This window comes from Tetrao urogallus (assembly GCF_951394365.1).
Source record: "Tetrao urogallus genome assembly, chromosome: 2".
In the NCBI taxonomy this organism is placed as follows: Eukaryota; Metazoa; Chordata; class Aves; order Galliformes; family Phasianidae; genus Tetrao; species Tetrao urogallus.
The window spans coordinates 20,641,147-20,713,235 of NC_136814.1; the positions used below are offsets into that span (position 1 = coordinate 20,641,147).

Sequence of the window (72,089 nt, forward strand, 5' to 3'; positions counted from 1 at the left end):
CATTGCTCTGTAGGTGTTTTATTTTCAGAGGAACACTTACAAGTAAGAAAATAAGATACTTTTAAACAGGAGTGATGTGCTAGCTCTCACTGTACTTTCTAAGCCGTGAAAGCAGTAAAGAACAGTCATCTAGTTTTACTGTGCAATATACATAACTCTGAATGGTACTGGAAGTACCGAGCCACTCTCTCTTCCTCCTCTTCCTCCCTTCCTCCTTTAAAAAAAAATATCTCCTGCCATCAATCTAAAGAGAGGGGAAAAAAACTCCAGAGCCTTACAGATGTGTAAGGAAAGCAGATGTCCTCTGGATTATTTCCTCAGAAAAGGGTCTTGTCCCTCCACTAAGAGTAACAGCTAGTAGAATAGCTTTAACCCACTGTAATAAGTTTAACTTCACTTATAAGGGGGATTGAAATACCAGAAGTTGCACAATTCATATCTTGTGCAACGCTTCTGAGCTCTGAGACAGGTGCCACCAGGCTCTGTGCATCGCATGCTGAGCTCCAGGTACTTACAGTGACAAATTCCTACCTGCTAGGAGCAGTGATGAACCTGCAGCTGAACTGCGGAGGGAAAGGTGGTGGCTTTCCTATACGATGCACAGAATTCATCGGCCCTTTTTCTCCTTTCTCTCAGCTAAGTCACTGCAAGCAAAAATGATTTGTGAAAAGAGAAACTGGATACTAAACCACAATAACAATAAAAACCATATGAGTTTTGCTCATAATTGGACAGATTAAAGGAGACCACTTAGGAGAAAGCGTCAAACTATTTGCAGTCGTGGAAGTGTACAAATGGAATCAAGAGAGGTGAAGACCACTTTATTTTACACTAATAAGATGCACATTAAAATCCTTAAAGAAAAATTGGCCATTTTTGCACGAGCAGTCAAGAGGCATATCCTCTAAGTAATCATGGCTGTTTCCTTCAAAAACAAACAACAAAAAAGGCAACTGTAGATTTGTAGAGGCTAGAAACATTTTGCAAACCCTACGTGTGTTTGTCATTCCAATTATAGGACAGAACTGTGTTCATACTCTACCGCTTTTCAAAGCGCTCCTGAAGGTTTCCATAACAAGGCTTTTTAAATAAAGGTTTGAAGGATTGCATAGATTCAAAGGCTCAGTGGTCCTCTAATTCCTTTTTGATCTCTGAAATGTATGGATGATCTTTCCCGTGTGCTACTTCCATGATGGCAATTGCCTATGAAGAGAGGAAAAAAAAAGTATTCACACAATTGATTCATATATAACACTAGGCTATAAATACTCTCTTTAGAGGTTTGAAGCAGTCTGACACCTCTAGCTACATTTTGTCCCCTTGTAGTCACAAACCCAGTAGGAAATGAAATGAAATTCAAAACTAAGTAATAAAGGTTTTTACATTCATATAATACTTCTTTCATCCTACAGGATCCCAAAGCACCTTTCAAAATTATATTCCTGACAAAATTACTTTGAATGCAACCAGCTCCAGGACAGAGAACTGCGTGTGGGGTGGGTAATATTCTGGCAGTATACTTAACCAGTATCAGATGGAAGCTCTATTCCTACCAATTCATCCTTCAGCTGCCAGAGCCACAAGTTAGTGGCTAGGCTAGTGCAGAAGTTGATAAAAGGTATATCAGACCTGATTCTGTAAACCCTTCCCTGGTTCCAGGGCCACCAATGCTTTAGGAAGGAAGCAGCTTTTGAAGTGAAAACCAGATCTCTTCAGCTTGAGGCTCTGCTGTGCCAGACTCCCTGCCACTTCACCTACAGATGGCTCTGTTCCTACCATTGAACATTCTGGACAGCCAAACCCAATGCCCTGCAACCTCCTGCCAATATCCACATTGCAGTACAGAGTGGCTTACAGGAGGAAGATTTCCACTTGAGAAAAGGATAGCAGTGCCCCAGGCATGTGTAAGATGACACAACAGCAGACAGGACTGAAAAGAGTAAATTTGGAGCATCTGAGAATATTTAAAGACCACAGTGGTAAGATGAAGCAAAGAACTGCAGCACCCTGACAGTAACAACATTTAGTCACCTTCCCCTCAGGGAATTCTATGGAATTATCCTCTTCTATTAGTTAAGTTGATACAACGGGAGCCTTAGGCTCTATCTCAGCAGCAGTGAGAAATGACTCCATCCCCCTCCTGCCCCTAAAGAAGTGACAGCCTTCTGGATGAGCTTCTGGAAAGTGACAGAGAACAATGGTTTTGTTTTTCCACTGAATTCTAAACCTCAGGGGCTGGAATAACTTTGGGCAGTCCCTGCAGGCAGCTTTTGGAAATGAGTCATAAGAAAATGTTTGTGTTAGGAAGCTAACTATGCCAACCACCCTACCTACAGCTCCCTCACTCCCCAGCCCGTGTTCACAGTGGCACCAACCCCAGTTTTAGTCAGAGCGGAAGCACCGCAGTGAAGACCCTGCACATAGCAGGGGGGTTGAAAGTAGATGATCATTGTGGTCCTTTTCAACCCAGGCCATTCTATGAAGAAAAACCTATGCTAATTTTGAATCAGCTGATGGATACATTTGAGAGTATTATATATACATTCCTGCACCATCCTTCACCATGGCTGTACAGATTCGCTGTTGCTGGCTAAAAAATTGCCAGCATCCAAAAATGTAAAAGAACCAAAAAAAATCCGTGACATTCCACACCGAGCTGTTATATACTGCAGTAATCACTGATACTTAGGAAACAAAAATAAACACTTGTCCAACGACAGTAGGGGAAGAAAGTCAAGAAGCATGAAACAGAATAGTAAAAAAGATAAAGGAATAAAAACTTAAAGAACAAGGAACAGACTTATAAAAAAGGGCAAAGAAAAATGTAAAATCTAATGCTGTATTTGCCAATTTGAGCATTACCATATGCATTGAATTCCCTTCAGCTATTTAAAAATCAATTGGTTCCAGAACAAATAACCACCAAAAGCATACCTAGTTTAACTTGGATACAGAAATAACAGGCATCAGTGAAGCACTGTGTGCCTTTCATAAGAACCAAGTGTTTTTTCCTGTCCTTACCCTGCAAGTAAGGAGAAGCTGAAGTTCTGCTCCAATTGCACTAGCACAGCTCCAGCTCAGTGAAGATGTGTAACAGTGGAAGTCCACTGTGAAAAAATAAGGCTCCTTTTAATACAGAACAGACCCAGAGTGCAACTAAGCCAAAATTCCTGTAACCAAACATCTTAACAAATGCTGCCTTTTCCACCAAGCCAGGCTTACCAACAGTAGCATGTCACGTTCCAATGACTCTATGCCTGAATTGTTATTATTAATGAAGAAATCAGGAAATACCTTCTTCAGGGCTTTCTCTCCAGCTGGTCTGTTCTCCAGTGCCACGTACAGTCTCCCTAATTTCAGCCACATTGAGGCAACGTTCAGTGAGTAGGAGGGATAATGCTTACTGCAAAGGAGAAAGAAAATAGACTTTATCAATCATAGCAGACCCAGAGCTCCCCCCTGCCCCCTGCTCTGCCTCTCCTGCCCCTGCCCATTTACTGCTCAGCCCCTCTGCTGTACTGCCAAGAGCCAGTGCCAGTTTTTTTCTAGGATGGCGCTGCCTGGCATTGGGAACTGAACTGAAGCTACCGTATGCCTCTGAACAGCTGTCAGATGGCAGTGACTTTCTGTCACTGGTTTTCATCTCTCCAGCTACAGAAAATGACTGCATTGTTACCATTTTTCACCCTCTGCAGAAATAACTCTGCTTATCCCATAACGGTCAGTCTTTAATGGAAAGCTGGGGTCCCTCAACAAGGTATGCAGCACTTATCAGCCCCGCACTTGCTTCTCACTGAGCTGACAGAGCTCAGTTCAGCAGAGCTGACCTGGAATGCCAGGCTTGGAGCCAGAAGAGCCGGGCAAGTCCCAGGGAAGATAAATAGTACAGAGTCCCCAGGGAGAAAGCACTGGCTCGTTCTCTGTATCACTGCTCTCTGCCAAGCGATCTGTGACTTGACGTTGGCATCTGCTCCAAAGGGAGAGCTCCACTCATGCTCCTCCCAGCTGGCAGGAGAGTCAAGGCTCAAAGATGAGAATCTGCTTGGGAGACCCACTGGCAGGATCACATGCAGTGTGTAACTGGCTGGCTCTAGAGAATAAGACCACTGCTGTAAAAATACAAAAAAAGTATTGGGGAAAATACTAATTGTTTCCTACAGAGGTTATGTGCTGACTTGCTCCACACAGGGCTGCAGTCTGCACGCTCTCCCCTGCCTGCAGTTCTAGGGCGGTGTGGAGAGCAGGATCGTGGGGCACCTTTAAGCTCAGCTCCAGCTCCCTCTGCTGCTCAGCGCCAGCCCTGGGCCCTGCCCTGCTCCTGCAGTTGCTGCTGAGAGAAGGAGCTAGGAGGGGTGGGAAGCTGGCAGTAATACTCGGCTTTGCCTCCATGACCTTACACAAAAATGGACTGCAGGCACACTTTAAAGCTCTGTTTTAGTGAAGTCTTCTTAGCAGGAGAATATTAAAAACAAAAACAACCAGAATTAGCACAGTACCCGTGGTGGGATAAACATATTCTAAAACTCAAAGCATGAACTTCAGACTGAAGCTGTGTACTGTATGTCACACTCTGATAGTAACAAACTGCTGAATGCAAGCACTCCATTTCAAGCAGTGATGTCACAGGTAGTGCGTTTGTATATTGAGTACTCAGAGAAGCAATCTCTGCTCAGACTTATTTTAGTTATTCAGATTACTGAATTGGAGCATTAAGGGAAAAAAAAAAAAAAAAGGTCTCATATTTACCTGTATGGTCTGATAATTTTTTGCCCATAACGCAGTGCACCTTCCCAATCCTGCACGTACAGACAGACACCCATGGCCTGGTACATCATATGTAACATGTAGACATTGCTGTCTTCAAACACTGCACCCATCTTATCCAGGCTGAGCTCACAGATCTCCAGTAATTCACTGGGAGGTATGCAGAAGTCAAGGAACCCAATGCACAGTTTCTGATCAGACAGCTACCAGATAATGCCAGGAAAAAAAAATGCCCCAACCTTATTCAGAATGGCTCTGAAAAGTGTTTTTTCTCCCGAAGGGCATCAATGCTTCTGTGCTACTTTGTGAGGTATTCCATGCTCAGAGGCACTGCTCATGAGATTATTCCCCCTCCTACCCAGATTTTCTACAAATGTAACCTTTGTATTTAAAAAAGCAACAAAGAAATCTGCTTTCCTGAACCACTGCTGCTCCAGTGATCTGTCAGATGAAGGAGCAGTGAGATTCCCTGTGCGGTGGTTACTCAATCAGGTCTGCTTCTGGCCCAGTGCATCTTTCATTTTTGTCCCATCCCACCAGTCAGGACAGGTAGGCTAGTGACCACAAACAATAGCTGCAGCCTCACATGCAGTCCCTCAAAACCAGGGAACATTACTGCACACTAAAAAACACAACGTCGTGCTCATTCCAGGCTCTGGCTTGTTCTGCAGAGAACGTATGGCGTGCTATTAGAAACTGACAACTGCAAGGAACCAACAAACACAGGGTCCCACAGCCCCACACTTGCAATGCCAAACTGCCTCTTGTCTCCAGAAGAGACAAGAGAACTCTCCAGGCATGACAAGAACAGAGGTATGTTTAACTTCTAGGTCATAGTACTTCTCCTCCAGGTACTTCTGAAGCAAGTCAGCACGTAAGCTTTAGGCTGCGGACCAAGCCAGTGGAGACAAGGTGAGACAAAGGATATATTTGTAGTGTTTGGCTCGTCTGAATTCCTCTATCACGTTCCTGGCATATTTGATCATGTCTCGTACCGCCTCTGCTGATGGAGGATCATTCAGCTTGCGGATTTTCAGTTTCTCTTTATCCTGAAGGAAACACAATGGATATCATGAACGCGGGTTCCAAGCCCTACAAAAAAAGGTGCATCTGCTGCACAAAATTAATAAAAAGACACAGATGGAGACTTAAGCTTGTTGAAGAATGTAGAAACAAGGGTAGAATGTGCACCTGCAATTTTCTCTAAAACCGTGGCTGGGAATCCTAGAATCCTCTGCCTCCCAATTCATCTGCCACCCTCTACTTACACGAGGTCCCTTCTTCTGAAAGATCCAAGAGCTTTTCGATTTTGTGATGAAAGCAGCTTTACATAGAAAATTTTACTGCTTTTGAGAGATTAGGGATTAAAATATATTTAGCTTTAAGGCTAGAAAAGCCCAAATACCTTAGGCCTTCCTCCATGTGATAGCTCAGTGGAAAACGGAATGATATTAAATGAGAAAAGTAGCCTTCATAATTACAAACAAAAATGTATTTCCACATGTTTTGTTATATACAACAAAATGGCTTTCTGCTGGACAGCTCCCTTTATTCTTATCTTTTTATCTAACTTATTACTTCATGAAGAGTCAACTGCAATCTGGAGATAATCTTTTACTGTTTAAACCTCACACTGTTGCTAGATTTCTTTTAACCCTCGTGATTTCAACTGTCAGCTAAATACAGAGAAGTCTTCCCAGCAGTGAAGGAGGCTGAGTGACAGGTGATTCCATGAGCAGCAAGTTACTAGAAATCACAGTGAAATCCTCGCTACTATTAATTCAGTGGCAAAATGATTGAGGTAACTGTGGGAGAAAACACAACTTCAGTGTCAACAAATTGGCCTCAAATGAGAGTATTGAGTAGGACTTCGAAAAAAATTACAAAACACACTATGTAGAGGAAAGGAGATGGCTGGTCACTTTGGATAGCAGCTCCTAAATGGGCACTTCTGTGAAAATGCAGAGAGGAAATGATCTAGAACTTGAGGATCATGAATTATGCCAGTCAGATCTATCTTGACTAGAATGACAGAATTGCTGCAAGAAGCTTAGCTCTCCTAGGACCTACACTGAAGGACAATCAACCAACTGGCAGAACAGGAACAGCTGTTGTTGACATCTGCTGAGTTCAGCTGCCTTTCCCTCCCATGACAAATGCTTTTGTTCAAAGTAACTAACACCCTGTTTTAAGGAACACTGTCTGCACATTTGCCTTTGTCCTTTGAAAGGCACCAAGTGATGTCCAATGAAAGTAAATCTGGCCTGTGACCCAACACTGTCCTGTCAGTGACAAGAATGATATGATGCTGTTTGCAGGAAATCCCATTTCACAAATTCTGCTGGGTCTCCAGATAATCCAGCAAAATCATACATGTAGAATTGACAGAAATGTCCTGACCAGGGACTACGGCAGAACTCTATGCCAGAACAGGACCCCCAAAAATGCCCCAACCAAGGCTCACTGAGTCAGAAAACACACAGTTACAAAACTCAGTTCTGATCTAAATTCTTTTGGCCAGGTAGCGTAGACACAGCATAATTACCTACTTCTAACAGAGTTTTTGTCTTCACTTTGTAGATCAACTTTAAATGAGCATCCACCTGGAAATTTTGTGATGCGTCATAATTGAAACGCCAGGAAAGAATGAGTATAAGAAAGTCTCACAGGCAGAAAAACAAAAAACAAGCCCTCTCTCTATTACCCTACTTTCCAACATTTAATTAAATCAGATAGAATATCACATCTAGGGAGATGGGTAAGTGCCCTGACAGTCAGAATCATTTCATGCCAATTTAATCCCGTTATTACCTTTTCCTTCATAGTGCACTCCCTGCAATCACAAGTGAAAAAATAGGAGTCTCTTAACCTGTCATTCCTGTCTTCTGTGGGATACAACAGGTCAATATAGCTGGTAAAAACCTAGGCAGCAAAAACAGAATAGTCAATGAAAAGCAGTACAAATACACGTATTTATTGCTACCAGTTCTGGAAATCATATTTAGTATGACTGACCCAATTCGTGAATCCCTGCAGCCATATCAACTGCCTCTCCCCTCACATTCCAAACCTCTCAGAAGCACTGGGAGTTGTCTTTTGTGAACACAACCTGACAAAGAAGTGTTTCCTTTCCTATTCAGTATGGAATTTCCCTCACACATTACACTGGCTTAGATCCAGGAGAGGAAGATTCAGGTGTGGATAAGGAAACTACAACACCATAAATATCAGACTCCTGTCAAGACTACAAAGAGATGCCGACTTTTCAAAAGTAAAATAATGACTTCAGGTATCCAGCCTGGTATAAATCACAGTGGCCTGGCTTTTTGGAGGCTGGAGTCTCAAATTTTTCCTTCTGAAAACTGAGTAAAACTGGGGCAACAACAGCCACTTTAGAAACTTAGGAGAAGACCTTTAGATCTCTGAAAAGAAGGCCCAGTGCTCCAGTTCTAGGAAGATGAACATCAAATTTACTTCAGTGGCAACACTTAAAGAAAACCTACTTTTGATCACTTTAAAAGCCTTTCACATGCACTGTTCTAGAGTTTTCCTTTATTTCAATGATCACCAGAAAAGAAACCCTTCAACTGGCTGTAGTGTTGTTTTTTAAATGACATCTCCCTCAAGAAATACGCCATAGGGGATGCAGTTGATAACTTTGCAGACCAAGAAAGACTTTTAGTTTCATTTCCTCATCTTCAGTTATTTCAAAGTAAAATGCACGTGTAATTTGATGTTACATACACTCCCAATCTTTCTGTGTTATCTCACAGCTTCTCCCACACTCCCCTCCTCCCTTCCAAGCATGTAAAACGCAGGAACAGCATTTACAGCAACCACTTAGATTTCTGATGCAATGCCTATATTGAATCTGAAGGTGGAGACATAGGCCATAAGACTGTGCTGGGCCCAAATAAAATCACTGGTCCACTTCTGTAAAATTCTTAAACGTCAGAAGAGAGACTGACTGCACAAAAGCAGTGAGGTCCTATAGAAGCGATGCAGCTTCGAAAACACTGTTTAACCAAAAGAAGATGTCAGCAAGGTAGTAGAATGCTCCTCACTTCCACCTCTTATTGCTCTCCAAAATGCCTGAGACTCCATGGGAAAATTCCAAAACTGATTATTCTGTCCGTTACCACAGGGCATCTGTAGTGACTGCCAACACCACCACAGTGAGATCATAATAAACAGCACACTGAGAAGTTGCTCACCTGCATTACCTCTGTCCCAGCAACTGAAGTCACTCAGTTCACAATGGTGAACAGCTGCAATCCAGGAAAACCACCCCTATCACCTTCTCCAAAATTACTATTACACACTTCAGAAATCAGCTGGAGTTGTCAAAGTCAAATCTGAATTTGTTTTGATCAGCATTAACCTTGAAGGCTAAATTAACCTTGTGGGCAAATGACCCACAATGAACCTCCACACGAACTCCATCCCCGGAGTATTCTCATCCCCTGTACATACAGGAACAATTTCCCCAAGTCTGCCTAACTTACATATCCTTAATTTGAAAAAAAAAAAAAAAAAAAATTAATTTTATTAAAGTAAAAATAAGCTCTGCAGCTGAAGATTTGCTGCCAAGTTCATTACTTGACTGAGAAAGTTTACCAGGGCCTTAGTTTATCCATCACTGTTCAGCTTTGCTCCAACTAAAAACATATTCCTAGCTCTTTTGTGATTACACAGCTAAACTCTGCTGAGTGATATGACTGGACAGAGCATCCACAACACATGGGACCGAAACAGATGTAAGAGAACTTATCTGTTCCCATTTACCTTGTTTATTCTGGCTTCACTTCCATTACTATTATACTGGGAGCTATTACAGCACTAATAATTTTCTTTGATCTTGGAATTTCAAAGCACCAGCCAAACATCAGCAAATTAAGCCTCCTTTTACAGATGGATAAATTGAGACGGAGGCCAGCAGACATGCAGTGACTGATGCAGGTGCCCATCCCTTGTTTTAACACAAAATAGGATACCGCCTCCTAGAATCACTTCAGCCTTCCTGCACCACCATAAAACCACACCTCAGGCTTCTCTGAGAAACAAGAGATCCTTCCCCCCTTATTATTAAACTGTCATCTAATTGGAACAAAGTCTGAAAGCGGGATACATTCAAGCAGTATACCTACCTCTTCTCCAGGCTCAATCTCTTTCACAGCTCTTACTTCAGCCACTGTCCCTTTGTAAGTTACGATCACATTTGGGCAACAGCTATGGTTCATCAGTGCAACACTGTAAAAGCACAAAAGTGAACATTTTTCCCTCTCCACCAAAAGCAACAGGCAGAAAGTTAAGCAAAACTTCACAAAACAAACAAGCCTGAAAAGACCAAGTCAGTCTTCCTCTACAAGCTGCTCTTAGTGAGGCTTAATATGAAGGTAACCTGGGGAAAATCTGCTGTGTTTTAATTTATCCTATCAATATGGAAAATGGCCATTTTAATGAATCACTGTAGTATCTTATTATAGCCAGACTAGGCAAGTTATTATTTTCCCATTCTTAGAGTGCAACAGTACAGCTGACAGGGTATTTGCACACCTTAACTTCCAACAACCTATTTAGCTATTTGTAAGAAACAGACCATTTTCCTCTGAGAAGAAAGAAACAGAAACCCACTTAGCTACAAGGAAACAAACAAATGCAGTTGCTAGACACATTTAAGATCAGTGTTAAAATTTTATCTCACTCCTTGCAAAGATAAACAGCTTCCATGCTTAAAGTGGGAAGAAGGAGATCTCTGTTTGATATACCAGCACACAAGTTACACAAAAAAGCTCAAGACTGCTATTGAAAAATACTTTCCTCTCATACTAAGCCAGGAAGTGCAATTTGCTGCTTATTTAAGATAAAATGTTGAATTTTAATTCTTTCTCTTCAGAGCTATTGAAATAATAATCATTGACGAACAAAGAATGGTGTTGCACTTGATTCCAAGTGATCCTGGTTTCATATTATTCTCTTCCCACCATGACCCTGTTCCTGGCCAAGATTTCATGGCCTCCAGGGATAAGAAATAAACACTCCAGCCCTCCTGAAGCATGGATCTGTATACAGCAATCAAACCCTTCTCTAACAGGGCACCAGGACACTTGAAATTGCTTTGACATAATTACTACTAATCCACACCTCACAGGGAAGCCGATATAAGTAGAGCTGATAGCACTTGCAGTGTGGAGTTTGCAAAGAACAGAGACAGAATGGGAAGTACAGACTTAAAGGGAAAAAAGTTACACAGCCTCACAGAGAGCTGTACCTCCCAATCCACAAACTGCAGTTAATGACTAACATCTGCAGTTTGTTTGTAAAGCTGAGGAGGTTGCACATATTTTTTCCCACTGTTGAAGCAACAAAAAGCATGGCAGTTTATAAAACATCTGAGGAGGCTGAAAGAAGTTATGAAAAAGATTTATGCTTTGCAAAGGAACAAAGGTAGAAGGGATGGTTTTTTGCTAGCATCAGGTGAAGCATTATACCCAAGCAATGCAGAAACCTGTGGATAAAGCAAGTCACTTACAATCCTTTTCATTTAGCTTTGATCATTACTCGATGTCCCCGTCCAGAACCTGCTAGCCAAGTAAGTCTGTCTCCTACCAACCTGTGTATAGTTCACAGCCAGAACTACGGGACTTCAAAACAGATTCCAAGTACAATTTTACCAAGTTTACTAGATTTACAAGCAGAACTGCTGCAAACCACTGGCAGATTGAATTAGTTAACATATTTTAAACATGACAAATTAATACTAACTCTTTGATTTAATTTCTTTCAATACAGGCCTACTTCTAAACATGCGAAAGAGCCTTTGTTTTTAAATAAGTTGTTCTTATTTTTTTTTTAAATATTAAACTTAACCTACTCAGGAAATATGGCTGATCCCAAATGAGACAGTTCTTCATCTTCAATCGTGAAACCATTGCAGTTAACCTAAGAAAAAAGAGAAAGAAATTAACTCACGTTCTGGTCAACTTACATCACATTCTCATACTTAAAAGTTAACAGCCACCATTTGCTTACAGTTTTCTTTACATGTCAGCTGTATTCATGGAGAAATTACATGACATCTCAAACAGTGAAGTGAGGACAAAATCCATCTCCAAAGGAACGTGCAGGACTACAAAGAACTGTCATTCCAATACTTGCTTCTGCTCAGGACACAGCACCAAAGGGATTACACCTCAAAATGCCAATCAAGGGAAACGAGGCTTGAACAAAGCACCACAAAGAGTGTCCAACAAAGCAGACCACTGCAAACATCACGTGTAACAACAACAGGGCAAGGAGATCTCAATTGGTCATTGCCAACAACGGGCTGAAACAGAACTTGCATGCAAGGAACAACACAGGGATGAGTAGCAGCAAACTCAGCCAGGCTGGGGCACTGCAGAGCTTTGAAGGAGCATGTGTTACTGAAATGTGGCACACTGAGGATGTCACCTGGTCAAAGGCTGCAAGTATGAGCTACAGCTGAAGCAGACATGAAGAACATAGGAATAGACTAGAACCTCATATAGGCATAGAAGAGGACAGAAAAAGAACAGAATGCTTGAGGAAGCATAATAGTGATTTAATCAGAGACTAAAAAGCTTATTCAGATATATTTCTTATAGGTTCAAACAGGTTTTAAAACCTTCTCCTGTTTTATTCTCACTAAGCTCAAAGGAATGTTTCCAGACTTTCAACTCTGTCTGACTTAAGTGACCTAGCTGTACCTCAAACGAATATTTTATTCCATTTTTACTGCAAGTCACATACATGCCAGCCCAGAGAATCCTAGCCTCACTCACCAGCCTCTCCCCTAAAATCCTTAAAATCCTCACAGAAGTGCCAGAAAAACACTGAAAGAACTACAGTCACATAACGAAGTCCAGCTGAAGCTATAATGGGCACAAGAGCATTCAATCAAGCACAGTGTAAGTGCGTGCTCTGGAAGGGCAGGAGGCAACAACAAACACTACTGATGCCCCACAGGCTGGAATGCAGCTTGGACTAGATTTCAGAAATGCACAAATGGTTTCCAAAGCCACCCCTCAGTTATGAATTGTTCAGGATGAGTTCACAGCTAAGTGTCTTGCATCTCTGATTCACTTTCCAGTATTTTTGGTGAATTTATTTGTTCTTTATTTCTCTGTTTTAGCAAGTTAGCATCCAAAGGCTCTCTGATGAGCAATAGCCAACATATGAGCATACCTGAACCAAAACCAAAATGTAATTGCTAAATACAAAAGCAATAGAAGAGAAAGATTATATCAACAGCAAGTAAGAACATAAGGCTACAAAGGCTGACATAGAGAACAGCTTGATGGATCTGAATCACAGGAAAATATTTAAAAATATGTAGTGAGTTATCATCAATTCCCCTGCACTAAGCCAGAGACAACCCACTTCTTGAATGCATCATACCACAAATGACACATGAGGAGCAAATAGAAGGGATGAGATAGCACTGTTTTCCCAGAGGAGTGCATGACTAAAAAAGGAAACAAGGAGAGAGTAAAGAGACTTGAGCAAGAAAAGGAGACACCAAAGTTGTTCCCAATGGTGGAACAGAGAAGGTGCAAAGTAAGACACAGGAAAGGATGGGACACCAGAACTTGAAAGAAGAGAGAAACTGAGAAGTACAATGAGATGAGACTGAGGAGGTAGAGTGATAGTCTCAACAGTTATGCTCCAGAGAGACAGAAGAGAGTAGAATGATACCTACAGCCGGGGAAGAAAGCGTTGAAGGACTAGGATGCTTTGAACAAAAATCTTTGCTCCACTCTTAAACATAATTGTGCCTTATCTGAGGTGGAAAGGAGCTACACCAGGCCAAACCCCAAAAAGCACTGAGCAAGGAGTCTGAGGTATTCTATTGCCAAACAGCTGCCCTCAGCTACAGGGAGAAAGAACAAATGGAGAAGCAAAGTAAAAACGCAAAACCAGAGAAACTATTGAAGCAAAACAAAGGCACAGCACCATATCTTTTAGCTTTTAGCTCAGGTTAACTAATCATTAGAAAATGTGTTTGTATGCATCAAGTACAGACCGACCTCTGCTTTTTCCAGAATGATGCATAATGGAGCCAAAACCTCAAAAAGTTGTATCCTGTAAAATACCCTTCTGGAACTTCCAGATGATCTCTGGAGTTTTCAATTACAAAAATACCAATGTTTACAGTTGAAGATAACTGTCTCACAATTAAGATGAATTCATTTGACACCTACAGGTGACATTAGGCATCCAGAGGGAAGACTGGATAGAATAGCAATTCATGGAGTCAACTGCTCACAGTAGTCATCGGAAGCATTCAGGAAAGGGCATGAAAAAGAAAATTATTATACAAAATAACTTTCTTTGGGGGATTCTAGCTACACTCCAGTAAAACTATACAGAAACAATGCAAGAAACTGGATGTACAGATTTCTTTAAAATATCCCTCCAACAAGTCATATTGTCAAGTCTTTAAAATAGAAAAACTTTTTACTGAAGGGAAATGTACAGTTAGGAACAACTGAATGAAGAACAGATGACACATACGCTGAAGAATCATTCCTCTACAATGTAACAGTGCCTGTATTAAGGCAATAGTAACAGTGTCTCCTTACTGATACACTACTGGCTACATGAAGAGGGAGGTGCCATTTCAGCTTTCACTGCATCACACATCTATTCATAGCTCAAAATCAAACTTTTTACTCAGAAGTTTAAAACTAGCTTGTTTTGAAGTACAGGAGAAAAAGAAGAAAAAAAAAACATAAGGGTCCTTTCAGCATTCCATTTCTGCATTATTTCACCCATGACAACACATTTGATGTGTATGAAAATCAGGTGAGAGAAGAGAGGTGACATATTCTAGAAATGATCTAACAAGAGATCCTGCCTTGCCTTCATCTCTCCAGACGACAAAACTAATTGATTGCATTTAAAAGCCATAGGTCAGATAAAAAAATCAGGCTGCTCTTTCCTATTCTCTGCTGTTGAGATCCTTTGAAGGCAAGTAGCTCTCTTTGTATGTCCACCAACAGCTGCACTAATGCTTGGCCCAAGGCCTAACTTGGACAGAGTCTATTATAGGCTGTTTCCCATTTTCTTCAGTGTTTGAGAAGCACTTTGCAAAAAATCTGAAGATAAGAATCTCTCCCTCACTACTGAAATGGAGAGCGTCCAGCCACTTCTGGCCAAGGAAGTGCACCTTTGCCATCAAGCACACTCAGCTCTCCTCAAGATAAGCAAAGAGCTATCACTTCCATCACCAGTAAGATTTTGCCCCTTTCACAAAGGCTGAACTCCTCCTACAGTACCATCCACCTAAGCAGACTACATTCTAGCCAACTTACTTGTGCAAAGAGAACTACAAGAGCAGCATTGTCAGGGTACTCCATGTGCTTTGAATAAAAGTGATGAAGAGCAGCAATGTCGTTCTGAATCAGCTCTCTCTTTTCATTGTCTAGTTTGTCAAGGTCTGTGGACAAAGAATACATTCCATTTCAGTAAGAGGAACACTCCTCAGTGAACTTCAGTTAGGCTTAAGTTAAACAAGCCTGGACTTAAACAGAAACCCCTCATGGAACAGCTACTCGGAAGTAGCACAAAAGTGTCTGTTCTTCCATAAAGATAATGCTTCTTCTGCCAAGGGCACGCTTATACTACAAGAACATGCAGGATTAAAAATCACTTTCTAAACATCTTTACGTCAAGCGGTAAACGGACAAAAAATTATCTTTGCTGGGAGAAAGGTTACACTGTTTAATAGGCATTTGTTAGCCCTAGCAAGCAGACAAGCCATCTCTCTAGAAGCGTATCTACTGCAGCTAACTGTCCTCAGCTGTTTAAGATGACTTTATGAGCTATCTGGTTCTGTCTGCTGTAGTACAAAATGCTTTTAGATAAAACATTTCTTCAAATATGCTTTACAGAGTGTAAGTCCCTCATACAGACCTAATCTTCATCAGTATCAACCAGTCAGATAAGGAATACTACTTATTTTTGCTCTCAAAATTATTGCTCTCAAAATACATGGTCTTTCCCAGCAGACGCCCTGACTACTTGCAGCCATGTGTGACAGTGACTTCACAAAGTCTGATGTTAACACTGGGGCTAGTCACCACGGCTCCCTTTGCAGTTAGAGGAGCATAATATAAGGTTGCCTGGGAAGCAACACACTTTGACCTACTGCAGGGACCTCCTTTGGCATGCAGCAGCGCCTGGAAACACCCACATCTCTGGGAGCTACAGAGCAATTCACAGAGGTGCGTTTCACCTGCTGGTACATGAGGATAACAAGAGATGGCAAGAACATCAGGTGAAGTGTCATGGCCTCACCTGCCAACTGTACTCCCCTCAGGGTTTGCTCAGAGATGTACCCTCAGGGCCTTGACAAGTAGTAGGAGAAGCTGTGGCCCACAGGACCTTCAGGTGCTTGATCCATGCAAACTGAGCTGGATCACTGACACTATACTCTTGATTCTTTCCCTCCCTCAAGCCCTTTCAGTCTTCAGGAGCAGAATTCTGCAAAGTTTTTCCTAATCCTCTTTCTCACTATAGCAATGCCATCTGCTCTTTCCTGTTCTAAGAGAGTGACAGCAACTAATCAGTTTCCCCTCTACAAAATCACAGTAGAGAAAAACATTCTGAAAAAGAATGCACAACAATGGAATAAGCATTTGTCAGAGCAGATGTGAGTGACAGGAGACTCACAAAAACATTGGGAGAAATGAGATGCAATAATTTGATGATAATTAGGACAAGCCAGAAATAGATTTTCAACTTTGAGCTAGAATTCAGGTGCCTTTTCCTCTCCTGTGTAAGTTGTTACAAAGAGCAAGGCTACAGGTGAGCACGATGAAGGTGTGGTAAGAGGAGAATCAACAAGGCAGAAATAGTAGGAGAGAATCTTATTACCAAAGAAGAAACAAAATAAGGGCTCCTAGAGGATCAGGGAGACATTGCAACTGGAAAAAAAACCCAAAACACATCTGCCTTTCAGCTCCCAAAGTAATACATTATTGAAAACACATTGCAAATAGAAGAATATACAGAAATTATTTCAGCACTTATCTGTCTTCCCTGACCTCAAACTTATAACCTATCTTCAAAAATTAGCCTTGCCTTACAAAAGGTCAAATGTTGGCATTTTTCCCCTTTACTTCCCCAGTTGTCCAAAGACCTGTGATAGCTTTCATCCAGGAAGTAAATTAAATCCTAATTCTGATGGTTTTGGTTACCTTGCTACCTCAACTTCTAGCACTGGCTGCATTTATTCAGCATTTCATAAAGGGTTTTGGAAACGTCAGTTTCCAATCAGTGAGAAATGTGAATATATAAACCTATTGTCTCCTTGTATATTGCCTCCAGCACCAAGAAAGAGAAATGACAGACCAGTGGAAATGCCAGGACAGATATTAGCCCCCTAGTTGCTCAATTTCTAACTCTGCCTCACAGGATGTAAAGAGTAGCCTTGCAGTTAAACGCAAGCCATTGCCTCATATCCTTCCTCGGATTATTTTGGAGCATTTAGGACATGGAATTTCAACACAATCACATATAACATGTCAGATTTGACTGGCAGTGACAGATAGTGAAGCACAGTCCAGAGGGTTCTGCAATTAGCCCCTTAGTCACTGTCACCATCAAGCAACTATGCTGTCTCTGATTTTATGCCTTCTGGTAACAAATACCAGCTATTTTAATTTTACAACATTACAATTCTCAAAAGACAGCAGAGTACCAGAAAAGCCATGAGATGGATGTATGCTACATCATTAATTCTGTCTAGGTTTTCACCCTTATTTCACAACCCTACAAGCAACCAGGAAAAAAAAAAAAAAGAAGAAATAATAGCACTACACTTTCAAAATGCTAGGTACCACAGTTTTCTCTCTTTATTCCTTATTCAAAAAGAAAAAAACAAAAAGTCAGATGCTCCAAAAAGTGTTGATGGAGGGGAGCAAGGTGTAAAGCAAACACAAACAACTCCCCTGTTTTTACTTACGTGATTCAAATTCTTTCACAGCAAGCAGCTTCTCTGACTGTGTTCTCTCAGGGTGAATTTTCTAGCAATAAGGGGGGAAAAGAGAAACAAGAAGACAATATTTTAGTGTTTCTAAGTAGGCTGTTTTGTTTATGCTGTTATAAGCTGGGGACTCTCACCTGTAAATCAAATAAAAGCATGCATATGAAATTTATAAAAGTCAAACAGCAATGAGTTTAATTGACTGCGCTTAGTTAAACCATAGAAATATTTTCTCTGCATCAAATTAGGCAACCAAACATTAACTTTTATCAAATTTATAAACATAAACTGAACGGTATTTTAAATATGTCATTTGCTTTGTTCTAGACACCCAGAAAGCTGCTAACAATAGCAAGCAGGCAGGAGCCGGGCTTCGCTTTGAGGAAAGTGAATAAACTGACTGTTGACAGAGTTCAAAAGCAATGCTCCATTGTTGGCCTAAGGCCACTTCTTTGTAATCTTGGCCATTAAATATGGCTTTGCAGGTGGCCCAGCAGCTGAGGTTCAGGGACCATGGTTTGCATATTTAGCTTTTATATGACATGGAGGGTTCTCCCCCCTCCTCGTAAGCAATAAAAGCACAAATTTATTCCAATGACTTTTTGTCATTAAACATCCGAATTTGTTTGTGGATCAGCACCAAGCCGTACTTTAATTAAGTCACACACATACATTCACACACACAGCAACTATAGCAGCTACCTTCCCAGCGGGCCACCAAAATCCTCACTCCATACGGTATCCAGGTTGCCCTTGCCACATAAGCAGACCTCAATCACACAAATATGCTTAAAAGAGGATTTGTTTTTGCAGAGAGTTTAGAGCCCTGCAAAGAGACACAGCGTAATAACCTTTCCTGTCTCTGTTAGCACGTGTGTTGCCCTCAGTTTCCATATGGTAAGGAACACTGAAACGTGGTTGACATTGCAATCTTACGTCCTCACTACTGACATTCCTTCTCACCAAAGATCAAGGTTCTTTCAATCTGTTTTTCACCAGCTAACTCCAGTAATCGTAAACACCAATATGTGAGTACCCCAGAGGTGTTCTTGACTCTGGGCAGTGCTACACAGTTATAAGCTGAAAAAAAACAGTACAGCAGGCAACTAGAAGCATCCCTCAGAATTTAACCGTACATATCAGGTCTCATTCTCTTTTCTCTAACAATAGCATAGGCATGGTGCTAGCCCACAAGTGTAACGAGTTCAAATCTACCAGAACAGACTCTGAAACACTGCATACATTGTCAGTCTTATTGGTAAACTTCTACAGACTCCATTCAACACTACCTGGGCCACAAGATACAGCTAGACAGCTTAAAGACTCACTATAATTTTACTGTCTTCCCCTAAGTCTTCAGCTAGACTACCACGATGCTGCTGACACTACTACAGAGGTTTGATGATCCATTCGTTCAGCTGCTCACACACTGCATTACACCCATCTGTTCACAGGAAGCCAGAATGCCTGTGCTTTGCTGGGACAGTTACTGCAGGTCAATTTTTGCTTTCCTGTCCTCCCTGGCACACAGCATAGGAACATACCTCCCAAGTTCAGTTTTCTGCTCACCTGTTTGGCAAGGATCCTCGCCGTTAGCCTCACTGTCTCCGAGGGATTCCAGCTCTGCCCAAAAGCACACATGGCGGAACATTCTAGCTTATGCATTGGCCAGTCTTCCTTCTGCAAATGTAGAAAAATATTTTTAAAAATTAGCCGTGAAGATAAACTGATGAAAATGAGGATACAACAAGTCCAGGCAGACCCTAGAGGTCAAGTGAAATGTGTTTCCTTTAAAAAAATAAGATGACGCTCACTAATTCTGAACAAAAGCTTGAGTCACATTGGAGGGCTGCAGCTATCCTGCTTTTTTAAAACAAATTCACAAGGGATAAGTTAAGGTCAGAACATCTTCATTTATTCAATGGAAAAAAAAAAAGAACTAAATGGTGAAGAAGCAAACAGACAACATGATTTATAAACCACCAGTTCTTATTGTTCAGATGAAGCACGTGAGGACAGAGTAGGTCTAAGCTTGATGGCTTTATTGGGTTCATTTCCATTTAATACCTTGGCCCCTCATTATGACATGACCCTGGTGTAATCAGGAGTAATGTCTGAAGTCAATGGATTCACAATCACCAAGAATGACTATATGTAAGGTCAGAACCAGGCTTGCTGAAGAGAGTCATCAGATTTTTTCCTTATTTGTTGTGGGATAAGACTACAACTAGGCAACAAAAACACACTAATAAAGACAAATACATCTCACTGTAGAACATACAGCATACTCCTAGTTCAGCATACAATGAAACCAGGGAGGGATGGCACAAGCTACTGGCTTTTTGCAGTCTACAGGCTCCTCCAAACCAACAGAAACTTTCAAAGATTAGCACAGAATCAAATTAACGCTGTGCAATGGCATACAGAGCCTGGCACGGGCTGTTCCCAAACTACATCACACTTTATTTCTTTCATCAGGTATGGAAATATTCTTCTATATTCATGCAGTGCACAATTATTTATTTACGTATCTCCCCCCCAGACACATGTATAGTGCGTTAGAACAGCCTGTAGTCCTCTGCTTGCATAGGGAGCACCCATTTTTGGTTTCAGACCAGATTTAGACTAGTGGAAAACTGAAGAAAGCTGAAGAAAGAAACCACAACAAACATATAAATGACTGAAAATGAAAACTTTAAAAGCTTCTTGCAGCCTCCAGTAAACTTGTAATGTCCCTTCACTGTGACTTGCACAGTGACAGAGACCTCGTGTTAGCTCACTTAGTCATTCAGAAAAAATAAAAAATATAAACAAACAATAACCTATCAGAGAAGCTGAACAGCAGAAGCAGAAGAAAGACTGGATTTCACTCAGCTGCCTAAACACAGATATTAAGAGCTGTTTGAGGCATCCTAGGTTATCTAAAACACTCACGTGCAAGCAGCAGAACTACAGGAAGATTAATTTATTAGGGGAAGTAATAGCCAGAAGCCACTTACGATAACCTAAAAAGTGCAGAGCAGTGCATCCTGCCTTGGCTGTCCCACTTACATCAAGTTTATGCAGATCAAAACAAAAGCTGATACCTCTAATTCCAGAGTTGGTCCACCAAAACATTCTTCTACTGAAATGTGTAATTTAATTGCCCTGAATGTGTGGAGCTTTCGGAATTCATTGTATTAGGACAAGAAAGTGAATGCCTGCCCTAGCCTCATGTAGGACTTCAAGCCATACGACACTGCAAGATGATTCAACCCCTCACAAGGTCAGCTTCAACGTCCTTCATATCTCAATATATTCCCCACCTCAAAAAAAGAAACAAACCAATAACAGCATGCAGGCTCCCTGAAATGAGCTCAAGTGTGGCTGTTCTAAGAGGACATGGCCATACAGACCAGGCAAACTAAAATAGGATATTACACTGTAATCATGTCATGTGAAATTATGCTCTCAACTGTCCTACAGCTGTCACGCTATGAAGTGCATCCCCCATAGAGGCTTATTTCCTATGTGTGCCCCAAGACCTCTCTCTGGAAAATTCCTGATACCCAGTGGATTCCTAAACAAAGGCCAATACCATAAAGATGTACAAAGTTGGGACCTCATTTCACACCCCTTCTTTTCTTGCATACTCATGCTTCAGACTTGCTTCTGGGATGCAAGAAGCAAAGAAAACAGAGCCTAGAGTTTTGTATGGCAGCTTTCATACACCGGGGTAAATAAACAAGAGATTACCTGAAAAAACAAAAATCAAATGCAAAATCACATGCATGTCTCAAAGCAGTGTATTTTTAAAAGTCCGTTTGCTCTCTTTATTCTTTACACACTGCTAATTAAAATCTTTCCCCAGGCAGAATCACACTGGGTTATATGAACTAGTAAGGAGGTTAAAGGGACAAGATATGGCTGAATAGTGTGAAATGAGATAAAAGCCTGAAATGCTACAAGGAGAGAGAGCACTGATGACTGAGTAATATCTGGGATGGAAACACTGGGACAGCAGTTTCCCCTGCGATCTCAGCAGGACTGTGTTTTGCATTCTTCTCCATGCTTTTTTTCTAAGCAGTTTGAATTATAACAGGTAGCATTGTTCTAGCTGAATCCCTGATGTTACATTAATAATATTTTCTTCCTATTTTCCATACATTCACAGTACTTTTCCCTTCATTTAGGAGTGTGTGACAACATTTTTGGAACGGAAGTCCTTTAAAGCTCGTGCTTTTCACATCAAAGAATGGAAATGGTCTTCTCCATCAAGTCCTTCAAAGCAGTTTCACTGTCCAGGACACTGACATATAGCTCAGCATTAAAAATAAATAAATACACCTCATACCCAGAATAAGACTCAAACCCAGAAAAGCATCCTGGCACTTGGAATCATAGAATCATTAATGCTGGAAAAGACCACTAAGATCAACTCCAACCACAACTCCACCACCACCATGCCCACTAACCATGTCCAAACTTCCTTTCTTCCAAACACAGGATTTCTCTGCAGGATGTAAACTTTGTTATATTTCACTTGGTCAAAACAAAACACAAACAGTAGACAGAAATGTTTGACAAACCATCAGAAGAGAAAAGCCCACTTCTTCGGACCCAGTTATGCTCAAATATTATTCAAGTCCCTAACTGAACTTCAGTGAAGCATCTTCTGATGCCTGCATTATCCAGTGAAGTTCTCAGACACAGCCCTTCATCAAGCAGCAAAAGCAGGAACTTCACACATCCTTCACTACTATAGCTTACTGAATGCTGAGCCAGAGAGGGTATTGGACTTCCATGGGATAATGTTCAAATGTTGACAAGAGACATTTATCAAAGAGATAACACAGAAAGTTCTTCAGTAGGGAAACAGACTCTTTCCAAAGGCTTTAACAGGGTCTTCTAGCATCAGATTCTTCTTGCACAGAACTGTTACAGCAAGAATTTCCTATTTCTTCTACAGTTTAGAAGCAAAGCAGATTGGAAAATTTCTGCAAGGTCCCATTTAAAACACATCTGCTTGATGCTAACTCCAGATCTACAACTAAAAATATGTTTCCCTTATTCTAGAAATACCAACTACAACACTTTTTAGCATGACATGTCAAGAATAACCCCTAAATATTTTGCATAAAGTATATTTCAAATATGGAAAGTCCTGATAAAAACATCTCTTTCTGCACTTTGGCTAGCTGATCTCCACTCTGTCTGGGATAAATAATAGCTCTGTGTAGCAACAGAGAGCGGAGCTCTAGTAGCTGGTTCAAGTTCACTGGTTCTACAGTTGCACCCACATAACCCCCTTAAAATATTTCCCTTTAGAGTGTTTCAGCAGCTAATTTCTGAAGAGAAAAGATAAGCACAGGTCTCCTGCTGTTTGACTAAAATTATTATAATTTAAGAAGTCAAGACCTGAACAGCTGCAGATGGGGTCTGAAAGCCACTACTATAATAACAGGCCTGTGCTTCGAGGAGCCAACAGCGAAGAGCAGAATTGGTACGAATCAGCTGCAACTCTCAAACCCTTTTAAAAGGGGAACCGGATCAGGGGCTGGAAAGGAAAGCAAGACCAAATAAATTGACAGACACGTACGGGAACTGCAGCAGGCCCAGTGTGAGAACATATGAAGTGAGGCCTAAAAAAATTAGCCTCTACAGCACTGAAAAACTTTGTCTGCCACTCACACCTCAGCACTACATTTCCCTGCTGGACATCATTAGATGTCTTTGTATCTGAACCATCATAATATACACCAACAGACAGAAACACTTTCAATTCATTAACTAATCAAACAGACTTCAGCTGAGCATCTTGACCTGTAGTTTTAAGGATAGCCAGTTTCAGTTCAGTTTTATCTCCCTGGAAGACGTTCTACTATAAAAATAGTTTTCTGACCACAAAGAAAAAGAAAGGTAAGAAAGCAAAACATGGACAAGACTATCCAGGGGGAGAGAGGAAAGAAGCCTCTTTGTTCTTACTGTGTAAACTTATCAGAGAAAGCTGCTGAGGGAAGGACTGAAGGAGGGGCTTGGAGGTAAAAGCGAAGGACTGCAGGCCAGCAGAACTAAGTCCTACTACTTCCACCCACCCTGGTTATCAATTTGCTGTTTTTCCCAGCGCAAACTGGGAGATTTCCAACTTCAGTAAGCCTTGCAATGACAGTTATATGCTATACAAACCATTGTGAGCTTCATAAAGAAAGACAAGAAACTTAGAATCTCAGATAGAAATTGCTGATCAACCAACAAATTGCTTTGTTCAGGTATTTCCTTTCCTCACGTAGTTAAGGGCTTATTAAGAAATAATGACATGTGGAAGCACTTCTTCCAAATAAGCGTTTCTCAAGAATGAATCCTGGGTTTTCACAACACTGTCATTAAAACTCTTTCAGACTTCTCTCAAGGGCTTTAAAGATGCTTATATGGCATTTTATTTCTTCCCAGTGCAACTGCTATCAGTGTCACAATACTCTCTGTACTGAAAATATCATTGAAAAATTAAATCTTCTAAGCATTTTGAGTCCAACTGCCAAGCCAAAAAGCCATGCAATTCACCCACAATTCTCCATGATGTTGTAGGAAAGCTGAAAGCCAGTGGAAGCAACAGAAGAACTAGAGGAGGATAAGCTAAAGTTTGCCTCTAGCCCAGTAGAAGAATAAGATGCATGCTTGAAATAAAAGCACCTTAGATACTAGATTTGGGAATTTTAAAATTTTGTTTTTTTAAAGATGCCTATTCCAATATTGAGATGAAAACTGTAATTAAAACTGCATGCAAATGTTTTGGATGCCTTCATATTGCTCTACTTTGTTGTAGACTTGTTTATATTCTATTCTATGAGGCTTCAAAAGAACAATAGTATATAAAGAAAAAAAAAAAAGAAAAGCAAGAAAAGCACTTAAAATAGTTTTTTAATTATTTAACTTTTTCCTTAGACACAAACTCTTCTAACAGTTTAGTGAGATAATGTCAATTTATCTGGTTTGTGCTCTAAAAAAGAAGTAATACAGACATAATTAGTGGGCTGACAGGCAGCTCTAATCAAAGTCTCAGTGGTACCAAGCCCTGGAGCTACCGATCTTGAAAGACTTGTGCAGACCATGTCCAAATCCTGTAATTGTTCAATGCACGATTTCATGGTCAGCATCTGTGGGATGCTGAAATTGACTGGGCTACTATTAACCACAGTTAAAATTAGAGGCTATCAATGACAAACAATAAATGGATGTAAGCATCCCCCACACATACTGTATTACCGTACCTGACATTCCACATTGCAGTAAAAGGCCTGCTTACATCTTCCACACTTGGACAGTCCTTCTTTCCTTTAAAAGAAAACAGGCAGTTATTCTATTCTATAAAGCTCAACAAAATACAAATGTATCCTTTATCACTAATAGGTATGAATCTCTTACGGGGGGCTAATCTAGTAACCCTACAGCTCATCTGAGAAGAGCATTGCACAGCATTTCATGTTTCCTCAGAACACTGTAAGTACAGCTTGAACCCCGAATTCAGATGGCAGATGCTATTCTGATTTGTTTAGAGTTTGAAAAGGAAGTTTTTCTTAACAACCGTTATTATGCAAAAGCACTCTGTTGTCCTAAATTACAGGGTTTGGGAATGTTTTATTCTATGCTGCTTGACAGACAATTTCATTTTTTGGCACTACAAGCTGCATGCTGATTGCTAACTTCTCCTTGCTTTCAGAACTTCCCCGTTGCTCTATATACCTGCTCACCATTCCTAGCCTTTTGCTTCTGCTCTTCCAGTTCCATTGCTTCTTTGTCTGCTTCAGTAAGCACGATCATTGTTTTGTGAGTAATCACCTCTCAACACCAAATTACTAAATACTCTTCCACCTCCTGTCACCACACAGCCTCTTTCTGTCCTGCTGTCCAGCATCTGCTGGATAGCTGTGTATCCTACGCTTACCTAAGGCTTGCACTCTCTGTTTAATTTGTATATATCCCAACAGAGGGATCTGACAAAATGAAGATCCTTTTCTGCTTCAAGGTGCGTGTGTTGTAGCAGGTCCTATCACCAAAACAGCATGTGTTACTCAACGTGACATTTTGGTGACAGCAATAGGTGGTACCAAATGCTTTAAAACGCCTACACACTTTCCCCAGTACAAGTTGCAACAAAATTTGTTTAAAAGTGTGGTAATAATTATAAGATGTACACTGGAGTAAAACAAGAGTGACTGTCTGCATAGAATACAACAATGAAGGGCATTTTGCAGAGGTCTCTGGCACTGGGGGTCCATAAGGCCTTGAGATTGTCAACATCCCCTGATCGTTCTTGCAAAGCTGACGGGGAAACACGAGTGTGTCAGGCCACCAACAGCATTCTGCTTGCTGACAGCATGCCCCTCGAGTACAGCTGCATATTTAAAGTAACAAATATCATCAGATGCAAATGTGTCTTTCTAGTCTCATTTTTACGATGGCACGCCTAAGTCTCTCTTACTAAGACTTTACCCACAACCTTCTAAACACTGCAGTTTAAGCAAATATAGTTGCAAATCAAGCCCTTTTTTGTAGTATGTACTAGTTTTGTTTCTAGTTCGGTGTTGCTGAAATGGGGAGCACATACAAAATGTTTTCTGAGAAATGGCAGATCCAGGTACTTCAGTGAGATTTTTTCCCTTCTAGCAGAACCCCATCACTCTGGCTGAAATAGCTTTTGGTCTCCTGCATGGTAACTACTATGGCACATTCAGTGTATTTCCCTTGATCACTGTGCAGCCCTAGAACTCCATAGCAGAAGGCAGCATGGAGAAAAAGCAGCGTTTAAATAGGCTGATCCCGCCGACTGTTAGAAGTTATTCTATGAGAGAGACCCAAATATTTTTAGGTCACTATTATCACTACAATATTACTTGATGACAACAGAGAATGGAAAGTATCCCAGAGAGGCTGTGGAGTCTCCTTCTCTGGAGATATACAAGACCCGCCTGGATGCCTTCCTGTGTAACCTACTCTGGGGAGCTTGCTTTGGCAGGGGAATTGAACTGGATGATCTCCAGATGCCCCTCCCAACCCCTATGATTCTGTGATCCCATACAGAGAGAAATCTGGGTGCGATAGACAGATTCTTCAACAGAAGGCAATTTATGGTTATGCACAAGAAGAAAAAAAAAACAAAAAAAAACCACACACACAAAACTCCAGGGATGATAACTTTCTAATAATAACTCTAAAGTGCCTCAGCAGCCTCACAGAGAGGCAGGAGGGCAGCTGGCACACAACAGGGGTCTGGACTCGACGATCAGCACAGGTCCCTTCCAGCTCCTACGATTCTGTGATTCTGCAACTGCCAGAGCGATGAGCCGTGGGATGCCAGGCACGAGGCCTGCGGTCAGGGCGTGCCGCTCTGGAAGCGCCCTGCGGAAGGAGCCCTGCTAGTGCTGCCTGCCCTCAGCCTTCCTCACAACACAGGAAGACCGAGGCTTTGGTTGAAGAAGTAGTATCCAGACAGGCCGTGTGCACCACGGAAATGCAACGTAGTTGTCTGGCAACCACGGGCCCTTCCTCCCCTGTCACAACCTCATGAAAACGGGTGAATACTTCAGCGCTACAAACCGACACGGATGCAATTAAACCTCTCGCAAGAAGCCGCGCGCGCATTTAAGCGACTGCAAAAACAGCCGAACCTTTTCCCCCTCAATTTCCCGGGCTCTCAAGCGGGGGAACCCAATTCCACGCCGCAACCTCCCCGCAGCCGACGAACGCACGGTGCGGACAGCTTTCCCGACGCAGCGCTGCCCGCGGGGCTCCTCCCGCAGCCGCCACTCGCGGGGCCCGCACCCGCAGAACCCCTGCTCCCAGACCCCGCTCCCCGGCCCGGCCCGCAGCCCCACCTGGCGAAGCAGCCGTCGCAGTGGCCGCCGCGCTCGCTGACGGTCAGCACGGCGGTGTAGGCCGGGCAGCTGAAGAGCAGCTCTCCCACGGCGTAGCGCCTCAGAGCCCGCAGGCCCCGGCCCTTGCCGGGACTGGCGAACCTCTCCAGGCCGCCGGGCTGCGGCGCCGCCTCCGAGCGCATCCCTCTGCAGGCGAAGGGGCAACGCCGGCGGGGCCCCGGGTTCGCCGGCGGGGCTCGGCCCACCTAACACCGGCAGCGGGCGCCAGGGGAGCGCCTCCTCCGGCCGGCGGGGGATTGGCGCCGGGAGGGGCACCCGGGAAGCCGCCCTCGCGCTGCGGAGGAACGGCCGGGCTGGGCGCTGGGAGAGCCGGCCCGGAGCTCCGCTGCGCGCTGGCGGCGGGAAGGGGGTCACGTCCACTCGCGCGCGCAGTGGAAGCGCTCGACCGCGCGAGCGGGGTGCGCCCGTGAGAAATGGATAACGCAGCCCCTATCTAGAGCGACAGCGGGACTGCGAAAGGCACAGCCTGCAGACACAAAGCCAAGGGAAGCTGCCGCTCATTTCGCAGAAGGCTTCTTCCTAAGTAGGGTGCTAAGGTGCTGTCTGCGTTCCATCCTGCGCCCATCCTGGTTGGGAAATGGCAGAGGGGCTGGTGGTGTGAGGTAGCAAGGCCACCTGGTCGGATGGGCAGGAGGTCAACGGCCAGAGGTGTGGCCTCAGAGTCGTGTTGGGGCCTTGGCCTGTCCAGCACTGTCACCTGTGGTTTGTGGCACCCAGGTTAGGTTATGTTCTGGAGGCTGGACAGCTGGCCGTCACCTCCGAAGGCTTTAGGGTAATTTCCTGTGGTACGAGCAAAAAAATCCCACAGAACTGATGGAAAACTCTTATAATCAGGCACATAAAGTGTTAGGATTCTCTCAATAATAAAGAAATCAAGCAGCAAGTAAAAGTTCCTGTTGCTGTCCTACAGTCTGAATATTACATCAACAACCATGTTGAAATTATAACAAAGCTTCTAACAGTAAACAAAGAAAAATAATAATAATAAAAACAACCTCTAAATTTATTCAAAAGAATTACTATTTTAGAATTATAAAGACTAAACCTATTATTAAAATTATTAAAAAGCAGCTGGACAAGAAACAGTCTGTACTAATGCAGTATTGTAATGCTGTCTACAGCCTCTCCTATGAAGACAGTTCTGAGGGATAGCCTCATTGTCGCCTTCCAGTACTTAAAGGGAGCTTAAAACTAGGAGAGAAATCAACTTTCTACATGGATAGATAAGTAATAGGACAGGGATGAAGATGAGATGATTTTGGACCTGCTCCGAAAGCTGGACTCTCACAGATGGATTGCACCCTGGAGAGCTGAGGGAGTTGGTGGATGTGGTTGCCAAGCCACTCTCCATCATCCTTCAACAGTCATGGCTAACCAGAGATGTCCTGTTGGACTGGAGACTGGCAAATGTGACACCTATCTTCAGAAAGGGACAGAAAGGTGATCCTGGTAGCTACAGACCTATCAGTCTCACCTCAGTGCCGGGGAAGGCCACGGAAAAGATATTCTCAGGAGCCATCATGGATCAATTAAAGGTAAACCAGGGGATCGATTTATGGTAAACCAGGGGATCAGGCCCTGTAAGCATGGGTTGGTTTATGATCTTGTTTGACAAACCTGATTTCATTCTGTGACAAGGTGACCTGCTTAGTGGGCTTATGGGCTACACCCTCGGGTGCTGAGGGAGCTGGCGGGGGTGATTGCTGAGCCGCTCTCGGCCATCTATCAGTGCTCCTGGTTAACTGGAGAGGTCCCAGAGAATTGGAGGCTTGCTGATGTGACTCCCATCTTCAAGAAGGGCCATAATGAGGATCCGGGGAACTATAGGCCTGTTAGCCTGACCTTGGTACCAGGGAAAGTAATGGAGCAAATCATTTTGGGTGAGATCACACAGCATGTGCAAGGTGTCCAGGGGATCAGGCCCAGCCAGCACGGGTTCATGAAAGCAGGTCGTGCTTGACCAACCTCATCTCCTTCTGTGACTGGGTGACCAGACTGGTAGATGAGGGAAAGGCTGTTGATGTAGTCTATCTAGACTTCAGCAAAACCTTTGACACGGTCTCTCACAGGCTTCTTCTGGGGAAACTGGCTACCTGTGGCCTGGACCAGGGAAATTGCAGCAAGTTGTACCAGAGGAGGTTTAGGTTAGACATGAGGAAAAACATTTTCTCTCAGAGAGTGGTCAGGCACTGGAATGGTTGCCCAGGAGGGTGGAGTCGCCATTCCTGGCAGTGTTCAAGAGGAGCTGCGAGATATGGTTTAGTAGCTTGTGGTAGCAGTGGTAATGAGAAGATGGTGGGACTAGATGATCTTATAGGTCGGTTCCAACCTCATGATTCTATAATTCTATGATTCTATGATTCTATGAATGAAGGTAAGGCTGTTGATGTGGTATAACTGGACTGCAGTAAAGCCTTTGACACTGTCCCCCGCATTCTCATGGAGAAGCTGGCTGCCCATGGTTTGGATGGGTGTGGATAGGCTCTGCTGGGTGAAACACTGACTGAATGGTTGGGCCCAAAGAGTTGTGGTCAATCGAGTTAAATCCAGTTGGCAGCTGGTCACAAGTGGTTTCTCCCAGGGCTCGGTACTGGGGCCACTTCTATTTAAAATTTTTATTAACAATCTTGATGAGGGGACTGAGTGCACCCTCAAGTTTGCAGATTACATCAAGCTGGGAGGGAGTGTCGATCTGCCATGGAGATCGGAGTGGAGAAAGTCATTACAGAGGGATCTGGGTAGACTAAATCAGTGGGCCAAGGTAAACTGTATGAGTTTCAATAGGACCGAGAGTGAGGTCCTACATTTTGGTCACAACAACCTCAGACAACCCTACAGGCTTGGGGAGGAGTGGCTAGAAAGCTGCCTGATGGAAAGGGACCTTGGTGTACTGATGGACAGTCAGCTGAATATGAGGCAGAGGTGTGCCCAGGTGGCCAAGAAGGCCAGTGGCATCCTGGCTTGTATCAGGAATGGTGTGGTGAGCAGGACTAGAGAAGTAAACCTGGCCCTGTACTCAGCACTGTTGAGGCCTCATCTTGAGTACTGTGTTCAGTTTTGGAAACCTCAATACGAGAAGGACACTGAGGTGCTGGAGCAGGTCCAAAGTAGGGCAACAAGGCGTGTGAAGGCCTTGGAGAATATGAGGAGCAACTGGGAAGGAGGAACGGCAGCTGTTTAGTCTGGGGAAGAGGAGGCTGAGGGGAGACCTTATTGCTCTCTTCTAATACCTGAAAGGTGATTACAGCAAGAGCTGGGTTGGTCTCTTCTCATTGGTGACAGGTGACAGGGTGAGGGGAGCTCAAGTTGCACCAGGGGAGGTTTAGGTTGGCTATCAGAAAAAACTTCTTTACAGAAAGGGTTGTTAAGCACTGGAATAGGCTCCGCAGGGAGATGGTTGAGTCACCATCCCTGGATGTGTTTAAAATCCGTTTGGATGTCGTGCTCAGAGACGATTTAGCGGAGGGTTGCTATAGTTAAGGTAGTATGGTTAGGTTGTGGTTGGACTTGATGATCTTTAAAGCCTTTTCCAACCTGAGCAATTCTGTGATTCTATAAATAGTTTCAAACTAAAAGAGAGGAAATTTAGATTGGATGTCAGGGGAAGATCTATCACTGAGGTGATGGTAAGGAATTGACACAGCTGCCCAGAGAGGTTGTGGATGTGACATCCCTGGAAGCGCTCAAGGTCAGGTTGGATGGGGCTGTGGGCAGCCTGAGGTGATGGGTGGGAGGTTTGAATTGGATGATCTTTCAGGTACCTTCCAACCCAAACCATTCTATGATTCCATGATTCTATGATTCTGTAATCACAGTTTTGTGCACAAGTGTTTTGCCTACAATTATCATTTGTACTACACCTTGGACCTTGGATATAGCATCAAGAAAACATTCCTGTCAAAGTTATGAGTAAAGCATTGAAGTGAGTGAAAAGATTTCTAGTGCCACTTGCCATTCATGAGCAGTGTAGAGTAATGTAAGCCTCCAAAGGATGTGATCTCTGTTATTAGTATCTGTTTATTTAGTTTTGTGTTAAATTATTTGTACGGTAAATCTTTGGCAAGCTCCTTTTTGACTAAACACACACACTGGAACTTGAGGTGCAATATTTCCACAAGAAAGTAAAGCAGTGAAATGGAAAGAAAAGAGGAATGCTGAAGAAGCAAATTCGTAATAAGAAATTTTCTTACAAAAGTGCTCTGACAAACTCCCTGGGTAGGTGTAGCCATATCTGCCCTAGCCCACTCACAGTTTTGTCTGGGAGGCATCTTGCCCAGTGCATGAGCTCAGCGACTTGTAAGGTCACCCAGAGAATCGGGATCTGGAAATGCTGTGGTGTAAGGGATAAAATACAACATAGCAAAACAATCAGAGCCATTGCAAAATCGATGCATTCTTATGGTGCAGTATTATGTGTGTTAAAACATCACCTTTTTACAAGGAAAAGAGTGAGCAATGAAGATGGGTTCAATAACTGAAAGATAGTCCATCATCCTCTCCCACTGGGCTAAATATTAATCACAACCCATTGCATATTTATGGATGTCAGGCATGAAAATAGTGTTTGCAGTTGGAGTAATAACAGCAGCACCTAACTGACTAACCAACAACCACATTGTGTGAGCAAGGGCTGCTATTTACACCTAGTATCCCAGCTCAGTTTATCTCATGGTTCTCTAGCTCAAAGGTCTGGACTCTTAATTATAGGCACTTCTACAAGTAAGTGTATTTAAAAATAATAATCAATAATGTATTCACTTTATGAATGAATAAGCATTAACAGGGAAACTGCCCTTGTGTTCAATCCAGCTTGATTAATGGATGGCTCAATTATAGATAGACAAGTAGTGTCACAGCTTACGAAGCCATCTACTCTGACTTCTTGTACTGCACATGCCATTGAATTCCTTGAATTAATTCCTGCTCAAAGTAGACCAAAACCTGTAGGAAACACCAGTCTTGATTTTGAAGATACCTGTTGTATTATTATATAATACATGTTTTTTTCTGAAACACATTTGCCTTACTTCTGCAAATGTGCCCAGTTTCCTTTTCAGCTGATGAATCTTATAATAACATTGAAAACTATTTTGAAAAGTTCTCAGTGTTTTCTCTCTACTTTAATATTTGTAACCACTGGTAAAATGAAAGGATCCAGTATCTGGTTCTGAAATTATAGCATTATGCTCTCAACTAATGAAATCCTGGTCACACTGAAGTCAAATTCCCACCTCCTTGAATAAAATCAGGGTTTAATTTCTGTTTCAAGTAACATCATGTCCAAATAAAAGAGGTCTAAATGTTCATACACAGATTACTTCTATACCATACCTTGTTCTAAATCATAGACTTCTCAAAAATCATGTGGGTTCACTGACTGGAAGCTTGTGAGGAGATTTCTTTGTGGGAGAACCAGCTGGAATGATGGCAAATGTTATCATGCTCCTGTTCCACATTATCACCCTTGTTGAACAGCTGAAAATGTGATTACGCCTCAGGTAATGAGGAAGAATTTGAATTTTAGTCACTTTCTATTTTAATAAACAGTCATTTAGTTTTAAAAACAAAAATAATAATTTACTAAATAGGCTTTACTCCACTCTGAAAAAGATAGCTTTCTAGGAGATAATGTAGGATTGAATCCACAAGAGGGACATTCACCAGCAGCCCATAGCTCCATCCAAACCCTCCAGGAGAAATTCAACCAGCTGCCGGCACAGCTTTTAACTTACTTTGGAGGTTTTCAAGAAATAAAACTAGTTTGATAAGTTATTAATGGAAACAGTTTTGTAACTACTTTGGTAATGTAATTTTCTATACTTACACAAAAACTTTAAATAAAACATAGTCTGCTGGCTCTAGATATTTTATTTGTGTATGTTCATCAGAGAATCTGAATACAGATTTTTATGAATCCACTTGGGTGCCTAAATAAACACCGTGCATTATAAACCACGGAGTTGTTAATCAGTTTATGAAGATTCTCATGGCTTTCTTCACATTAACTGCGCGTGCAACTGCAGAATAAAGAGCCAATAGAGCAAGATTTAATTAGCCAAAAGAGGACTGGAGTGCTCTCAGTTCCCACTGCCACTACAGCACTCAGGGAGGATCCTGCACCCTGGTAGGACTGGGTGATGAAATGATGCATTACTAAATAATACCTCACATCTGCAGAGACTTAAACTCCTTACCCCCTCCACCTTTTTTTAGCTTATATTTCGTGTGCTTTAAATATGAAAGATGACAGCTCACAAAAGGATACGAAGTAGGGTATGGGTTTAAGAAAGTCAAGAACAAAGTGTCGAATCTGGTCTTTGAATTTCTTAAAATTAAGGAGTCTTTAGAAGCAGAGCTGTTCACCTTCACTCACAACCTTGGAACTGCTCTATGGAAAACTGTGAGCATTTGATAGGCAAAGATCTATTCCCATTAGTCACTTTTAGTTAGATTTAACATTTAGTCTTCCAGAAATGGGACTGCTTACCCGCAAATGGCACTCTCCAGGACGTTCTGCCCACTTCTGTGCTGAAAGCTGTCTTTTCGCGTTATGTGTCATCACAGGCTTTAGCCAGAGAGGTTTTGAACTTGGGAACAGAACAGGGAGTCTATGCTGCAGACGCAGGGCCCCCAGCAAACTGCAGGGTGAGTGCAGAGCAAACACTGAAATCAGCTGCGGGGCTGGTGCAAGGAATAGCATAGGCCATCAGCTTATGGGGAGAAAAAGGACAAAGGAAAATGCACACTATTCTATATTTAATGCAATTGTTTCCAGAGAGATCTGGTTTACTAACCTTGTCTTTATTTTCTTCCCTGAAACCCGCTGGTACTCTCAGCCGGCTAGTCCAGGTTCTGACAGCAGCAAAGTTGGGGCAGCTAAAACCTGTCCCACGTTGCTGGCTGAGCAATAAAATCAGCCTCAGCTGCTTTAGTAGGCTTTATGGCTCGCTCCAAACTCTGTCCTGCTGCAGGTAGGCAGCTACTCCTGGACTCTTGGCAATTTAAGGGTGGTTTGGGGTCAGGGAACTGCACCTTTTCAGTGGGTGAGTACAGGTCTGTATTATTCTTTGCAAAGCAGAGATTTAAGTGTGAAGGTAAAAACTCAGCAGGAGCTGGGATGCGCTGCCTTTCAATAGAGGAAAAGTGCAGTTAATCACTTTTATGAAATAACCTACAAGGTGGGAGATCAGAGGTAAAAATGAGCTCATGTTTGGTAGGATTGCCAGCATGGCATATCACTGGTGTGGCTTCCTGCTCTCGAGGGGCCTGAGTGTGACATTGGAAACCTGTCCTGCTGTTGTATCCCACTTCTGTGCCATGGTAAGTTGACAAATTCACAGAATTGACATTGCTCAATATTGATGCACAGACATAATATCCTGGATATGCCCTGGCTCTGCTGGCAGTCAGTCCTCAAGAAAAAAGGGCTGGTGGAAGTGGATGAGCAGGGGAACCCCTTACAAGTGTCCACATCTTCCCTTTAGAGACATTTATGTTAGTGAAAGAGCCAGTGGTCTAGAAAGTGTTACTTCAGGTTTTTTTTTTATCATGAAGGGAAAAAACTCTTCTCAAATCTCCTGCAACTTTATAAATATTAATATGCCTATTGCAAGTCAATACTTTACAGAGGAGGGCACAGACCTAGGAGAAGTAAAGATTCAAGTATAGGATTTTGCCTGGGTTAAGTATATTTCAATTCACTCATTTGAAGTTTACAAGCATTTTCAGTATGTCATTAGAGAAAGCCTGTACACAAATTTCCAAAGACAAAAAGTGACAGCAGCACAAATGTGGTTTAGGGAACATATCATGCTGACAGAACTGGATGACTGTGGGGAACAGGCAAGGGCAGTTGTTAGGTGTGAATGTGACACTCAACACTCAGATGCTTGCAGTTCACAATTTGCTTTTATCAGAATCAGCAACCTCACAACTGCCATTGTGCGTTAACTCCAGCCTGCCCCTGGCAGACCTGCATTAACCTTTGCTTATGGAGCCACGGCAGGACTCAAGCAAATAAAAAAATATATCATGTCAGATTCTCCACTGGTGTAAATCAGCTTCTTGCTGCTGACTTTGAAGGAGTGACACCTGCTCTCTCAAGCTGAGGATCTTACCCCAAGCATCATTAAGTTGTCACATTCTTCCCCCGTGTCTCCTTTTGCCGTCTAACTGCAACTTTCCTGTGTTGAAGACTGAAATAGGGTCTTTGATCCTCTGATAATTCCTTGAGACTCCCTCTGTCCCCAGGATAATTGGCCAAGACATTTCCTGAGTTATCCGGGGTCATCGTATCTGCCCTTTCACTTGGAGAGAGATTACAGGCAAGGGAAAAGTCTTGAAGCCTTCACAGATGCAGATACCCTACACAAGAGCTGCCATGCGCAGTAGGTCAGGCTCCCCTCCTTACATGAGGGATATCCCGTCACTTAACCTGTCCTGTGACTGATGTGCTAGCAGAAACCCTTTGGAGAGCCCTGGGCCCTCATACAGAGCAACTTACTGCTTTTGTCCCAACTTATTGGGAGTGCTGGAAAAGCAGGGAGAACAAGCTGCTTTTCTACTTACACCAAGATATTTACACAGCTTGATCAAGATATCTCTCAGTATTCACAAAAGCACTCATGACAAGGCATTTTCTTCAGTTCTACATGTTTTCCAAATCTCTGATTATTTTTTTTCCAACTTCATTAAAACATATGATCACTGAAAAGTGCAGTGTTTCAGTAATCACACCAATGCAATGTAAGCATATAACATCACTTCCATATACGCATTACTTTTATATTTAAATGTCCAAAGATTGCATTCACAGTACAATCAGCAGAGATTTATATTTACCTCAACAACAGAAAGTTCAAGGCGCCAGACCTAAGACTGACTCTTCTGCAGTTTTCTTAAAGATGCTTTTATTCAGCAGTAGCTTCCCAAGGATAAGACATTTCTGAGATTTGCTGCTTAACAAGAACACCGATCCACTAGCAGATATTTCACTACGACTGCACGAGATGTGATTTTTTTAAAAAATCAGATTGTTTTTTCAAAATTAAATCAAATGCCTTACAAATGTCTCACTATATTGCACTGAAGCAATTACCTTTTCAGCCAAATTTGTAATCTAATCAGGTTTGTCTGACAAGACCTATTTTCCATAAAGCCATGCTGACTGGCATTAATTACTTCCTGTCCTTTCATTCTTTATCAGTTAAATCCCATATTCTATTATTCCCTCCTCACTTCCCCTCTGGTTTGATGTTAGGTTAGCTGGCATTTATTTACCAAGGTCATCATGTTCGTCCTTGCTGAATACTGGCAAAACATCAGTCTTCTTCCACTCTTCTGGAATTTCCATACTATTTCAAGACCCATTAAAAATTAACGCATGGAAGCAAGAATCTCCTTCACCAACTATTTGAGACTCCTCAGGTGCAAGTTATCTGGGCCTGATGAATTACAGGTTTTTATCACAAATAGATGTTTAACATCCTATTTGGTTACTAATGGACTGAAAAAGGCTTCAGCTGCTTGATATGATACTGCTGTCATCCTACTTTCTCCAAACAGAAGATGGACGTGTTTATTGAATATGGCTTTCTTCATTATTAATGATTTTACCTCCTTCATCTAGTAACTGGCTGACTTCATTCCTTGGTACTTCCTCTGTGTATAATGCACTCCAAATACTCTGTGTGTGTGTGTCCTTTTTCCGTCCTGTTGGGTATGCAGATATCTTAAGATTCAATTTTGTATTTGGCACAATTCTCCTCTTTCTTCCCTTTTCTGCAAGCTGCTGTTCTAATCTCTGCCTCCCACAAAATGAAGTAATGCCTTGGAGGAGAGAGAAGGGGAAGGAAAGAGTTCATCCTTCTGCTATCTTCAAATGCCTTTACTTTTAATTAATATTATTCTTACCTTCTTATTGTCTTCAGTTTAACTTCATGACTGATTTGACTGTGCCTAATGTTCTAAATAGCCTTGAGTGGATCATTTCTGCAAACTGAAGAGTCTTTAAAAACAGATAATACCAGTTTCCTCTCACTCCCCTTTCTGCTGTTCTCTGTTGACCAAAGGGCCCATCTTCTGGGAGGCTAATTCATGTCCATTCATGCAGTTAGTGTCAACTTCCCTTTCCTGTCTATCAACTTCCCTTTCCTTCTACGATCGCTTTTCTACATGGAGGAAAGCAGCAAAATGAACATACTTTTACAAAGTGCTTCCATCCATCGTCAGATGCTAGGCACTTTTATTTCTTGGAAGACTAAATCCGGTCTGTAAATTACCCCATTCTGAGAGGTATTACACCAATGATGTGGGGGGATCAGCCTCTTCTGGTGGAAGTTGGCCTTTTCTTCCAGGTAAGTAGTGATAGGAGTGGTAAGGTCCTTAGCTTCTGCCAGGAAGGGTTTTCTTCTCAGAAAGAGTGGTGAGGCACTGGCACAGGCTGCCTGTGGAGGTGGTGGAAGCACCATCCCTACAGCTGTTCAAGAAATTTGTAGATGTAGCACTGAGGGACATGGGTTATTGGTGTTGGACTAGATGATCTTAGTGGTCTTTTCCAACCTGAATGATTCTATAATTCTATTTTATGACAAGAGTTTGAATACCTCCAGATGTGCTTATATGGGAATACAGTGGACTCCCAGCTGTGCTTTTAGTACCAGCACAAGCCATGGGTATGGCATTTCAAAGGGAAGCCAAAGGCAGAGTGTTTCTATTACAATCAATAACCTGGGGAATTCTGATTCCTTGCAAGAATATTTTTGGTGATGGTCTTGTTTGGGATCCTTTCTGCTTAGCAGGGAAGGGAAAAAAAGTATAGTCAAAGGCTGGGAGCTTTACTTTGAATGAAAGTAGGTCTGTGCCTATTTTAGGATAAGAGAAATGTAGCTACTAGGGAGGTACTATGTTACATTTAGACGTACGGAAATAGCTATGTAAAAGAAAAGACTGCATCTCAACCATGTGTTTAAATCCTTCAAAATGTGTTTAAATGCTGCTAGCCATGTCTGCATTGCTGCTAGGATAAGACCAGATGTAGCCCTAACCTTGAGGTGCAGGGCTTTGCTGGGCTCGCATTCCCACTGTGCGGGGCTAATCCCCTTTGCAGTGTCCACTGTGCCTTTGGGTTAGGAGACCACTCCTAGCCTGCAGAGTTTGTTCAATGTGTGGCACCTGCATTGCAGCTCCTTAGGTGCCATTTCTACAGATCAAAATGCAGAAAGCCTAGGAAGGCATATGGAGTGCTGTGACGTTGCTTGGATAGGGAATGGGGAGTAACATGATATGGTCTCATCCATGCTGCCTTGGGGATGCTTTCTGGAGCAAACTGTCTGACAAAATGCCAGGACTTTTTTTGGGGGAGGTACTTGGTGCCATCCATAGCTAAGCCAGGGAATTATGCTGTTTAACACTGTGGAGGCATACACCAGGAGTATACTTTAGATGCAGAGCAACTGCATTTCAGAGAAAAGCTCACTTCTTTGCCTGTTTTCTGTATGTATTAGCTTTTAGAGCTAAGAGAATGGCAATGACAATAATAATTATGGTGCTCAAACCAGGGGAGCTTTTACCTTCAAACAGTGGCAGGTTTGCAGACTTTTGTCACTGAGAAATCTGTGAATGCGGTGAGATAGTAAGGCTACTTGTGAATGGAATTTGACAGACTCCATATGTATGGATGGGGCATCTGGACTGCATAGAATAAATGGACTGTAGTGCCCAAACATGTAGAAAGGACCTGAAGAGTAGACATGAACGGCCAGATGGAAAAGCAGATGTTCTTTAAGACAACAGTTGGGAAAATCTCAGTATGAGACAGAGGAAACCAGGCGTCTTAGCAACAAATCTGGTTAATATAACAGTTTAGTATTTGGTGCAAATATACAATGAAAATAAAAATATATTCTTTCTATTTCTCTTAATCTGTTTCCTGAGAACAATAGATAAATATATAAAGAGCGCATAGATAAATATATAAACTGTAAATTACATCCTTGGTAATGACTGTATTAACAGCAACTCAGGATACTTTCAAACACTAGAAAACAAGAAACAGAAATCAGCATCTCCAAAGATTAATGATGATTTTCCTGCAGTCCTTGAAGAAGAGGGATGCTCGTTTGCATTTCAAGAAATACCTTAACAAATTGAAGAAATGATAAAGAAGAGACGTTGCATCAAAACTATGGAATTAACACTTGAAAATTATGTTTAGCTGGACCCGAAGTACCAACTTCAGCGAACACGTTTGCAACATGGATGAGAATCAACTGCTCAAAGCGGTGTGGGAAACAGTGTTGAAGTCAGAGCTCATCAGTTCCAAACACTGTCAGAGAAAATCCACAGAGGCAGAACTTTCTTAAAGGAAAGAAAGAAAATAAGTCGTTTCAAAGCTGCTTCTCATGGGAGTTACATAAAAAAAAATGAAAAGTAAATACTCAAAAATATGCAGAAACTAGATGAATTGAAGCAGTCATGAAAGACTTAAGACAAGATACCATTGTAGTCTCAGGAATGAAATAAAGATTTGATAATAAAACTAAATGGATACATTATCCACATAAAAACTTTGACAGTTTGAACTTATCCCTTTATATAACATCTGATGAAATATTTCTTGAGAAAACAGATCCTTTGGATGGTATTGAATTGTGATTCATGTATTCAGAGCTCCTTTTACACCATCAAAGGTATCCTCATAAACAGAAAAAGCTCTTGAGTCAAAATTGACACAAATTAGTTGCTTGTTAAATGAAGTTAGTGTTCTCAAGGAGGGTGGCTGCATCTTGCACTTTTTTTATGAGTCATTTTAAAGACATCTTGACTTCAGCTAACCTCCTTGGGGCCACTTGTCCTCAGTCCACAACAGCTGATATGTATAGTCCTTCTGTCAAGAATCTATGATTGAAAACATTTAGCTGAAATTGGTAACTCCTCCCACATTGTTTAATGCTTCCATCTCCTGTGTCTTCTTAAGATTTAAACTTTGCTACTTTATAAAATTCATAGGAGAGGGAAAAAGAAACAATAGACTGCAGGACCTTCACTGGTTTCTCAGTATACTTTATAGGTATTCAGGTCGCCTATTTCAATTACTGCTACAGTAAATACAAAAATCAAATATATATGTATAATTTTATTTAAAGAGCGATGGATTATTTGAAGCTATTTCTTAACCAGTGGTTCTTCAGTCACTGCAATCTGTATTGCTTGTCATGAGGCCATATGGAATTTCTTGCAGCCCATTTCATTCTGAGCAACATATTTGAAGGTAATTTCACTTTTGAATCTGTAACCATGATTAGCAGGGACGAGTGAATTTGATGCTGTTTTAACACAGTTAGTTAGGTGCCACTGCTCCAGTACGTTTTAAATGAACTTGGCCTCTGATTATTAGCTGTACAGCAGTTAGAACTATCTATCAGTGGTGAATGATCGGTTTCTGGTTATAAGAGTATGGGATCATATTAATCTTCTACTTCTGTGCTCCCTGTTGAGCCTTAGTATGGGGAACAGGAGATGCAGAGATGTGAAGAGTTCTGCTGTCTGAGCCTTTTGATGAGTTAGATGTTGGGTAGGAGAAAATGGTGAAAAATTCGACCAGTGGGAGAGGAACAAAGAGAAGACAATGAAAATACCTTAAAAGCTGATCAGTCAGCCCTGAAATACCTGGTGTCTTTGTGTCTACTGTCACTACAAATACTAAGTAGCCCATTCTTATCTCACTGTTTAAATTAACAGTGAAGACAACTATCACTGCAGAGAGTTACAGCCATGAATTACATCAGAATTGTAGGATTATGATGTGACAAACACTTTATAAAGATTTTTTCTTGTTTGTTTATTTGTGGAAAGAAATTGTCTTTTGCACAACTTACTCCATCTTGCAATGCTATTTCCTGGAAGGTCATAAATGAAGGTTCCTGTAAACATTCATGATTTGAGCCTTGCTTCAAAATTATAATAAAAAGCCCAAAAAATAATTTTTCCTCCCTTCACACTAGTGTTTCTTCAGTGGGCTATTTGAAATGAGAACAGTTGGTATTTGCACTGTCTGTTTTTGGCAGTTTGCTTACTATTTTACTTAGTTTACTAGTCCAAACAGTAACACCTTTGCCAAATGTGGCAGCACACTTAAAATGAAGGAGTGGTAAGAGGTAAGCACTGTGATGTGTATCAAAACAGTCGTTTTGCTGTATTTCAAGGAAAATGGACAGAGAGGGAAGGGATCTGTTGTAAGAGATACAGGTCTTTTAGGAAAAGCTCCATATAACATAATTGGAATAGAAACAAGGGAGTCCTACAGAAATGTAACAGGACACTGCAGAAATTAGAAAGTACTCTAAAACCTATGGAGCATCACATCTTTTATATGATTTTTTGAACCATTGTATAGAATTTAATAGCAGAGGTATCTGAGGTACAGGATGGTACAGGAAAAAAAAAAAAAAAAAACTACAGAAAGCTCATCATTTTGTGTTGAGTTCTACAGGAATTTTCCATAAGGGCTGAACTGCTTCTAAGATGTATCCTGTGTGTGTTTCTTCTTTACTCCTGTGGCGAGCTGAACTTTGGTTTTAGTCTGCATCACATTCTGAGTGTGTGAGTAGGCTTTTGTGGGTAGAAAAGAAGACAGTTCTCTCATTAATCGGCAGGTTCGTGTGGAAGTCTGTGCTGTCTTAAACTTTATTGGCAGGTCACCATCCAGCTGCATGAGCCATTGTGTTTGAGTTTTAAATGGGGATGTACAATAGGCGCTGTATCTTCTGGTGTAAAATGTACACAGAAAATTGCAGATGACTTCCATCAGCAAACTGAGGTTTTGTATTATTTCAATGGACCGAGGCCCCTTTTTCAGTGCATCAGGGAGCTGGGAAAGTGTACGCAAAGGACTGTATAACAGCATCCTTTTCTGACTTGGTAGAAATAAGAGAAGGACCTATTTTTTATTTTTTTTTCCAGTGAGATCCAAAGCTGGCAGATTATGTACGAAACAAACACAAGATTAGCTGTATGTTAAAATAGTGCTTTTAAAAAGCCAACCTATTCAGATATTGAAGCTCACCAGTTGTTCATACCATGAAATTGAAAACAGAGTTTGGAGAGATTTCTGCTGAAGGCAATACAACAGAGATGAGAAATGACAAAAAGGGTGCAAGTTCCTCCTGATGTAGGAAGGAGAAAAAATGTCAAAACAGTAATAAACCACAACCAGGTCAATGGATCAATCCACATGAGAAAACCAACATGCAACAGAAGGGCCTCTGAAACTTCTGAAGAACAGAAGATCGGTAGGAAAGCATTTTTATGAGAAATAAAATGTGCCTTCCTGTCAGGGAGGAAGGGAGTTGCAGGGTGCTTGAGAAATGGAAAAAAAAATAATGCCATTAAACCCTGATATGAATAAAGATCAGGTGAGAGAGGATGTCACCCTGTGGCCTTTGGAACTGCATTTTTGCTGCCTTCTGAAATTATGTTTTCCTGAAACAAAGGAACACTATTATGGAAAAGTGGGTGCCAGGTACTTTAGGAAAATGAGACACAGTGAAGCGGATAAAAGAAACAAAGACAATAGCAATCCTGTGCAATAAAGAGAAGGCAGCTGACGTCTGAGACAAAGGTGAATATTCTGAGCCAGCAAGATGACTGAAGCAGGGGAAGGAAGGAGGGAAAGGTAATTCACAATAACATTTGAAAGACATTGGCCTGAATATTTATCAATGTCACAACAAACTTAGCTTGGCAGCCTTGTTGGCTGACTTAGTTCTTTTAGTGATTCCCCACCCTTAAGATGACAAACTGGAATGTAGTTCTAAATACAGCTCTTAGTTTAGGTTGAAAACAAGAGTGCTTAAGCCTGCATGCCAATTACTTATACACTGTCATAAAATTGTATAGGTTTTCTGTAGACATAACTGAAAGATATGCTTGGGCTAACATCCAACAAAGTGGATTCTGTCTAGGCAGGATGGTTTCTTGTACACCTAGATTGACATGCAGTTAAGAAGCCCACCACAAACCTCAAAGCATCTCGCTTGCAGAAACTCCATTCTGATTAAAATGTAAGTCGTATGCCCTCATCAATGATTTGGCTTCATCTTTAGTTTAGAAATAGCTAAAATAATTCTGAAGTGATTAATCCAACTGATTGATAATGGATACAAAAGTACTCAAGGAAATTTTCTTTCAGCTGATAGCAAAGGTTTAATTTATACTGCTTTCATGAGGGCTATTTCTGCACATATATAATGGTATTCTGAAGTGACTAGTTTCCTGAAGGTTAAGATGCAGGTGCTGTTAAGTATCTTAGAGAAGTGCTCAATCAATAAATTTCAGAGCTGTGTTCAATGCTGTATTCCAATTTCTCCGAAGTAAAAATTACAGTCCAACTCTTACCGATAGGTAAGGTCAAAGCAAATGTCACATTATAAGAAGACAAAAAAGGATCATGTCTGCTGTTGGTTACACTGGTAAAAGTGGAGTTAACACCAGATGTCATGCTGCTGTAACCAAGAACTGAATTTGGCTATTTGTTTTGAATCATTTGTTATCAGTAAATGTCTGCCAAAAATAACCAACTGGTAAATATTAATTTAAACAGAAAAATTGGAAATCATTTTCACGCTGAGTTGTGACATGGGGCCACTGCATGCTGGCAGTCAGAGGATAATGACACTAAGCCAAAGAAATACCTGGAAAGCATTACTTCTGTGTGACATCCAATAAAGATGCCACACACACACCCCTACATTTTTCAGCAATTAAATATCTGCAAATGAAAGTGCTTTCTTTCCCCAATTCCCTGTCTGCAATGGCCAAAATATGGCCCAGCAGTGCTGTAATAGAAGTTTTTCAGGGTGGCCCCTCTGCACAACAGCTGTTTCACAGTCTGATAGTAGCGTCTCCAACCAGCTGCTTCAGTTTGCTCCTGGCTGTCGCTGCTATAGGTTAATAGGAACAGAGGCAAGAGAAGGGCCTAGGCCAGCATAAAGCAGAAATAACAAAATTTTCTGCCAAAAGGGAGTGTGGGATAAGAACTTTAATGGGCAAGCAAACAAAGAATCAGACTGAAGCCTGAGGCGCTTCAGTGTGTTGGCAACAGACAAGCAGTCCTGGAACAAGTGCAGCCCAGAGCTTCAATTTGAAATGACTGTGTGGCCCCCATGCCAAAAAAGTTTGGCTCTGTGTGTACATGTGTGCATGTATATCTATATCCCCACACCAAATATGTAGTTGTGATAATAATGTAGTAAATTACAGAGCCATATGATAAACTGCATGTGCCTTTGACCACCTCACTTGCCCCCTGCCAGCTAATCCATCTCCATTTGGATTTATTCTATCATTGCAAACGAAGGCTTTGATTCTGCAAATACTTATGTGTGTGCTTAACGTACAGCACTTGAACAGTCTGGCTGTAAACAAATTCAACTGCATGTAATTCCAGCATCAGCTCTAGGTGGGATCGCAGTCATCCCTTCTACATTCAGTGACAGTGGTTTTGCCTTTTGATTTCTTTAAGCTGGTGGGATCATTGCTCTAGCACTGATGCTGACTGCTGGCTCGGTGTATGTCATAGATAAATCTGTGTTATTGCACAGGCTTCAATAGCTTTACTCCAATTTACATCAACTGAAACTTTGCACTGTTGATAAAGAGAAGTTTGTAAGGATTAATATACCCAATCTAGAAACATAGTGGAGCATCATTTTGAAATATCAAGCATAAAATGAGAATAGAGTGCCTGTACCAAATTCCTTATTCCCACAGAGTGCAAGTGTGGGCTGATGGTACTGTAGTGCCAGTTGATATATGCAGCCACCCTTATTTCATTAATGTAAGGAAGGTCTTGCAGAGCCTCTGTCACCTGTTCTCTTGTGGCTTCAGCTCCAGATTTTCTCCCTGTCCCCTTCTATAACCTGTGCATAAAACAAAGAGAAAGGCAAGAGAAGAGAAGTGTAATTGTATACTGCAAAATAAAAATCGTAAGTCACGCAAATGCTAAACCCTATGTATAATGAATCTGTCCTTTAGGGACAGTCCTTTCCATGTCATTGTCTGGTACTTATGTTGTTGTTCATCTAGCTAATTACTGCTTTGAAAGGTATAGTCCTGCTGTCATGCCTAGATTAGCAGCAAGTGTTTGGCCAGCTACTTTCTTGTCACAGTTGATAATTATTTAATGAGTTCCGTTCTTCCCTAGGAAAGCAAGATTGGGATAGAATTGGACTTATTTTATCACAGTAGCATTGCTGCGCCTGTTGGCAGGTTTGACAGCAGCAGAGCTAGATTTCAGTAAGAGAGAAGAAGAATTTCCATAAGTAGTTCCTGAATCAGTTGGAAGCAAAGGGAAATTAATAGTAATGAGTCAATAGATACTGACTCATTATCATGTTAGCTGCCAATCTTCTCCTGCAGCTGTAACCATGCTGGAATGGGTGATGTTCTTAGCTGAAGGAAAAGTCATCATAACTTAGTACAATATCCCACTAAAATGGAAATCTAACTTTAGGTCTCCAGATTTCTCCATCCACAGGAGTCACATCATCACTTTTTTGTGCAGTAGGAGTCTATTGATAAATAAGAGAGTGCCATCAACAGGACCATATGGAGCCTACCTTCAGATTACCTGTCTGGAAGAATGTTTGGAGGAATGAAAGCAAGAAAAGAAACTTCTTGTTTATTACAGGCTAGAACGGCACTGGCAAATATTTATTGCATATGTAGCTACCTGCTGCAGTGAGGCATATTTTAATAGCTCCGTGGTAACTGTTTTCGGTCATTTTCCATATCTCTCTGTTTCAGGACAAATTTCAGGACAAATAAAGAATTGCATATGGAAGATGTTAACTCTTTGATAGGCAATTTAAAAAAAAAAAAAAACTATAAAAAATACCAATTGAGATAAAATTTACATTTTAATTTTTATTATATATTTTAATTCAGATGTTTTAAAATTTTCAATGTCAAATCAAAGCACTTAGATAAATCTCAGATACTTCTTATCTGTTAGCATTTTCTTTCAAGGAAAACTTGGGAAGAATTTCATTCTGTTTTAGAAAAACACATTCAAAAAGGTCGAATTTTCTGCAAAATGACAACTATAGATCCTATCTATCTTTACTGTTTCCCTTCCTTCCCAAAGCCGAACAAACCTTCTAATTCTTCAAGGCTCATTAGCACAGTTACCTTTTTCTTTAAGGTTACAGATTCATTGAGAGCTCATGTGCAGTCCATTGCACCTCCATTCTATAAACTTGTCAAAGCACTTGAGTGTGCATGAGATACACTGTTGAGTTTTATCTGCCAGTCTGAGACACTCTTGAGTTTTCTGGAAGTTCTAAAGTTGCTTTTCCTAAAAACGGCATTGAGTTATCACTTCAGCACTACCAGACAATGCCATGATGTCCTACATTGAAGTGCCTTCTGTATGGCCACATCACTCAAGGCAGCAGTGGTAGCCAGATGGGGAAAGGTTGGTTTGTCTGAAATAAATGACCTGAAAAGCTGGAGGACTGCTGCTCTCAGCAAATTGCTCCTGTAAACAGCAGGAGCAAGTGAACTCTGAAAACATATGAATTTCTTGTTAAGCAAGCGTACCCAGTAATGCTAATAAATAATAATAATTTATACATAGTATATAAAATGGACAATACATGAATATCTCATTATTAAATCTATTTTTTTTTTCCAAGGAAAATAGTTTATTATCTGGAGCATTTGCAGATTTTTCCATTAGGCAATATATGTGTTTTAAATGGTCTAATTCCAAACTCACTGAAAATATTAAGAAACTCATAGTGACTCCAGTGGCTTTCACACCAAGATAGAAATATTGATGCAAAACGAGTCTGCCCATGGGTCTTTATGATATGTTCTATAAAATGTAGCCTGACGTGGCAACCAAAAGTTTTTCTAGGAAAGCAATAAGTAAAATGAAAATTTAATGTTTTATAAATATTCGGACTGAGAAGGGATTAAGATACATGTGCTTAAGTAATCTGGGAGAAATCCACCTTCCTGTGGTTCCTGCAGGTTCCTGCAGTGAGACATGGATTTTTTACAATGAGCTGTGTGGTAAGCTGTGTGTCCTCTGTTGCACACTGTATTGTCTTCTAAGGACACCAAGCAGATGAAGCAATACCTCAATAAATATTCATAGCTCCAAGCAGTATTGCTACTACAAGTCAGTAATCAGCACTTCAACATTTTTCACAAAAACATTTAAACTAGTAGCATAGAAGTAACAGATTTATCGAGAGGTCTATTGCTACATTTTTCTCAGGTCTAAAAGCTATGGGTATTTTTTGTTCCCATTACTAGATTTGGCATCCAAAGAAAGAAACTATGTGTTTATCTGTTATATACCAATTTCTCTGGGAATCTTTTTCTTATGGTGCTAGGATAAATGACTTGCATTCTGCACTGATTTATTCACAAGAGGTAGAAAGGTGCTGAGAAGAGATTCTGTGCCTATGAGGATGCTGTTTTTTACAGTTTGGAATTTCTTTTTTCTATGCTCTCTTGATATACAGAGCTGTGGCTTCACTTTGGGTGCCGTTTTCATTGCAGATAACCAATTACTGAGTCGCTCATGAAATGTGGGAGGCTTCAAGTCGTATATCTCTTGCTACACTTCTCTAACAATCTATTCTGTCTTAAACTCACTGACATCCCAAATGAGGACCATGTCACATGTGAAAGGGGTTTAGCTGTTTATCTTGAAGCCTCTTAAGCTTGTGTCAAGGGTTTGGATAGCCTGTTCTTGCTGAAGTAAGGGAGTGAGGGGGTAAAAATAAAGAGCATATCACCTTCTCTGAGATATCCTTTACCCTTCCCTCCTGCCTCACTGGCTGAGCTATGCTGTGGTGTTTGCAGAAGAGACACAGCCCCAGACAGGAGCCATTCCAGCAAGACAAAGCACTGAAAAAAAGCCCTAAATCCAAATATCCCCTAATCTAGAGAGATTTTTTGGCCAGATTTGCATCTGATGTTTCCTACAATTTTCATATGTAGACACATTTTTAAAATAAGCTACTTTTGCCTACTTATCCTACTTGTACATGTGGTTACATACTGAAAGGAATGTTACATCTAGTGCTATATATAGCTACTAATTATCTTGAACTTACCATACTCTTAGTATTTTCATCAACTCTTCCTGTATCTATCCCTATCTATTTGTCTATATACACGTAACCAGAAGTCTAGTGATGCTACACACAATGTGGCAGAAGAGTTTAAGCCTGGTACACTGGTCTTTTGGGGTAGATATTGTCTGAAGGAACTTCAGACTGTGGGGATCATAATGCAAAGGAAATGGGAAACAAGAATCACAGGCAGTTAGAAACAAACCCCTGTCTAGTCAGTATTAGTGCATTGTGGCTCCCAACAATACATTTTCTTTGTGCAAAAATCAAAATGAGTTCTGCCTGCAGAACAAATACAGGAGAAAAGTAAGCAATAGGTAATTGCTTGGTGTATAAACTAATTGTCAGTGCAAAATGCAAGCAGCGAAAATGCCCTTCTATTCAAGGCATTCTCATTTTATTCTGAACTGGGCATGCACTGAACATTTACTCATTTGACAGGGGTGAATGACACAGAAGTCAGCATCTTGTGATCAACAGGAAAAGAAAGAAAAAGAAGAACACTCACTATTCTGATGTCATCTCCCATTGTTATTGTTGTTGTTCCTCCAAATAATGGAATTCTGGAAGCAAGACCATAAATCTCAAAGCTCAGCATTGTCTCATTTGGAGATCAAGGTCCTTGTTGCTGATTGATTCATGCATTTTTCATCTGGCTACTAATATCCTTTAAATGGAACAGACATTTAGGCAGTGAAACTGGAGATATCTTCCTCTTCCCTGAGAGGATTTAGCATACAAGTTAAGTAATTTCCTGGATGATTTTTGGTAGAAAATATCATTTATGCAAAACAATGAATATTATTCACCTAAAAAGTCTAACATTAATTTTCTCCACAGTGAGCCTGGTGCTATTGTGCATTAAGAGCACTCAGCTTTTAAGGTTAGATTGTGATACCTTTCTCAAGTTGAATAATACCTGATTCTTTGAGTTATCCCGTTGGAATGAAGTATTGAAGATATCACTTGACATGCGAAAGAATATCACAATCAAGCCCTTAATGAAATTTATAGAAGCTGAGAGTGTTCTCTACAAGAATGAGTCTGTAATACATATTTTTGTATTTTTCTGGATGTGTTCTACTTAACTTGTAACCTTTAGAGATGGTAATGGCTTGATGTAGCTATTTACGGTTCTCTCCAACTTTGGCCATTTTAAAGTTGTCTGAGCTTCTACAACTAGCACTATCATTGAAAAATGTGTCCCTCCTTCAGAATTTTGAATGTTAGCGTGTTATAAAAACATTATAAACAATAATTTTTCAGAAATGCAGGTAAAATAGCTGCTCTGGAATCACCAAACTCACTAGGCTTGACATGAAATAAAGAGTACAGACAGATGTGCTCTAAGACTTATTTGGGTTTTATTCAGACCTTTAGGTAAATTCCAGTTTATCTCAGGCTTAGGATATAAGCCTCAGTGTTTCAAAGAGTATGAAAGTATTTTACCCTTTGATCCTGCTTTGATCTTGCCACATTGCCAGCTCTTTAGAAATCTTATCCTCCTGCTAAATATCAGGATTCCTCAAGCATTCCCTTGCACTGGGAATACAGGAATATATGCCCAATTTTTCTTACTGTTCTTACTGTTTTCTTATAGCAAAAATGTGTATCTGCATACCTCCTAAATGTAGCCAAAATGGTATTTGGATTGCTGCTTAGTTCAAGCATGATTTAAGAGGATTGCATAGTGTCAAGACTGAAATAGCAACCCTAATACTTCATCCATTTGTGCATTCCCAAGTGAGGCATAAACCCAGGGAAACAGCAGATCTTTAATGATGCAGCATTTAGTGCTGATGGAAGACAAGACTGTGTCACATTGCCTACTACAAGACTGCATCCAAGATAGCCTTTCCCCATTCATATTTCTGGAGTATTCCCACTAAAATTTGCCTTCAGTCATAAAATATTTCATGCTTTGTGGCCTACAGAGTCATTTTCAAATAGTAGTTGATGAGTACTGGTGGAAACTGATGTCAGCTGGTGATTCCTGAAGGAACTGTGTTCACCCTTCCTGAACAGACATTTGGGCTCAAGATGACCTCAATGTGGTCAGAAGAAGGTGACAATGATAGAAACCATGATGGATTTCTGGGACTCCTTGGAAGAATTCAAAGAAAACCATGGGAGAAAACCATGTTTTCACAAATGAAGAGAGATTGCCAAAATGACTGCTTTTTTGGATATAGCAAACATCTGTGCATTAATAGCTGAGAGGTACCCTTGTTTTGTTTGGGGGAAAAATGATAGCAGAAGTAATGAAACAGCAGATTTCCAAATAGAAATCTGACAGCACAAAGAAAGTTACCACTGAAAGACCTAAATAGCATGATCATAGAATAGTAAGTTAGAAAGAACTGTACAGTGCAGTCTGCCTTTGGAGAACAGTGCTGCTCTTCTTGTTGTGAAGCACCTCACTACTAAGAGAAATGGAAATTTAATGCATCCAGGACTAGAGAAATAACTGATAGTTTGGGGTTATATCTTTAATTATAGGGGGAGGAACATGACATTTAAGACAAAAGAAAGGGAGATTGGTAAGAATGTAATGTATAGAAAGATTATAGTGGATGTTCTGCAATGTGATGCCATGTGCTCACTGGATTCTGCTTTGCTGGCTGAAGTAGGCCCGACTTCATATGCTAACAGAAGAGCAGCTGTGGAACAAGGAATATTTTTACATCTGAGCAGAGTTCTTACAGAATTGTTGAGTTTTCCAAGCAGAAAGAGGGGCAAGATGAGCTGACCTTCTTCCTGCTGAGCTGTAAATGTTGTTTCCTGCTTTGTCAGAACATCATGTCTGATGGTGCATCCGTGCTGGTGTTTTGAGAAAGGTTATTATTGTGGCGGATACTGGAAAACAGATTAAACTCTTCTGGAAACTGGGGACATTTTCAGCAGAAGTGAAGTGCTAGAGGAGAGTTTGGGGTTTGTTTTTCGTTTCTTCTTGTTCTTTTTTTCACTTTCCTCTTCCCTACATTTCCTTTCAGGGAGAGGAAGGTGATACTCTGAACTCTGTGACTAAGTTTGCATGCAGTTTTTGCATTCTTCTTTCACACTGGGGAGAAACTGGTTTTTTTTCCAGATCTCTGTCCTTCAAATGATTTAAAAGCAATGGAAACACCTGCTTCAATCCTGCCAGTGCATGGGTGAGGTTTACAACAAACAAGCTGGATGGGTGAACAAGGATCTGAGAACTAGGTATGAGCCCTGTGGAAAACCCATGGGAAACCTCACTCCCAAACAAGGAAGCCAATTAGCCCCCTGCTAACTTTTGTCATAAATAGGCCAGCATCATACAGAGCTCTTTTCAGATCAAGGCGAGGGTCAAAGAGAGAAGGGGTCTGTATGGCTAAGGGAGCCAAATGTGAGCCTTGCCACCCCTCTCTCCCTCCCTGCGTGCACCTCTGGGCCCTGCAGCCTCAGGAAAGGCCCTGCAACAACAAACACATCTGCACCTGAGCAAACAACCTTGGTTTTGTTTTCTTGGGGTTACTGTAGCAATAATAATTCAACATAAAAGGAAACACCAGGTTATGTAACAGCCTCCGTGGGAACCTACTCTGCCTCTTTTTACTGAGATAAGTGTTGATGTCACTGATGTTCTGTGATTTTAAATAATTTTTTTGTTAGTGTACCATGGACATGTGGGAGCCTAATTTACAGGTACCACAGTTTAGTACAAAATTTACAATTTACTGTGAAAAAAATGAGATTGTTTAAATACCATAAGTTGGTATTTAAACCTACTCTTATTGATTTCCAGCTTTTATTTTGTAAATTTTATTCCACAGTATTTTTACATACTTTCCAGCAGAAATTCTAGATTCTTCTAGAGCTTCTTTATCCTGCCTGAGATTTGGGGTTTATTATTCATCTTCATGGACTTAAACAGTGCAGTAGAGATTGTTAGGTGACCTCCTATCCTTATTTTCATCCATGTACACCTTCTTCATCTGTTTAAGCACAGATTAAGTGCCTGGACAATTCTCTCAGAGGAGCAGAGCAGAAGGTTTGGGTCTTACCTCACTTTGCTAGCCCATAAATGTCAGAGAGCAATTCCTTTGGGGCTCATATTTTCTGTGGTTGCTGACAATTTGGAAAGCAAGGGTGGAACTGGCAAAGCCTTCCTTATATGAAAAATACCATTTTTCTGCATAAGTTCCAATCCACATTTTCAGAGGCAGATAATTCCAAACCACCTAAAATGGGAAGTTTCAAACTGGAGCCAAAAACTGGCTTGTGCACACAGGTGTGGTAGAATCAGAGTGGTGAGCTACTCGAGAAAGATTTCTTTGTGGATGATTGAAAAGCAAGCCCAGTTTGAAGAAAACAAGCTAGATAATTTTAATGTTGTTAGACCAAACCCTCTTAAGATTCTCAATCATTGGAGGTGCTATTGTTAGCAAGAAAAATATATGAAAAGATTTATGTTTTATGTATATATACATATATATACATACATATATGAGAATATACAACTTTCAAACCTTATAGCAGTCTACAGTCTTGGCAATCAGAGTTACTGAATTTTTCTCTTAGTAATCCCCCATTTTCATACCAGGATAACACAGTGCCTCCAGGATGCTCTCACTCAGGGGTTTACACCAAAGTTAGCTGCAGGCTTCAGCTCACTAGATTTTAGTTTACTTTCCTGGTGTCCTGAAGAGCCCAGTACAAGCATGGATTTCTCAAAGCTTAGTTGTGAGGCTTGTCTTCAAAATCCTAGCAAATGTACAGTAATTTTCCATGTGCCTTCTTAATTCTCACAAGTGGTTCTGTTTCCTTGATGATGGGATGAACTGTGCATCCAGAAGTGCAATAAATACAGAATTAAAATTTGCTTCTTTCCTCTTGTGAGGTCAGAACAGATTTAGCCATCAGCAAATCTCAGCTAGGATGATGTCCTCCCACCCTGCTTACATTTACTGCCTGGGGCATGAAAGCCACAATAAGGAATAAACTATTCTTGTATTCAGCAGTAGATACAAAGTCCTGATAAAAAATTTTCTGCTTATGCTAAGTACTGTTTCTGAAAAGTGTTGGCAGATATTTTTGACATTTTGCAAAACCCAGTAAATTACTAAGTTGAACGCAATGCCATTTCCACTTCTGCCTGCAGATATATAGTCTAAACCTACAAGAAAATATGCTGCAAGGATGTAAGTGCCTGTACGTGGAGATTACTGGGATGCTATGTTAAGAGGCACCTTTCTCCACGGATGCTCATTATGTGTTTAGGGGGGACCTGCTTCTCCCTATAGTGCACCCCAAGGCCTCCATACACACAGGGGACGGCCAGGTCCAAACTGGCAGCACAGTGATTCTTGCACTGCATTTTATTATCGCTTGCTGACATCTACTGGCTACGGTATGAATTATTTCAGAGGGCCACTGAGTGGGGACAAGGAGCAGGCCTGGCTGGGGGAGGCCTTCTCAGATAGAGACACACCAGGTCTAGGCATGCACTGCTGCATGTACCGACTGCATGAGAGGGCACGGTGCTCTTTATTTGCAAGATTCCTCATTTCGCTCTGTTTTTTATGGAAAGACCCTTAGTTGAGTGTGCAGGATATGTAGTGAAGGCAGGTGGTGGTAGTGGTGGGAACACAAAGGGGCATGTCAATCAAGCTCAGGCTGATGGTGTATTGTTTGGAGAGCGCTCCTTGGGCTGCAGCCTGTGGGCAGCTTGTCACAGAATCATAGAATCATAAATGGTTTGGGTTGGAAGGGATCTTAAAGGCTGCACAGCCCCAATCCCCTGCCAAGGGCAGGGCTGCACCCCTCAGCTCAGGCTGGTCAGAGCCCCATCCAACCTGGTGTTGAACTCCTTTAGGGACAGGGCATCCACAGCTTTTCTGAGCAGCCTTTGCCAGCAATGTCAAGTAACCTGTTAAAATATTTAACTGATTTAACATACTTAAAGAGAACCTATGCCATTTTTTTTCATACTGGCGAATGGGAGGATTACAGGCAAGCTGTGGGGTTGCTTGGCCTCACCATGTCCATGCACTAACTTTTTTCCCATGTTTGCGGATGGAAATTATAAGACTCACTGCTGTGGAAGGGGTCCATGTTTTCACATGATGATCATGGCCAGCGCCTCCATCAGAAGCCCCTTGTGTCGACCGATTTGATGAAAAGACAAAGATCTTGAATAACTTCCTCATGGCCAATGAGTGAGTTAACAACATAATATAATTCCAGTTCTTTTGTGCTTTAAAGTACTTCGTAAAGCATCAGCAAATGAAATCTAAGGTTATCCTTGGCTTTTACAAGAGTTATTGTAACTATCCCTATCTTTTAGATGGATCTACTGATAGGAAGAATTGCAAATAGATTGAGAGGGAATGGATTTGAGTTGTGCCAGGAAAGGCTGAGGTTGGTTATCAAGAAAAACTTCTCAGAAAGAGAAGAGTGGTGAGACACTGGAACAGGCTGCCCAGGAAGGTGGTGGTGTCACTGTCCCTGCAAGTGTTCAAGAAATGTTTAGATTTGGCACTAAGATACATAGTTTAGTGGGGAAATATTGGTGGAAGGTGGACAGCTGGACTGGATGATCTTGGAGGTCTTTTCCAACCTAAATGATTCTGTCATTCTATGGAATAACTGATTCTGAGTCACCTAAGAAAAAAGGGATGAGTGGACTCTTTCTATAGCAGTGTTCAGATAATCTTGAGCAGATCTCTTACATTCCAAATTAGTTTTGCCTCAAAATATTTACCTGGAAATGTTTCGTGCACTTATTTGTAATAGGCATTACTTTTAGTGGGCAGTATGTATCTGCATCCTAGTAGTATTACGTTTTCACTATGTGCTAGAAATCACATGGACGTTGTTAGTGGATTGAGTTTGGTGGCCCTCCCCTGTCTTGGCATAAAAGTGATATTGGGTAACTTGTGTTGTGGAATTACCTGTAATTAAGAGCTGCATTCAAAAAAATTAATCAAAATGAGAAAAAAAGCATCACAGGTTAAAAAAAAAGATATATATATATATAGATGTGGGAGAAAATACTCATTGGGAATCCAATTTCCCTTTTACCTTACTGTGCTCCTTTTCATTGATCTGGAAGAAAATGAAATTTATCACCTTGATATACATTAATAAACAGATGGTAATTGTGCCATTTACTGTATCTTAATGCTGGAACTGATTAGCTTTTATCAATCCTTTCAGCACTTTAAGAGGACAAGACACTAGTAAACAAAGACAAAGTATTCTTGTCTCATAGAAGTGATGAAAGGACGGACTATTTAAAACAGATAGGAAGGTATTTTTTACTTTCCTGAATATAAAACAACCAGCTAGCTTGTCAGCCATGAGAGCCTGTAAAAGCAGTTTCCTAGCCATCCAAAATTTTATCTTCTCTATGTATATTAGCACATACATAGGTAATAATTTCTTTGTTTTTAATGTGTTGATGTACAGCTAAAAATAGCTCTGTCATATTCAGTGCTAATGCATTGCCAAGAAAATAGAAGTCAGCATTGCAAATCACAAAAGAGAAAATCCAAAGGTCTGGCCAAAATATTCCCTGAATAGCAGACGGTGTGGATTGATATATAAGCACTTCTGGCCATTCCTATCAGAAATGATGCACTGTGTGGGACTCGCTGATCCAAGCCAAATGACAAACACAAAGAAATCACATGAGTTGTGCAAAGGAAGCTTTCAGTGCTCTCAGAGCTCAGGGAGTCATCCTTTGGGCAAGAACATCTGAATTACTTTCCCAGAAAGAATACAGAAAGGCTCTCAACCTTTTGTGATTTGTAACCCTTGAAAATTTTTGCAGTGAACATTTAGGCACTTGCAAAGGAAATGTAACTATCTGCAACGAACTTGCTTTTCATAGGCATTCCTTAGAAACGGCTCCCAGATCCCCTCGGGTTCATAGTTCACACACTGGAAATCCCTACAACAAAGGCCCAATATCAGTTAAAAGATGTAAAGAAAAATCTTATATGCAGAACTTACATATGATGCAGATTTGAAGCTCCCGATTTCATGATGAAAAGGTGAAGGAATGTGTCCGAAACATTCTAAATGCTAAAGCAAGGATAAAGTCAGGGAAAAGAAGAGATTCATAGTTACAGAAAGGAATGTATTTCCTGTTGACAGTTGCCGGAAGAAGACACGCATGTTTTTGGCCAGGTAAAAAAGTGGATAGCACATGTACACAGCAGGGAGTAGTCATAACATTGTATGCCACATCTGGGGTCTCTTTGAGAGACGGCAGTCCTAGTAATCCTTTGGGCCTGGCAGAGCTGTGCTAAGTGGGCTGTCTTAGAACTGCCTTTGCATGCCAAATTTTAAAAATTGTTTCCCAACTGGCACAGAATTGAGAAAAGCAAGGCAGACCTTTTGGCAGCAGTGGTGAAGAGTTGTAGGTTAGTTTTCACTAGAACTATGGCTACTCAGGCTTCTGCTAGCACAAGACATGAAATGGTGAAATGCCAAATACTAACCAAAAATTTTAAGAGATAACTCAGGGATCTCTGTATTAAGCAATCACTGTGTAATGAAAATGGCAGGTTTTTTGTGTTCCAAAACAATTGTAGGGTTGTGTATTTTATTTTCCACAACAGAAAGCTACAGATAACTACATTATTTGCAAAAACGCTGTTGTAATGCAAAAAGAAGATTTCATTTTCACTAAAATAATCCAGAAATACACAGTTGAAACTCCCACAGCAACTCTACCCTGCTATGTTATAGCTATATCCCTGCTGTTAGACTTGCAAATGACCCATTTCCACTAGGATGAAACACACAAAGTGGAAATGATACAGATTCTAACATCTGCAGAGTTCTATATCACAATCTGCAATGCTGGTGTTAGGATACATTTCTCCATTCACTTACATTTCTCAGTACAATATTAAATATACTTTCCCCATTTTCTTTAAAAGTTGACATTCAGTGAAAAGTAGAAACAAATGCTGGGGAGACTGCTGATGGAAACTGACTCACTGTTAGATAAGTGAATTGTAACGGCATTTTTGCCTTGGTTGGTCTTTCTTTTCAAGCAGCTAGCTATCTGAGTAACACAGGAGAAATCTCCTATGGCAAGAACTGACAGTGCTGCACATTGCTTCACATGTGCAGAGAACTCATGCAGAAAGACCATTTCTAGACCTGCTATCCATTTAAAAACCATTCATTCTTGCAGTACCGTTGCATCCGCTCAGTATCTTGTCTACTTCCCATATTTTCAGAGCTTGCATGCTTTCAAGAGGCATCTCTCACAGTTCTGCGTCACAGACCCCTCCCTCATGCTGTGTTTCAGCTGTGACAGGAACCCCACAGGCAAGCCAAGAGTTAATGCCCCCCCCAGACCAGCCAGGGGCCCTACAGCTGCTCAGAGCTGCCAAGTAATTAGGCTTGTCAACATCCCTCAAATAAACTCCGTCAGTATTATCAAACCCCATTGTTACCTGATCCCCTAGAGGCTGAGAAGGCTGTTATATCAGTACAGCAAGCCGCAAAAAGCCATGTCTGATTTCTTTCTTTTTTTTTTTTCTCCCCCTCAATTCTGGATGACCTATCTTTTATTTTACTGGTTGGAACTGATGCTCAAGAAAGATGGATCTTTGGGGAAAGGATTAGATCTTTACTGCAATATCAGCCTGGTGGGAAATTATGGCATTTTACCCCGAGAATAGGTAGAGACTACAGGCTTCCTTGTGACTTCGCCTCAAAGCAATATCCTCTTCAGTGGACTACCTTAAGAACAACAGGCTACAAGCTGCTATCTTAAGGAGAAAACCATTTCCAGAAAAGAGTATTTATTGTTCCATCTAGGGTTGCTACCTTGGAAATACAGAACCCAAGTCACTTTAGACAAAGGGCTGATGTGCAGGCACAGATCAGTCAATGTGCAGCCAAACTGGGCAGTGTGATTGGAAAGCAGGAAGATAAAAACCCTACCTGAAGCCAAGGATTTGTTTGGGAGACTGAGTTCGAGGTTCAGTAGTGGCACAATAAGCCCATGTATTTGCAGAACCATGCAAAGATAGCAAAACCACAGCTTTTCCTTGAATGCATTGTTTCCAGCTTTCATTATCATACAGAGATACTGCAAATTTGATACAAACTATACAAAGTTGTTATATCCTTCTGAATCTACAGCCCATCTTTAACAATTGCCCCAAACTCACCGCATGATTATTGCAGTTATTTTGCATTTTGAAGCCTGCTGCTCGGGAGACAACGGTAGCTAGTACCAGCGGGACAGGGAGGTGAGACTGCCATGCTGCCACAGTTATGCTGGAATGGGCAAAGAGCAGCGACATAGCAAGGACTTAGGAAAAGGCACAGCCATCCCAGACGTGCCTCTGAGACAGGGCAGTACCTAGCGACAAAGGCTGCCAAGCCCTGCAGCTGGACAAGTGCCAGGCATCTCTTCTACAAAATGATTTCAATTTTAAGCCTTTAGGATGAAATCTTTTTGCATTTTGTTAAATCATGGTATGCTTTGTTAAATTTTTGTTGTTGTTGTTGTTGTTTTGATGACTTTCTAAAGCAAGTAACTATGCGTTCTTTCTAGAAAGCAGAACAATTGCATGCACTCAGGCACAAACTGGCACGCACTTCAAATAGACTTTCAGCTTCTGGAGTTTCTGTTCTAAATCCAGAATTTCTATGGAAATCTTCATTTTTGTTCAAAAGCAAAAGTTTTCACTGGCTGCAAGCAAAATACAAAGAGATGAAAATACCTGATACAGTGGAAAGAGGAACTTATAGGATGGAAAATAGTTATGCTCAGGACCTAAAATTATTCTCTTTCAACATACATATGTATGTATATGTTTCAATGTACACAGTGCGTGCAGGTGGAGAACTTTTACTTTGGCACAAATGCTGCTAGCCCTTTTATATGGCTATGGAGAGACGGATTCTTTAATATAGCAGCCATGATTTCACTTTCATTGTATCAGGATGACTCTCTGTGTTCAAATATGCTTTTTCCTTCATATGAGAAATGATATTGTATCAAGGCCAATGCTGAATTACAAAGTGGGTTTTCTTCCCTACCCAAACCAGTTTGTGTTATTTGTAAATCTAACAATAACAAAGACTCAAAGGTCTATTACTCAGCGTCTCTTGATTTCCCTGTTATATTTTGTGCCCCTTATCAATACTCTTCAGAGCTCAGGGCTGAAGCAACATAATGGGAGCCTGGAGACATCGTCTGCATCTCAACTAGGGTCTTGGCATTTGGTAGCAACACCAGGTTGTCTTTTTTTTTTTTTTTTTTTTTTTTTTCTGTTCAGAGCAAAACAGCTGGTGAGTATTTGAGTGCATACTGGCGGCAGAGAACTTGTAGTAGAACTGGCCACGACTCCTGCTGTAGAAACAGTTACAAGATACAAGCACTGAGCAGAGAGATGTGACAGATAAATAGGACAAATGTAAAATATGCTTATTTCCAGCTGATCAGATGTTAGGATATTTCAAAAGGCTTGGCGTCTTTTCAGATGCTTTCTTCCACGTTACGTATGTCTTGCATGACTGAACAAAATCTTCTCCTTAACCTGCAGGCTTCTTTCATTTAAGTTCTCTGAAACACCTTGCTATTTTAGTGATGGGAGTTAGAAATTATTTAAAGATGAATTCACTGTCGTGTCAACAATGTTTATCTGATTACTTTGGAGGGTGAGGAGGGATTGTAAGAGCTTGAGGAAAAGCCCTGTTTGTTTCTAATGCCTCAAGAGGAATCATTTCTCAAAAAAAAAAAAAAAAAAAAAAAAAAAAAAAAAAAAAAGAGAATCTCTGTAAAAGAGATGTTTTTACTGGGCTTGGCAGATACAGATTTGTAAATGTGCACATCAAATGCACATTAATACATTATTCACTCAGTCATTCAGATGAACTGACACATTTATTTAATCCTTCAAGACATTACAGTCTAGATTGACAGTACCAGTATTAGTGGAAGGCTGTGAAAAATAGTGTATTTGCTTTTCTTACTGTACTTTATATTCTCTAAAGTATTAAGTCTTGGTTTTGTTATTCACAAATGCATCCATCTCTTATTCATGCACTGCAAAACAAACTGCTCAGGCTGCAGCTGGTAGATGTGTCAGATCAATGCAGTGTCTGACTTTAAACAATTAAAATATAGTCAGAACTCTCAGGCCTGTAACTTTGACTCTGTGCATGGACATGCATACACACATGCAGACCCTAAACAGGTAATTTTTCAAAGGGCCTGCTAGTAAATTTAATGAATAGTCTAGAAAGCCCAGGTTGAAGAAATTAAATGATTTTTACAAAACAAAGAACAAGAGTTTAAGAGAACTCATGAGTTAAGAAGAATATTAAATTAAACTAAATGATAGCTTTCTATGCCTGGTATGAATATATATCATTTTTTCTTCCTTGAAATTATGCATATTTTCTGTAGCTACACTTGGACATTTTTTAAAATTGTATCACTCTAAAAAAAATAGAAGAGGGGAACAATGGTGCAGGTGAGCACTCATGCTGCTGAGTGCCCCATCAAGTCTCAGCAGCTCCCTGGCACTGATCATTCCAAAGCAAGCCTGAGGAGCCTACATTTCTCCATAACAGACAACATATTCCAAAGCATGTGTGAAAGTACCTGCCCTCACAGTCATCAAAGTGTATAGTGAACTTTCACAAATCTCCTGTTACCTTCTGTCGGCTTTTTCTCTTGGCTGGTAAGAGATGCAGAGGATTTTTTTTCTTTTAATGTTTCAGTATTTGATAGTATACCAAGGTAGGGTGCTGCCTACACATTGGGGTAGTTTATGCAGTATGCTATAAAGTACAAAAACGACATGACAGATGAGGAAAAAAAAAAAGAGTTTTCTAATGTCTGTGACCTGAAAAAGAAAAATTGAGCAGCAAATACTCGATTGCAATTTTTATTAGGCAATTAGCTGATTGCTTTTGTGAAGTAGGGACAAACTCAAGATACCTGCAGTTAGCTGGTGAGTGTGGGGATTTGGATCCCAGCCCATTTCAAGTGCAAAGAGATTCATATACCTCAGCTTTGATAATCCCCATGGTTCAACTTAAAAAAAAAAACCCACATACAACAAACAACTGTTCCATCTCAATCATTTATTTCTCTAACACCATTGTCAAGAGGTAGCAAAGCATTGCTGAGGAAAAGTCTGTATAAGAATACTGCCAGATGGATTTGCACAGAAATGGATAATTAAGTAATGACCAATTAAAATACAATCTGTAAATCTAGGAACAGGAAAATAAATTGTTAGAATAGATGTTCATTCATTAATTTTGCATTTTAAATTGTTCCTTCTTAATAATGAACTTTTATACTATAATATCAAGCTGTAGTTTGTTGTTTATCTTCTTTTCATCCCTATGAAAAGCTGTATATATATTCACATGCACTGACATACACATTTCACAGAGCTACTTTCTGATTAACGCTACCAAAAAATTGGGACTTAGTTTCTGCACAAAAAGCTGTAGGAATCTGCTTTTCAAAAAGGCAAATCTGCAGCAGAAAGATACTGCTAATATAGAAGAAAATGAGACTTAAACTATCCTAGCAAACATCACTGGTAAAGCTTCATTAGTATGTATTTTCACATAATTCAATTAGCCAAAATACATACAAATGCTGGCAGTGCTGTTCCCTGCTCTGGGAGCGTCAGTGAAGCTTTAAACAGATCTGAAACAAAATTGCATAAATGGCATGTAAAGCCCTGTGCATACAAAGATACCTTCAGGGTTCTAATAAATTCATGAAACTTTTTAAAGTATGATTTCCTAGCAGGCAATCACTTTTAATTAACAGGATCACCTACAGCAACACATGTCCTTCAAAAACTTACATTATTTTTTCTTTTTGAATTTCAAAGTTTCTGTAGTAAAAGTTGAATAGCTGAGTAGCTTAACCTCAAAAGGATTGCAGGCTTTTATGACAGTTATAAACCACTGTGGTGCCTTCTTTATAAGAAGAAAAGATTCTTAACACAACAGAGAAAGAAGGAAATCTCTTTTTAGTCATAGCTAGAAGCAAGCATTTCCTCCAAAGGTCAGAAAACTTTTCCTCAGTTAAAGAATATTTTTAAGGACATTGCAGGCTACTTGTACGAGTAATCTCCGGTAATTTGCTGCATGAATTAAACATACAATTTACGATATTTATTATTTTGTACTCTTCAGTGGTTTTTTTTTTTTTTATTTCTCTGAGCTTTCAGTGTATAGGTTTGGTAAACATGGGGGTGAACCGGTGAAACTGCCTTCTATAATGAGCCTTCCACTAGAGAGAGCAATAGGAAGCTCTTTATTAAAAGAAATTTGTATGCATTTACTAGCGCATCTTTCAGGGCTGTGTGTTTGAGATCATGTTTACTAAAACACATTTTCGTGTTCCAAAGCTGGCTAATCTTCTTACCTGCAGATATATATTCCATGTTTAGGATTGGAAAGAAAATAACAAGAAAAGCACAGTAATAATGTTAGAGCCAAAGAAAGATTTCAACTGAAGGGCCAAAGCCCCTCTCTGGCTTTGAGTTATATGACTCAATCCATTGATATTCATGCCTGGGAAACTGGAACAGGGTTTGTAAAAATGAATTTAGAGAGAGGCACAAAAAACAAGAGTATATTGTGCTTGGTTCGGGCCAGTAGGTTTCCAAGGCTGTTATGGCTTGGGTACTGGTGTCCTCTAACAGTGACCAATGGTACACATGTTCTTTGCTTGGTTTTGCAGATTCCTTCCAGGTGACTGTCCATTTAGAACACAGGGAGGTCAGGAGATGCTGAATTTTTGTGTCTTAGCAGAACAGTTGGCTTCACATTGGTGATGTGCACAAAGGTACAAAAGTGTTGGCACGTTTTCCTTAAGTGCATTTTCTAACCTGGAGAAGAACAGGTTGGTAAGCCTCTGGGAACAGAGAGAGGAACGAGCACCCTTGGAGTATTTGGAAGTCCCGCTCAAGAATTAGTTCTGAGGCATAGATGGCCTTCTAAGAATAGTAAAAGAGTAAAAAGCATGTTTGTGGATCAAACAGCCTTTCTGGCTCAAAGTAGCATGGAGCTTACAGTGCGCCTGTGTTTGAAATGAACACGTGCGGACAAAGTCACATGCCATACAGTGCTGGCTGTGCTGTAACTGATCATGCTGTGTATGCACCAAGGTGCTCATAAAGCCAAGGGTCATGTGGGTGAATATGCGCCCCATACTCCAGGATGTCCCTGCTATGCAGCAAGTGCCTTGTCAGGGTGTCCCTGCCATGTGGTTCAGCACGTCTTCCTGGGTCAGCTCAGGCTCTCTGTAGCCTGTAACAAGGTGCTTGGGCTCTCCCACAGCTGTCCTGTGGCTTGTTGAGTGTTCACCCTATTCTGTTTTCAGGCAGAAACCTGGGCAATAGCTGTATGCCTGGGACTTTGGCAAGTGCCTTCTCCGCGTCTGCTTTCTACCTGTTGCTGTTTATTTTCTGGGTTAGACTGCCTCTGTTTCAGTGGCTTACTCTTTTTCTGTTGTGCATTCAATAAATGTTGCTTTTATCTTGGCTGAAGTTTCCAGTTTTTACAGAAGGCCAAGTACAGAGATTTACACCTGAGAATATGATTGCATTTCTCTATACAGAGATTATTAGTGTTTTATTGCTAGGAAATGCAAATAAAACTTCATTTTTGCACCTGTTATACACACACAGGTACTCTACTGAAAGTATTTCCAATCAGCCCAGTAGACTGAGTTTTACTATATCTTTATTGAAATTAATGAGCACTTGGGTGCTCAAGTTTGTCTGCCTACCTGTACCATACACACCGTAATCCACATCCAGCATGTGCTGTGTGTGTGCAGTTGCATAGGTAGTGTTGACATGGATTACTGTACGTTTTACTGTAGCTAGCAGCTAGATAGTAAAGGGCAACCACTGGACAATTAAAAAGCATTCAGAAGGACACAGCCACAGCACAATCATCAAGATATGCCAAAATAAATTAGCATCATGCAAAGTTAGGCAATGTTTAATTCATAGACTGTGCCTATATTTAGCCATCTTATTATTTGCGATATAATCCATTCATTTATTGAAGGTTAATGCCAAGTGTTTCTCCCGGGTACTTGGTAGATGTATGACAGGGCACTGCAGCCCCTTTGATCTCCATCTACTAAATGGACTACATTTGTTATAAAAACACATATGTGTGGGTGTGCACATGCAATGTAAGCACACACTACAGAAATGAGGAGAATTTCCCTACCACTGTTTGCACTCCTTATGTCATCCCATTTTTTCTGGGAATGACTACAGAGACAAAAGAAATATTAACAGTGGTTTATGATAGAACAGTGCAGCTGCCTTCATAAAGAGGATGCAGTTGATTTTGTAAATGTATACATAAGGATAATAGCTGAAGAGAAAGGGAATCGCCTCTCAATTCTGAGGCACTCAAGAAGATGGTTGAGGAAAGTCTCAAAAGGCAACATAGAAAGAAATTGTTTGAAAGTGATAAGAATGGGCTGGGAAACAGAAGAAAAATCATCAAGATAGAACAGTTTGAGTGGAGACTGTAAAAAGTGAACATCCTGAGACTGCACCTGAGAAGTGATGTTTGTTCTGGTGCTGTGTGATCAGAAATAGGGCTGGACTAATTGAATAGAGAATATGAATAGCAAACCACGTTGAACAGGGTGGATCAAATTGTTCTCCTGTGGAGAAGCTGGACGGGCTATGTAGAAATTTAATATATTTTTGACAAGGTTTTGAAGAAATGTGATTTGGAATTAGTGACAAGGTTTTGAAGGAGGAATACTTCTATCTCTATGACATTGTCTAGGAACATGCCTGCTGTCAGTCATTTTGATAGCTAGGCACAAGGGAGTCTGATTTTCAGAGGTGCTGATCACGTGCACTGATCCTGTTCACCTCACATGGGACAATTTTCTTGTGGTCCTTGACACCTGAAAACTGGCCCTGGGATTCTGACTGTTGAAGAACTACAACGTCACCATAAAATTGGAAGGAAGAATCATAAAATCGTTTGTATAAACACTGACTCTTCTTAGATGACTAAGTGGAATCAGGTTCCTCTTGCCTATCTGTCTGAGAAGTTGGACCTCTGGTTGGCTCCTCTGCTGCTGAGAGAAAGAGAAATGTAGATTCCCATGAAAGCTACTGCTCTCAGATTGCATTTGGCTCTTCTTTTCTTTATGAGTCAGGTATACACTGCTGACAGACTACTTTCTCCACAAAGTGTCCTTGGCTGCATCATAACAGGGACAATCAACCAGCAGCCCCACATCACTGTTTTCTGGGGCTTTTCAGCAGTATTTCTGTATTAAAATGGTAACTCTGTAGTCATTTTGGGGTGCTGCAAGACACCATTTGAGCAGTGCTTTGTCTCTTCTGATTGCCCAGACAGCATGCTGGCCTAGGGCTGTGGTTCTCCACATGTGCTCCTTTGGTGTTGGGTGCCATAGTGTCAGCTGCAGAAAGTGGTTTGTATAGGCTGCAGGAGAAATATGTCCCACACAGCATGTATGTGTATTCCTATACAGCCACTGACAGAGATGTGCAAAATGAAGGAAATAAAAGCAGTGAGTGAGCTCAAGCTCACCTGTTGCTGCTTATAGTTGTAACCGCTGTAGCAATATTGAGCAGTACAGACCAAGGGCTGTTTCGTTGTTGTTGTTTCTTTCTTTCATAATAGACCAATTGAAGGCATCCAGAGAAGGGTAAAAAATTCTGAGGTTCCGCCTGAGAACACTCAAAGTTGTCTATGGCCTCTTCTAGTGGGTACTGAATTCAAGAATAGAGTTGCATTCTGCTCTTAGCTCTGTGTTATAACCTTATGAAGTCACTTCACCTCTATGCTTTTCTTCCCATTGCCATTTTCTTTATGTCTTCTCTCGTTTTGTTTCTGGTCCTTTGGATAAGAGACATACTCTTAGGTAGTGCTCACACAGTAGTACTTCCTTTGCCAGTGAATGTAGTAGCCACACCTGGAAACTTTCACCTTCACAAATTGCCGAAGGGTGAATGAAACACAACTTCTCTCTAAAATTCAGAGAAAAGCTATGGGCCCCTTTCTGCCTGCAGATTTTTGTGCAGCTGGAATGCAGTGGGTCATGCATTTCTGCCCGCTACTCTGGTGATCCGTAGTGATTTCAGCTCTACTAATTTCATGGCTTTGCCCATAGATTGCAACATTTTTCCTTGAATATGGTAATTAGACATAGTAGAATCTGCAAGTCTCTCTTCCTTGTGATTTGCATGCTAAGAAGTAGGTCTGTCCCTCCATCGAGAAACTGGGCCTGATGTGGTACATTTTATGCAAATAGATGATGCAAGTAATCCTGGACCACTTTCTGGAAAGGACTAAGTACTTTCTGTGGACTGACAACTTGCCCTGCTGTCATGGTTGTGTTGTTCTGAAGTAGCTGCTGGGTTTGGTTGGCTGCAGGCAAAGAACCTGGAAAAAAAAAGGCTCTTTAAGGAAAAATTTTCTTAGGCCACACCTTATCCCACATTAAGTTGGTCTGCATGTTACCTACCTCAGAGTAGGAATGCTGTATTTAGGAAAATGAGTGTCAGACTGGTGGCAATACAGGCAGAGGATGAAAATAGCAGAGTAAAGGGGAAATCATGTTGTTTGTTACAGATTCCAGCACAGAATTAAAAAGATAGTGCTAGCTGTAGGGCAGGATACATTTCTAATCAGGATTTAAATCCGAAAAGAATCAATGCTAATGAATGATTACTCCCCTCCTATTAATTAACAGCATTTCATGGCACCCTCTAGAGAGCCCAGTAAGAACACTGTTGTGCTATACGGGGTTTGTATAGCTCTCCATTATCTTCACTATGGAATTATCTCCCTATTTTGTATGGATAAGAGCTTTTTGCTGCTTAGACATCAAAGTACTTGGAAACAGCTGAAATTCGTTGATACCTTGCTAGACCAGCTGTTTCTGAGGAGGGTGGTGCCCAGTCTTAGTTTACAGCTTTCTTGCTTTTACTGGTTCATGTCAAAGTTACTTTATTGTTTAACTCACTTGATTTAATGCTTACAAGAAACAGAGAGGTGGAAAAAAAAATCTGATGGAAGAGGACAGAGAAGTTAAGGAGTGATTCAGGAATGTTTGTAAGTAACTGGAGACTGCTTGCCTCTAAAAATGCCTCGCTGCAGAAGGGAGAAACACTCTGAAAAGTATTTTAATTTTGACTAGGTTTTACATGGCTGAGAGCCTGGATATTTAACTTCATGTAGGGAAAAAAGGCTGCGGCGTGTGTGCAAGTATCAGCCGCGATATAGCTGAGCAGCAGTAAGGCTAGTGCATGAATTAAAGTAGAGAACATATAAAAGGAAATAAAAGGATCTGCCTAGAGATCAAATGTGGCATTTGTACAGAACCTTATTCAAAATGGATACAAATGCATCAGTTCCTCAGAATTATAGGTGAATCAAAGGAAAATTACATCCAGGAAGATAAAGCAATAGACCAGCAGCCTTACCATGTGAGAGGCAGAGGTGCAACTTTGAAGCTTCCCGTATGGCTTGCCAAAGAGCCAGATGTTGCAGGTGGAACAATGTCCTTTCTGGCTTAGCATCTGGTTCCTGTCGTTCTGATCCATAGAAAAAGGAGATGCGGAAGGATGTGGTAAAAATCATTTTACAACTTCATTTAAGAAAGCCCTTTTCTGTTATTTTTGTAATATAATAAGATCATTTTTTAAATGAGCATTTTTCTTTGGAAGTGGAGGCTATTGCAGACAACTGTACACAATATCTACGCTTTTCACTAGTGTGTGCCATTCTGCATATTGTTATTTAGCTGTTATTTAGCTTAGAGCTTGAACACCTCATTTTTGGCCACTAAAAGCCTATGTAGACCAGAGTGGCAATGTAACCCAAGAAAATGCATTCTTCACATTTGAGGGAAAGTATTAAGTATTTGTCAGAGCTAGGATTTGGGATTTGTAGCCCCCTGGTTCCATCTTTGCCCTCATTGCTGTCACAGACAGTGTATTTTAGGTTATCCTCACATCTCTAAGGATGTCACAGTAATTGGTTTTCTTAGAAATGTAGTTAAACTAATACCAATCCATGAAAGGTATTTTAAAGATTTTTATGTTGAGTTTGAATGCAGTTCAGACTCTCCCACAGCCTTGGTCATTTCTCTCTGATCCTTATTGGTATTTAAGGTTTCCTTGAACAAGATATATCAGCCAGATACATCAAAATAGAAAGCCAACAATTTCAGATGTCCTTCCTTCCTCTCTCATCCTCTCTTCCTCTCTGTCCATCTCCAACAGGAAGAAAGATGCAGTTGCTATTGTTCTACTGTATTGTGAATCCAAAACATTGCCTACTTGGAAAAAAATCTATTACAATGATTCTCCTTCAATTTACTGCTTTTTATGATGAAGTCTCATTTTTATTAATTGCTATTAGTGTGCTTTTTGCTTACCTGATGCTTTTGCTATCAGTGCTTAGTTTGCAGCATTGTGAGAGCGGTAATGCTGCAAAAACAACAACAACAACAACAACAACAACAACAACAACAAAAAACAGCAAAAAACCTGTAGATTTAAGATGCAATGTCAGGTTCACCAAGAGGACATTGTTAAGCAGATCACAAGGTAAATGACAGGAAAGATGAATACAAATGGGTTGATCACTGTGCCAGAATCCAATTGTATGTGGCTGCTGGATCCTTGCGATACTTTGCCATGAAGGACAGCAGGAACAGTTTGTGTCCTTTCTGTGATGAACCACACATCGGGCCAACAGCGAAGTCCCTTTTTTTAGGTCAGTTTTATTACTTTAAGTCCAGGAATGGTTTTTATTACCTCAAAAGTTGTAAGAAATATTACTGCTCCAATCTTCTGTGCACGACCACTGGAAAGGGCTCGTGAAACTCCATATATGCAACCCTGTAGGCAGTGTCACATAGAATATGACATGACATGGTAACATAACAGACACTGACAGGTTATCCAAGTGCTTCCAGCAAGAAGGCAAGTATCTTAGTACCACTGGCATATCATTATAGAAATTACTAGCAAGCTATTGTCTGCTGCAGGTTTCAGAGGGTGCCTCTGGGGAGAGGAGTGGGGTTGTTAGAGAAGACAGTTGTGGGAGAGGATCCCACTGCAAGTGGGCCACCAAACAGGGGTGAGCAATCAATTAACGCATAACAGTGAGAGAGCTGGTGGCTGGGGGAATCCGTGGTAGTGCCTGCTCAAAGCCTTGAAAGGATTTCTTCTTATCATTATCTTCACATCATGATCTGCAGAATCAGACTCCTGTTCCATGAGAAGTTCACGTCACTACTGCTCTCATTTCTGAAAGCAGTTATTGCAATTTATATCTGACCTTCTGGCCTGCACAGTTAAAAACAGGTGATGTCCAAGGCTTCTGGCAGAGTCTGGGTGCTTTGATTATGTTAGCTCAAGCAACTTTCTTGCATCCTCCTGTGTCTCAAAGGCCAGGCCATTTTCTGCTTTATGCTTTCCACCAAATAAAAATGTTTCTGACTAGATACTTCTATACTTATGCCCTATGGTTATAAAAGCATTTTCCTAAAACTGGCCTCAGGCCATGAGATTATTCCTCCCGAAAACACCACACCCAAATTTTCCTCTAACTTTGAGTAAATTTTTATTTCTGGTGTGCAGTCTTCTTTCTGGGGGAAGTGAAATATTCACTCAGGCTAGAGGCAGTTGAGATGCAGTCAGAGCCTATCTTCAGACAGACTTCTCCATTTTAAAATCATACAGAATCGTATTTGACACCAATATTACCCATAAATTTTAGCAGTCTGATAAATCACATAGAAAAGCCTTTTACAGCAACAGTTGCTCCAATTAAGCATACATCAACAATCTTGTTATAGATGAGCTCTTGTGTCTTTTGTTTCTTTTGTTGTTTACGTGTTTCTTTTTTTATCTTTCCTGAAAGTAGTTGGCTGGAATCATCTTGCCTAAGTTTTGAATGTGATGTGTAAAGAAAAATAAATTAAAATTTGGTATGAAAATTCTTTCCAAGTAACTTGTCAGCCTGTATTAGGAAGGCTTATATTTATCAGGGAACTTCTACAAACACTGAGATAGTGAAGTGGTGAGAAACAAGCTGTGTAGTAACATTTCATAGTGAGCAGAAAGGGACGTTTATGCTTTTTAGTTTAGAAAATCGTTGCAGCATAGCATTAAGAGACTTGTACATTTTGCTGCCTTTTGGCTCCTGATGCTTTTTCTTTCCCTCCCACCAAACACTTGCTCACTTTGTGCTTCCCTTGACTCTTTCCATCATCCCCAACCCCATTAGGGCCTCCCTGCACGAGAGCTTCCCCAGGTACCCCATTGCCCAGCTACCTGAGCCTGCAGCTCTGCAGTGATCCTCTCTTTTTATACCAAGGGCTTACAGTAGTAAATACAACGAGGCTGGGCACAGGCTGGATCTCTAATATGTGACTATCTATATTGTTCAACTAACAGCAGGCTTCTTGGCACACTGTTAGCTTACACCCACCAGCACTCTCCAGGCGATGCCGCAGTTCCTGTGCATTACCGATCTCTGTGGGCAATTTGAGCACAGCCACCCCATTTGGGGGTTGGGGTGGGGAAGTAAATTTATGTGGATGGGCACCAGCCATTTTGTTCCACTTGGCCTCTGAACAAAGAAGCATCCAGGGCCTGTTTTATTTAGTAGTACTGGTGCAGAATGTATCCATTCCCCCTCCCTCCCTTCCCAGCCCTGCCACGCTATTCTGAAGGCACTTGAGGCTATGATGTTTAGTGCTGTCTTTTCACAAATATCTGTTTTAGGCTGCATTATTAATACTTCTGAGTGCTCAAAAATCATAAGATTCTGCAGCACAGAAAATTATGTCATTGGCTTAAATATTGGAAGATTAAAAATAATACCTTTTAGGCTCCTTTTATTACCTCTGAGGGATTTTTTGGCAGGAGAGGAGAGGTTTTAGGACATATTCTGGTCATGCTTCCAAGCTTTCCTCTGCATCATTGATGGAAATTACCTTTTTATTATTAAACGAGAGTAGAGATTCTCAGCAAATCATATGATCCCAGGAGCAAAGGCTTTAAGACTGATACAGTTGGCAACAATAATTCAGAAGAGAGAGATACCATCAGCATTAGCTCAAATCTTTCAGTTGTCAGAACTAAATGGAGGGAGTCTTGGCCCTTAAGCTAACTTGCCCAGGAATGTACCACCCTAAACACAGGTTTAGGCAATGTTTACATGGGACAGTGCAGTGCCATGTAG

At 40.9% G+C, this 72,089-nt stretch overlaps 1 protein-coding gene across 1 annotated transcript; it reads right to left on the minus strand.

The window, feature by feature from the left end:
- Positions 1-1,122: 1,122 nt before the first annotated feature.
- SMYD2 (SET and MYND domain containing 2) lies at positions 1,123-27,806 on the minus strand (the record flags this gene model as incomplete). The annotated part of the gene is made up of 12 exons (XM_079550614.1): positions 1,123-1,203; positions 3,295-3,403; positions 4,747-4,914; positions 5,674-5,813; positions 7,576-7,686; positions 9,912-10,014; positions 11,639-11,706; positions 15,099-15,223; positions 17,753-17,813; positions 19,343-19,453; positions 25,021-25,084; positions 27,625-27,806. 12 exons carry the CDS (start codon positions 27,804-27,806, stop codon positions 1,123-1,125), a joined length of 1,323 nt encoding a protein of 440 aa, XP_079406740.1.
- Between the last annotated feature and the right edge of the window lie 44,283 nt (positions 27,807-72,089).